Source organism: Parasteatoda tepidariorum, chromosome 6 (assembly GCF_982258835.1).
Source record: "Parasteatoda tepidariorum strain Cologne lab strain chromosome 6, Ptep-v5.0, whole genome shotgun sequence".
NCBI classification, from domain to species: domain Eukaryota; kingdom Metazoa; phylum Arthropoda; class Arachnida; order Araneae; family Theridiidae; genus Parasteatoda; species Parasteatoda tepidariorum.
In genome coordinates, this window is record NC_141760.1 from 28,994,425 (window position 1) to 29,066,513 (window position 72,089).

The window sequence follows — 72,089 nt, forward strand, 5'->3', positions numbered from 1 at the left end:
TAAAATTTAAAAACTAGAAAAAGTGAGTTTAGACGAACCAAGAGCAAACCATGAAGTTTCAAATACTGGAAACAAAATTTTAAAATAGACAAATGAAAATAAATTATGAGACGATAACTTAGGATTACGCAACGGAGAAGTTTTCTTCTAATTATTTGTTTGCATTTTAATATTTTGTAGTATTTTTTCAGCCATTGAAACTTCATAACTTACTCTAGGTTTACCTGAACTTTCTCTTCTTTTAAATTTTAAGTTAGTAATGATGGGTAAAGAGAATTTGCGACGAAAATTTTCTTCCGCGGTATGACATCCTCTTAAGCTTTTACCAGATGCATTCATCTAATGATTCTAAGCAGAACTTGAACGTCTTTTTTTCTGAAAATATTCAATTCGGAAGGGTATTCAATTTTGTAACATCAATGATGCCTAGAGAATGAATGAGGTTCTGAAGCTTTGGGAAAGTGATAACATTTCTTGGAGAATAAAGAAGATATTCAATAGAAATGTTAGAATGTCTAATAGAATATTTTTGAAATGCGTTTTCATTCCTTGAAAAAAAAAATTATTCTATTGAAAGTTAAAGATAACTTCTCAATAGATAATAAAAAAATTTTCATTCAAAAGAAAATTGTTGCTTATCTTCTGAGGAAGTATTGTCAAGTTACACTTTTAAGCATTGTGGGAGATAATGAATTGTCTCAATTATTATTCTTAGGTTATCAGTAGCGCATGGCGAATAGCTTAATAGGATTATCCATCAAAAGAGAAAATTGACAACTTAAACTATTGTTCGTTCACCAGGAGTAGGCACTTGACTCAGCCTTCATCACGTGGTATCCGACGATACTATTTCGCTATTTTTGGGAGAAGGATGTGAACAATCCTTAACAAGGCTGCTATTTGGCTATCGTATGACAAAAAAATTTATTTCATAATCTTTATGTGTATTTTTTTTAACATTAAATACAGTCGGACTTCTATTTAACGAACTTCCATTTTGCGAATTTCTCTATTTTGCGAATTTTTTTGAGGAACCAGGAACATTTTGGAAATTTCTTCGTAAAATAACTTCCAAATAGCGAAGTGAATTTTCTATTTAACGAACTTTTCTTTGAGATCCACTTTCCCTATTTAAAATTACTTTGCAGTTATAATTTTATACAGCAAATACAAACAAAATTTCATGCATAAATTTAGCTGTTTTTTAGTTCAAAATGCATGTAGCATGATAGTGTAACAATTCCATAATTCCAAATTCTTGTTTTCCATGCATATTTCTTTTATGGTTAAGATTTATGATTTATAAAATAAATAATAGATACTAGTTTACAAGATAAAGGTGTAGCAATTGCTTTTTTAATTATGCCTAGTTCTTATGAACTTAAAACCTGTTTCGTGTTTTTTAAGCATTTCAAAAGGCGATTTTCTATTTAACGAATTTTCCATATAACGATCTCATTATCGGAATTCAGCAACTTCGTTAAATAGAGGTTCGACTGTATTTAATATATTTGATGATATTTCTCTCTTTTATGTGAAAAGTTTGTCCTTATTATGACACTTTGCTGGGAAAACAGCAGTTTTTAAATTTAAAATATATTTAATTAGCTTGAGTAACAAAAGGTATAATTAGTAGATGATAAAGCGAGGTTAGTGATTGAAATAGAATTCACTGTTTGCGTTTGGCATGCATTAAAGGTTGTATCATTTTCAAACTCGAATATGTTTCTGCTTTTACTCCCACGTTAAAATGATCTCTTCGACCGAGGAGGTGGAGCCGAGTGCCAACTCCTGATGAACGAACTATAGCCATTAAAATTTACTTGATCTACATGTTACAGAGACAGGGTTAAGCAGGAAAATAAAGATTTGCTATCACTTAGTAATCATGGTTGTTAAATAGCAGAAAATAGTTTAATGAATAACTTTAACTTTCAAAAAGTACAAGTAAAAATATTATTGGTGTGAGTAAAAAAAAATTTATTTTGCTAAATTTTATATCTAAAGATAGGCAACTTTTTATTTGAGAAGAAAGGAATGAAAATAATATATTTGATAACAATTCAATATGACCTAGTTAAACATAGAAACCTTTCAGCAATTAATATTAGAAGCAACCTAAAAGTTTAATGAAGTTAATAAATTTAAATGAATTTTTTTTTTCGATTTCAAACCGACAAACTTTTTGATTGTTTTATGCATAACATCCTTCTGACTACGAAATAACCAGTACTATCTACTGAGTTCTGATATAGTCTAGTTCAATGTGACAAATATATAAACAAGTAAATTAAAAGAAATTGTTCTTTAATTAAGTTCTTTTCTAACCTATTTCACCTATTGCCTACCAAAAAAGGGAAAAGACTTCATTTTACGCGTCGCACCCGCACAGAGGAAGCTTACAAGAAAAGTAGCTGCGGAATTGTTTTTGCTTTGAAATCGAAACGTAGCTGCGGAACTGTTTTTGCTTTGAAATATTTCAAACGTGATGTCACAGAAATGTTTCCGTAAGCACTCTTTTATAATTTTTCATTCGCGATGTTTCAGAAACATGCTTTGTGATCATTCTCAGAATTTCGTTGCGTTTCTTCCTAACTGTTATGTATTTGTTACATTTCTGCGAGTTATTGTGCTGTACGGATTGAAACCACGTTAAAAAGCTCCACCGACTGTAGTTACAGTGCTCCTGTCCTATACTTGCTCAGGTTACGTAATCTAGTTTAGACTTAGGACTGGTCATATTAAAAGTCTAATTTTTAACGGAAACGAGAAGACTTATGCTGTTCTGCCATCGCTTTTCCCTCTCATATCTTAGGTTGCACTGGTACCTCTGTGGGGGAGCTGTTGAATGATGGGGATCTAATTTTGGATTTAATTGTGCGACATGGTGTTCTGGATTTGGTTTAGTTAGTCTAAGCCAAGGGGGATAAGCAACAACTCTAACAGTATTATATATATTTTTAGATTTTTGATAAACATACTTATTTTTACGTAATTTACGTTAAAGAAATGAAGCATTATCCAAAATGGTTTTCATAAATTTAAACTAATAAAATTTAAATTTAAAAATCTAAAAACAGGCAAATGTGAAATTTAAATTTACTTACTCATAACCATAAATCGCATAATTTTTATTGCTTCACAATTTTTAGAAAAATCAATAGAAGAATTAGAAAATTATTAAGAACTAGTTTTGTTACTCTAACAAAGCGAATTCTAACTATCGAATGACGTTTTATCATCAAAAGTTTGTCAGAAAGACTTCTCAAAATTAAAGCACGCTACTCTTGTTTCATAGAAAAATTATTTCATTCAACAAGCTTTTATTTTCATTTTACTTTAAAATAAGTTCTTCATAAATATAAGAAGTTCAAACAAAAGTACAAAACTGTAAAAAATTGCGGATCAAATTACAGTATAAAATACCAGCACTTTCGTCATACATAAAAACCATCTTACCGTAAAATATTATACCGCAAATTTTGACAGTAATATTTATTTAGAAGGATTCAGTAATTTTATGGTAATTATCACACTAAAAATTACGGTATATTAAATTTTTTGGGCCGTAACATTTTCCGGTAAAAATAGATTTTGGGATAAAAAAATAACAGCACGCTGAGTGCCGGTACTTTTTATCATTACTTGATACGAAATTTTTTTTCAGCGTAGCAGTTCATTGCCAGCAATTTCATTACGTAATAAAATTAGTCACCTGATTGAAATCAATTTAATTAGAGAAAATTGATAATAATAACATGCATTTCTAATCTATCTATATTATATAAAACGCTAATACGTACGTATGTATGTATCAATAAAACCGATGATATTTCTTTTCTCGCGCTGGCAATAGTTTTCATTTTTAATTGATTGGATTCGGCGCGCAAGAGCACGTAGTGAGCAACCAGATAACAATAACCAGAGTGAGCATTATCAGGTTGTTCAATTCAGATTCATGCACTAAAAACATGACAATATTTAATTTAAACTCAATTGGGTATAATATAAAAAAAACGCAACTACTTCCACTTAATAGGAATAACATTTACCATGACGCAATGCTAAATTCTATGCCACTATCCACATAAATGCCATTATCCACATAAATCAATTATTAATCAAAAATCGAATATCAATTACTTTTCTTCATAATGCAATAAAATCTGGCGAGCAGCTATTTAAACGATCAAACACTTCGTTTGTTTATTTGTGGCTTGAAGTTAGGCTCGCAGAAAATGCCGTTCATGGGTTAAATTTAGTAGGAATAACACAACCTGTGACGTAGGCTATAGTATACCCAATTAGGAATTAATTAATTAATTGAAGTGAGAATGCTTTAAAAGGCCGCTGTTGAATTGATATTTTTCTACTGGGAGCTACCTAAACGTCTAAAAAACGTTTAAGTGTTTGTATTGAATGCATTGAATTTTTTTATATTTCGCGTTTATTTATGCGTTGAATTTTCACGCTTTAAAATGCAGAATATTAGTGAAGCAATATTTGATAATTTATTTTGCTAATATGTTTCTTATTTAGCTAATGTTTTGATTTTTTCACCATGTACAATCTAAATAGCTAATATACTTTTTTAAAAGCCAATAAGAAAATTGGTAGAATTCTTCTACATAAGTACAATACTATGTCTTTGATGATAATATATTATGTCTTTGTGCTAAAACATTGTGTTCATTGGCGAGCGAGCGCAGCTAGCCATGGTTCACGGCGTGAACCACATAGGATTGCGTAGCAATTCTCGGGGGTTGGCGAGCGTTAGCGAGCAGGGGGCGGAGCCTCCTAGTTTACTACTAAAAAAGATTCATCAAAAAACCATGAAACATTATAAATATGTATACCCTACAAGAAGGCAAATTTCAAACATGTAGTACAAAAAATATGAATAAATGAATATGTACAATATGAAAAATTAGGCATTGAAAAACGCATGAAATATAAAAAATGCATGAAATGAAAAATATATGTAAGTATGAAAAAATATGAAAATGTATGGCAATAGACATGGCATCAGTTTTTGGACTGTATTAAAATGGGTAAATCTTTAAAATATTTATTGCATTAATTCTTAAAAAGCTAATATCCTTAAAAAGCTTAAAATTGCTTTTAAAATCTTTTGAAGATATCATATTGATAATTTAAACAAACATAAAATGCAAGAGTAAATATTTTGTATCCTAAAAAGATTTTTAAGAAAAACATTATGATTTGATGTTATATGAAGCATTATATGAGGTAGATCAATAAAAAAACATTATTTTAAGTTTTTATTTTATTTATTTTTATTTTTTTATATTTTTTTATCATTATTATTTTAGAAATCAGTTACAACTTATTGAAAATACAACAATCCTTTAAACAATCAATCAATTTAAAGAAAAAACTCTTTTACAAGAAATGTTCCGAATTTGTAGTTCACAAACGGAGTCCTCCCTTTAAGGGACTCATATACCACAATAGTCACGAGTCACTCAAAATCCTTGAATTTTTACGAAATATCGGGAGAGTTTTCATTTTCACAAACGGACTCCATCTTTTTTGGGGCTCATATCACACAATATACATGTCACGAGTCGCTCAAAATCTTTAAGAATTTACGTAAATACCGGGAGAGTTTCCAGATTAATATACAGAGTTCACCCTTTTTGGGGTTCATATTACTCTATAGTCCTGCTCAAAACCTTTGAGTTTTTACAAAAATGTCGGAGAGTTTTCAGTTTCAAAAAATTGAGTCCACCCTTTTAGAGGCTCATAGCATTATTTGTCATTAGGCGGTCAAAATCTTTGAGTCTTTACAAATATATCGTGAAGTTTCCAGTTCCACCCTTTCAGAAACTCATATCGCTCAATATTCATGTTATGTGTTGTTGAAAATTGTTGAGTTTCTCGGCAAATGTAGGGAGAGTTTTCAGATCCAAAAATAAAGTCTGTCCTTTTTGGCACTCAAATCACACAATAGCAAAAATTTGGCTTTTGTCGTTCAAAATATTTGAAGTTTTACATAAATATCCGGAGAGTTTTCCGGTCCAATAATAGAGTCCACCCGTTAAGGGGCTCATATCACACACAAACTATACGTCAAATTCTTCACATTTCTGTTCAAAATGCAGAGAATGTATTAATGTTCAATGCATGAACAATTTAATACAGACTATCATTTGGATCATTTTTGACCTCAGAATCACCAGTGTCATTAGGATCACCGGGACAAAATGCATCAAGCACTTCTGGCTGAAAGAGAATAATGGAAAGTTATAAAATAAATTAGTTGAACATATGCTCATATTTCATATATTAAGTATACTATGAAAAAATTTGCTTGGATAAAAAGGTTAACTTTTAAGGAGGAAAGATAAAAAAAGAACTATATTATTGAATATCTCATTTTTTTATTCTCTGAAATAGATTTTTTCTTTGAAAAATTTAAATTTCTGTTCGAAGTAGATTTTTAAATTTTTAAAGCAGGTAAAGATTTCCTTTTACCTTTAGGTGCATTTACAAAGTGGAAATGAGCACTTTATCATTGTTTTAAAAACTTAATTCCTAATAATAAGAGAATTAGAGAAATAACTAAAATGCTTCAAGTAATTTTTCTAAAAATAATTTTGCTAGAAATGTAATTGAAAAGTGTTAGTGAACAAAAAAAGAATTTTGTAGTAACTCCCACAGACAAAGTTAACAGCATTTATGATATCTTCTGTAAAATTTCTATGTTGAATTTTAAAATAAGTAACTAATAAAAACTAAAATTTTCTACCGTAGAATTTAGACTAATAACATTATCATTAAAAAATCAATGCTCATCATTAACTATTTGAGCGGCGTCACAGAAAATTCAGAATTCCTGCTACGATTCCAGCTGGCTTAAAGATGGTTGGTTACATGAATGCGTATAAGTTGAATCTCAAAAGAAAATATTTTGTTACCATTATTTCCTTACATTCACAAAATTATAATTGAGACGCGAAATTAACTTTAAAATAAAATAAATATAAATGATATATGTAGGCATTACTAAATTACCTGAGCCAAATTGAGATCCAAGAATTCCGATCCGATTCTTCCCACAAAGGGCTTAATCACATCATAGTTGTCCAAGACAACATCTTTAAAATATGATTTGTGATTGAAGGGTTTTCCCTTCTTTTTCACAACCACTCCATCATCCACCAAATAGTCATACTTTTTGACGCCAGATCTTTTGACGTTGACTCTAAAATGAAAATTAATAGGACACTTAACACATTCTTATATAATCTTACCGGCTTACAAGATCCATTTTACATCTTAAAAATATGATTTCTCATTTTATTATCTTAAATAAATGTTATGCAATAAGTGGGAAAAAATCATAAAAAACATTTAATTTGTGAGTCGTGTCTTAAGAGAAATCTTATAATTCAACATTTTCCAACACTTTTTCTGGCTAATTATTAAGCAGAGAGCGAAATTAACTGTAACTGCAACAGGCTAAAAACTTATTAACAGAAATGTGCTGTAAGAGATATGGAGACTTTTAAATTAAAAAAAAAAAAAACGATACTCAAGTTCCATTCACTAATCAATCAGATATGATACTTAATACTTGCCAGTGATAAGAAAATGATAAATGGCTATAGAGATATTTGCTTTTTACGTTTAGAATTAATTAAAACCAAAAAAAATTTTCTCAAATTTATTTGAATAATACTGTTCCTCTTAGTAAGCAAGAACTTAAAGTCCTCGTTCTTTTTCTTTCAGATACTTATGCATTAAGTAGATGCCGACTGGAATGTAGCGAACCCGGTGTTTCTAAAACCTAGGTTCACTAGGTTTTCCAAAACCTAGTGGAGTGCGCTCTTATCATCTTATCCCTCTTTGAGAAGAATTGGTGAACTACGCTTAAAGCAACCCTGGTGATCATCCTTCAATAATGGAGTACAATATATTATCTTTATCTGAATTATATACTATAGTACATTTTTTTAAGAGTGATTTACTGTGGCACTAAAACTAAAGATCAATAATACGATAGTGGTACTAAATACAATGTTAAAAACTGATACTATCACCAAATCTAATGTTCTTTTGCATATTAAATAATATATCACTGAATTGGCGATAGTTCTGTAATATAATTTAAAATATTTTGCTGAATATATGCTTATATTAAATAAATTTGGATTCTAGCGCTTATGTATCAAAATTCATAGTCGCTATATCACTACTTTTTTCTTGGAAAATTGGCAACGGTGATTAAAAAATATTTCATTAACAAGATTGTAACTTAATTATTTCATGAGTGTCAATTTAACAATCATCCTGAATGTTTTTCTAAAAAAAGCATTAATAAATTAAACAAACTTTTATACTTTACTTTTAGTTGTAAAATAAAGTTATCCTAATCACAGAAATTGTACTCTAGAGCAAATATTGTTAACTACAATAGGTACTAAACAAAAATACAATAGGTTGAAAAAAATAACAGTATTTATGGAGCTGTAATTCGAATTAATATCCTAATAAATGATTTAATATACATTATGTTCACTTACATTTGTTTCCTAATCCACTTTTTTACACCAAAAGCCATTTTGAAATATCTCAAGCGCTTAATCAAACCTCTTTTTATAGCAGTTCAATCAAGAATGAATTTTTTTTGGAATATCGCTACTTTAACAATTGATATTATTGGTATACATTGTTAGTATGAGTGAAACTCATTGTTAACAATTTCATTTCGTTATATAACAAAAATTGCATCATTGTTGACGCGTATTTATATTCAATTCTTGCTATCGGGAACAAAAAAATGACTTAATTAAAGATATTCATGCATTTTTTTACGAAAATTCGCTTTTCTTTATGAACTATCTATGTCTAGTTTTTATTTAAAATACACACGCTGTCCAATGAGTTAGGAACTTGGCTCTTGCCTTGTTTTGCCTTGTGCACTGTTTTAGGGATCTGAAAGTCTTTGTAGCCAATACATGGTTGTTCCCTATGCATAAATACAATACAGAAACTTATGAAATGGGTACCCTCAAGAATACAGGCAAAAGAAGGTCCAAGTAAATATTAATCAAAGGTGTGACCTTAGTGAGCGTGTGCAAATGCTAAAGTTTTTACTTTATGTGAGTAATTAACCCATTTATACCTAAGCGCAAGCTATATATGAAAAACCTATGGAGATTGATGTTTGAAAAACTACTATCTGAAATAAGGGATAGTACATATTTGTTTGTACTAAATGCATATTTCTCTCTTTTGGCTTGCACTTTAACTTTAAAAAATTTATGTGGCTTACTTCAGATCTGTTCATATTATTATTATAGTGTGGTAAGCAAAACTTTCTTGTATTCGCAAAATAAATTTTAGAAATGAATCATTTGAGCTACCACTTTTTTCTTTTTTAAAAAAAAGTCAATTTAAATAGACTCAGGTCACAAATGGGTTATGCTTTATTTCTTCATTAATGACAGTTTATTCATAATAGATCATTTGCATTCAATTAGCAAAAAAAGAAAAAGACTTAAAATATTTTTAGAAAAATGGTAAAAATGCAACTTCGAAAAAAAAACTTTTTTAGATGATGTAAACTATTTATTCATAACATTTATGCGAATTTTATTAAGCACCATTTGTTCCGATTATAAAATACAAATTATTCATCCTTTTTTATAAGCACTTGCATAAACCAAGTAGGAAATATTAACGTCAAATAAAATCGAAAAAAGGTTAAATAAAATAAAAACAATAATAAAAAAATTTTTATTTCACAAATGGCAACTGAGACAATCTAAAAAGAATCCTTTTGCCCATGCGCAATGATGACCTCCAACCATAAGAGGAAGAATTTTTAGATAACCAATCATACGCTTTTGCACAGGATTATTAAGTTACGTCATCAGAATAGACACGCCCCACGATGTACCGCAAAAAAAAAAGATATCACCCTGAATAACTTTTGTTCTAATGATCGGATTTTCACGATTTAAGTGTCAATCTTAATGGTTCCTTTGGGTGACCTCAAATATGCTAATTAATTAGTGCTTACTATTAATTAAGTTACGAAATCAGACACAATAACGTACTTTCTCTGAATAAACATGCATTTTTTTTTACATATTTGGAATCCTGACCCTTAAAATAGGGGGGGTAGACAAAATTTCGAAAAAAATGGGTTGTAAATTAGGTCGCAATAAGGATTTATATATCTGGCGATGGTTTAAAAATATGCCAAATTTCCTCGCCATAGAAGGGGAAATAATTTATAACAACCATAAAGAAACGGAATGAATGACAAGATGGGAAAAGATAGTGCTTCTCGTTGCTAAGCAACCATAATTTTTCGCGTTGCTTTCTGGGCTTTTTTTTTTTTTTTTTTAATCTCCTTTAAAAAGGAAATTTAAATAAATTAATAAATTATTTTTGATTCTCCAAGATTATAGAATCTTTGACTTTTTATCTGACATTATTTATTTTTTTTAAACTGTTTTAATGTAATTTGTATGACAGTTTTGAATTAAAACCAAATTTTCATAAGTTATCATAAATTTATGAAGAGCTTCTCAGGAAAGGAAAAAAAAGTGATCAAGCAAAGGTGGACCTGAAAAAAGATAGCTATTCTGATGCATAATCGCAAAATTTTATAGAAATTAAATAGTTGTAAATATAAATAAAAACAAAAAAAAAAAACACGAAGAAAATTACGAGTTGATGTTATTTACACACTCCTTTCGTTAGTTCTTTAAAAAACATGATTAAAAGAAAATTAGGTTTATAATACCCTTAATTAAACAAGAGTAACAATTGTTACAGTTTTTACAATACTTTTTCAACTCTGGCACTCTTTTCATGAGATAACTTCTTTTGCCAACGATTTTGTCCCTTTTTTTTGTTAGTTGAAACCAGCTTACGCATTCTTGTAATTTTTACATTTTATCTTTGAAATTTCAATCTCGAAAGACATGCATGAAGTGACGCCTAGTCCAAAGAATCTAAGTTAAATAGTTGTAAGGCCGATTATTACGAAAACAATTAACTACTCTGTTTCAATGAAACAATTACAGTAAAACTTGTGTTAGTTGACTACTTCATGTGCATTGTTTTAGTGGCCAACGTAGACAAGTGGTCAACTTATAGAAGGGGTGGGACATTGTTTACTTTTTCGTTTCCTACATGTTGCTATACATTTAAATTTTTTTTTTACTTGACTTAAAAATTTGATTTAGCAAATGTCCAAATGAATATCTCAAGAAATGTGTTTAAACCTAAACGAACTTCAATTTGTTACACAGAAATAATTTTAATATTTAACTAACTTTTTAAAAAAAATTATTTTGTTAGTTATGCATGTGAAGTGTTTAATAAAAATAATTTCTTAAAATATCAGAACACGAAAACATTGAAAACTTTAACAAAACAAAATTTTAACACTTCAAAATTTATTCTGTTATTACTACACATATAAGCCTATTTGCTCACTATTGCAACTGGAAGAGCAACTTTTCAACTAACACACCTGTTTTCAAAGAATGAATGAACGAAATGGTCAAAAGCTGACTCCCTACAGTTTCCCCAGATGGTCAACTCACAAAAGGGTTTAGTTTAGCTTTTTACACTATTTCACCGAACAAGTGAAATATTAACATACATTGCAAAATGACAGAAAATTTTCTGAATTTTTTTTTTCTGGTCAACTTATGAGGGTTTTAGAATAGAATTTCATAATACTCCTAGACAAAATTAACTTATTTCAGTGGTCAACATACAAGATAGACAGGTAGTCAAGTTACAAAGGTTTTGCTTCTTTATTATGTAGGAAAATTTCCGTTCTTGATAATTGAGGTCAACTTATTCAGATGTAAAACTTACAAGTGTGGTCAACTTGGCAGGTTTCACTGTATAAATAAATCATTAATATTCTTGTTTTTTTATTACGAAATATTAGGAGAAATTTGTATACATAATTTCTTCAAAACGTGTGTTAAAACTATGATTATAAGTTATTTAAGAAGAAGAAAGTCAAATGGAGTAAAAGAACAATTTTTGAGATGATGATTCTAAAAATAGCACGTTTTTCAAATCTTTTTACAATTTTTCATTCACTCACAAGTCCTTTCATTAAAAAGTCTTTCTGCTTATTAGACTCTTATCCCAGGTGATCGTTATCTGGTGATAAAAAGTTAGCGAAATATGGATTATTTCATATCAGTCATTAAAAGCGTGTATTGCACCATTCTGCTGAAATCGGTTGTTTATGAATTCTATAGGTTAAGAAAATGCATTCAGAAAATTATACACTTTCTTTTCAACGGGTACAATAAATTTATCAATAATACTTCTTGTTTAAAAATGTTATTTACTCATTTTGTGAAATATTATTCCCTTTGAATGGTTCATTTTTAGAAAACATGTAGTCTTGGCTGTTATCTAAAGTATGTGCTTTTACGAAAATAGCTACGCGAAACCAGCAATATTAATTTTAAGGAATTTTTCCTGAATTATATTTTTAAATGGTACATTTGCGTATATGTTATGGTACATTTACGTCACGTATACAAGTTGAATTATAAATCAATTTTGATACTTTTCAAATTTTCACGAGTGTGTAGCATAGTGCTGCCGAAATTAGCCTAATATTTTTGTTGTGAATAAATACTCGCTGTATATTTCTGCACTCCGGCTTCTTTTTTTTTTTTTTTTTTTTTTTTTTTTTTTTTTTTTTTTTTAAATTTGGAAGGCAGAAGAAAACAATTGAGCGTTTTCATGAGAATCAACTGTATTACAAGTTAAGAACATTTAAAAAGTCATTAATTTCACAATAATACACACAGAGTACATAATCCTTAAAATATAAGTTTCGGTTATAATTTTATAAATTCCATTAGAAAAAAAAATTAAGCGTATTAAAACATTTTCTTGAAGGAAATAAAGGAACGAAATCGGACATTCTCACATCGGTATATAATTTATAGCTCAACTTTTGAAGCTTGATCATTGTGTATGATGAAATTAGCATGTAATATTAGCATGCTCCTCATTCAAGAACTCGATGAAGCACATAAAATTTGTACACATTATCAGTTTAAATTTTTTTTTATAAATATCGTAATATTCCTTCAATTATTCTTTTGAAAATCAATAACGCAGTAAACGGTATATCTATATTGGTTTAGAGACCATGTCAATGTTCAAATTTGTAACATTCTAATTTTAAACCTAACCCAGAAAACAAAAAAGACTGTTTGCCAATAATCAAATTCATGATCTCCTATGTTATTTCCAAGAGAGAACTTAAGTTACAAGTACTTTTCGTCTTAAATTCTCTTTCACGTTCATAACTAATTTAAAATTAAAGCAATATAGAAAAAGTGAGTTCAGCCATGAAGTTGCAAGTACTTTTCGTCTTAAATTCTCTTTCACGTTCATAACTAATTTAAAATTAAAGCAATATAGAAAAAGTGAGTTCAGCCATGAAGTTGCAAGTACTTTTCGTCTTAAACTCTCTTTCACCTTCATAACTAATTTAAACTTAAAGCGATAAAAAAGTGAGTTCAGCCATGAAGTTACAAGTACTTTTCGTCTTAAATTCTCTTTCACCTTCATAACTAATTTAAACGTAAAGCGATAAAAAAGTGAGTTCAGCCATGAAGTTACAAGTACTTTTCATCTTAAATTCTCTTTCACCTTCATAACTAATTTAAAAGTAAAGCGATAAAAAAGTGAGTTCAGCCATGAAGTTACAAGTACTTTTCGTCTTAAATTCTCTTTCACCTTCATAACTAATTTAAATGTAAAGCGATAAAAAAGTGAGTTCAGCCATGAAGTTACAAGTACTTTTCGTCTTAAATTCTCTTTCACCTTCATAACTAATTTAAAATTAAAGCGATAGAAAAAGTGAGTTCAGACAAACCTAGATAAAGCCACGAAGTTTCAAGAACTGAAAAGAAATTTTTAAGATATCAAAATGAAAATCATGAGGATATTTTAGGACCACGCAATGGAGAAGTTCTCTTTCAAGAATTTGTTTGCATTTTAATATTCTTTTAAAAAAATTTTTAGCAATAGAAACTTCATAGTTTACTCTAGGTTCGTCTGAACTCACTTTTTCGGCACTTGAAATAAGTAATGGAGGTGAAATAGAATTTGAAACAAAAAGATTGTCCCTTGGTGTGGCATACTCTTAAGAGGACGCCATATCTCAGAAGAAAATTTTCGTCGCAAATTCTATTCCTACTTCATTACTAATTTAAAATGTTGAAAAAGGTGGATTTAGACAAACCAAAGAGTAAACCATGAAGTTTCAAATACTGAAAAGAAAATTTTAAAATATGCAAAAGAAAATAAATTATGAGATGATAACTAAGGATTACGCAACGGAGAAGTTCTCTTCTAATATTTTGTTTACATTTTAATATTTTGAAGTATTTTTTTCAGCTATTGAAACTTCACGACTTACTCTAAGTTTGTCTGAACTTACTTTTTCGTTCTTTTTAATTTTAAGTAAGTACTGAAGGTGAAAGATAATTTGAAATGAAAAGATTCTCCCGTGGGGTGCGGCATCCTCTTAAGATTTCACCGGATACATTCATCTAAAGGGATCTTGAAAATCTGCTTTTTTGAAAATATTCAATTCTGAAGGGTATTCAAACTGGTACCATCGGGGTTCTCAGAAAGTGATAACATTTCTTAGAGAATAAAGAAGATATTCAATAGAAATGTCAGAACGTCCAATAGAATATTTTTGAATTGTATTTTCACTAATTGAAAATTTGTTAATGATAACTTCTCAATAAATAATAAAGAATTTGTCACTTAAAAGAAAATTGCTGCTTATCACCTGTGGAAGTATTGTCAAGTGACACTTTTAAACATTGTTGGAGATAATGAATAGTCTCAAACATTCTTTCTTAGGTTATCAGTAGCATATGGTGAAAAACCTGATCGGATTATCCATCAAAAGTGACAATTGGCAACCTAAACTATTAAAAATTACTTGATTTGCATGTTACAGAGACAGGATTAAGCAAGAAAATAAGAATTTGAAATCACCCATGCTTGTTAAATAGCAGAAAATATTTTAATGAGCGACTAACTTTTCCAAGAGTATCAGTATTATTGATGGGAGAAAAAAAAATATTTTGCTAAATTATAAACCTAAAGGTAGGTAACTTTTTAACTGTGAAGAATGAAATAAAAATATTATATTTCACAATTGAATATGACCTTGTTAAACATAGAAATTTTTCGGGAATTAATATTGGAAATAATCTGAAAGTTTAATGTAATGAATAAATTTAAATGATTTTTTTTTTTTTTTACAGTTTCAAATCAATAAACTTTTTGATTGTTTTATGTATAACATCCTTCTAACTATGAAATAATCAGGACTATCAACTGAGTTCTGATATAAATCTAATTCAATGTAAAAAATTTACGAACTTGTGAATTGAAAGAAATTAATTGCCCTTGTTTTTTAATTAAGTTCCTAGTTTAATTAACATCCTATTTGTTCCTATTTTAATTACTTTTTAATTAACATCCTATTTGTTCCCATTTTAATTACTTTTTAATTAACATCCTATTTGTTCCTATTTTAATTACTTTTTAATTAACATCCTATGTCACTTATTGCATACCAAAAGAGGGATAAGACATCATTTTGCGTGTTGCACACGCACAGAGGAAGCTTATAAGAAAAGTAGTTGCGGAATTGTTTTTGCTTCGAAATATTTTAAACGGGATGTCACAGAAATGTTTCTCTAAGCACTTTTCCATAATATTTCATTCTCGATGTTTCAGAAACATGTTTATTATCATTTTCAGAATTTGGCTACGTATTTTCCTGACTGTTATGTATTTGTTACAATTCTGCGAGTTCATATGCTGTACTGGTTGAAACAATGTTAAAAAGCTCCACTGCTTTGGCTCTCGTTTTAAAGGCTTTGGTTCGGGATTGAGATAGAAAGGGAATCTCTTTCTTCGTTCCATAATGTTAGTCATAGAATGAAGAGAAGCTACCCTCCCTAAAATGAGCTATTTTTTTTCAATAGCAGCAGACGGCCTCAAACTTTGTTTCGGGGTGGGGGGAGCTCTTACCGTAGACAAACTATATCTAGTCTTGTCACATTAAGGACTAGTCAGTCACATTAAAAGCCTAATTTTTAACGGAAATGAGAAGACTTATGCTGCTCTGCCATCGCTTTTCCCTCTCATATCTTAGATTGCATTGGTACCTCAGTGGGGCAGCTGTTGAATGGAGGGGATATAGTTTTGGATTTAATTGTGCGACATGGTCTTTTGAATTTGGTTTAGTTTGTCTAAGCCAAGGTGGATAAGCAACAACAATAACAGTAATATATATTTTTTTATTTTTGGTAAGCATATTTATTTTTAATTAATTTACGTTAAAAAATTAAGCATTTTCCGAACTGGTTTTCATAAATTTAAACTAATAGAATTAAAATTAAAAAAATCTGAAAACAGACAAATGTGTAATTTTAATATACTTACTCATAACCATAAACCGCATAATTTTATTGTTTCACAATTTTGAGAAAAATCAATAGAAGAAATAGAAAATTATTGTGAGTTGGTTTTGTTAATCTAACAAAGCGAACTCTAACTGTTAGTATAACTGTCGAATGACGTTTTATCATCATAAGTTTGTTAGAAAGACTTCTCAAAATTAAAGCACGCTACTCGTGTTTCATAGCAAGATTATTTCATTCAACAAGCCTTTATTTTCATTTTATTCTCAAATAGGTTCTTCGTAAATATAAGAAGTTCAACCAAAAGTACTACATTGTAAAAAATTGCGGATCAAATTACAGTATAAAATGCCAGCAGTTTCGTCATACATAAACCATTTTACCGTAAAATATTATATATACCGCAATTTTGAAAGTAATATTTATTTAGAGCGATTCAGTAATTTTACGGTAATTATTACTCTAAAAATTACGGTATATTATATTCTCTGATCCGAAACATTTTCTGGTAAAAATAGATTTTACGGTAAAAAATAACAGCACGCTGAGTGATGGTATATTTTACCGTTATTTGATACGATATTTTTTACAGTGTAGTGCATTGCCAGCAATTTCATTATGTAATAATATTTGACATCTGATTCAATTCAATTTAATTAGAGAAAATTGATTATAATAACATGCGCTTCTAATTTTTATTTAAAATACACATGCTGTCCAATGAGTTAGGAACGTGGCTCTTGCCTTGTTTGCACAGTTTAAAGGATCTTAAAGTCTTTATAGACAATGCACGGTTATTCCCTATGCATAAAATATTAATCAAAATTATCTAATTCCTTGGTTAGTGCGTGCAAATGCTAAAGTGTATACTTTCAAATGTGAGTAATTCAACCATTTATGCGCAAACTATGTATGAAAAACCTATGAAGACCGATGAATGTTAAACAACTATCTGAAATAAGGGATAATACATATTTGTTTGTACTAAGTGCATATTTCTTTCTGTTGGTTTCCACTTTAACTTAAAAAAGGTAATGTGGCTTACTTCAGATCTGTTTATATTATATTATACAGTGTGGTAGGCAAAACTTCCTTGTTTTCGCAAAATAAATCAAAGCAATGAATCATTTGTGCTACTACTTCTTTCTATTTTATAAAAAAGCAGATTTAAATTGACTCATGGCACAAATGGGTTATGCTTTATTTCAACATTAATGACAGTTTGCAAGATTTTTTTTATTTCACAAATGGCAACTGAGACGATAGAAATGGGTCCACTTTGCGCATGCGCAATGATGGCCTCCTACCATAAGAGGAAGAGTTTGTAGATAACCAATCATACGCCTTGCTCTGAAATGATTATATTCACGTCATCAGAATCGACACGCCCTCTGTTGTACACTATCTCCCCCAGTGCACTATACTTTATTACTCCGTAGTTGGTTGTTATCACTAGCAGAGGTGAAAGTGAATTAAGTATTCTATAAAATGGCTGAAAGCGCACCACTAGATATGACGAAATTAGTGCGCCCGTTTTATTTAAATTCTTCTTGCCAAGAAGGTAATAGGTGCAATTTTAGACAGTCGCCTAGATTTCGCGAAAATATCGTCTGCCGTTTTTCTTTGAAAGGCATTTGCATGTTTGGTGATAATTGTTGGTATTCTCATCCAAAAGCTGAAGATGATGTTTATTATATATCTCAACCTTGCAGTGAAGAGCAGAATACTGGTCATTTACAGCAACAGACAGGGAATATGGATATTTTTCCCGCCGAAAGAAATTTTCAAAATTTCAACACTAGTTTAAATGGTGAGGCATCTCTTTGTCGTGAATCAGATTTACACGACTGGATAAATGCACCTGAATTCGTGCCGACAAGCAGCAAATATTTAGCCACTGCTTCGAATTCAAATGACGGTGTTGATAGTTCAGAGCCACAGAAGTTGGATATGGAATTCTGCCCGCATTTCTTTGATGGTGTTTGCCCATTCGACGATTGCCCATGCATCCACGGAGAGTTATGTGAACTGTGTCAAAGATATTGCTTGGATCCTTTTGATGAAAAGCAGCGAGGACTTCATATTGCAGTCTGTAGGCATGAGCGAGATACGGATATTCGACGCGATTTGTCATGTGGTATATGTTTGGATATCGTAATGGAAAAAGATCGAGTTGCAGAGCGTCGATTTGGTATTCTTGAGAATTGCAATCACGTGTTTTGTTTATTCTGCATCATTAAGTGGAGAAATGTGCAAAATTCTCATGAAGAAGATCTAATAGATTCTGCTGTTACTCGTGCTTGTCCCGAATGTAGAGTGCCGTCTAGATTTTACATACCCAGTAAGAAATGGGTTCATTCTGAAGGGGAAAAGGAGATGTTAATCGCCGACTATAGAAAGTCTTTGAGCACGAAACGTTGTAAATATTTCAAAAACGGTAAAGGAATTTGCCCCTTTGGTGAGGAATGTTTTCATCTTCACGCATCGCCTGTTATTCCATCAGTAGCTGCTCAGAAACGTCGCTTTAATAATCGAATGTTTAGGAACTCAAGAAGATGGTGAACAATTTCGAATCTACAATGTTCCATCGAGATGATGGTATATGAAAGTACTGACAACGCGTTTGTAGAAAGTGCACAATTTGTTTAGATTTAACTATGCAAGAGTTTTTTATTATGTTCTGCTGAAATTCTATTTTTAAATGCTAATTTTATTCATGTTTGTCATTTGACAATGGTAACTGCGATTTTTTTAAAATTATTTTAAGATTGCTTCCTTTATTTTAATCTTATTCGTCGATTCTACTACACATGTTTTGAACTTATGATTTTTTAAACATACTTTTTTTAAGTTAGTTTGAGTGCAAAACTTAAAGCGAGTCTTATTTAATAAATTATAATATTTAATTTTGGAAATAATCTATTTTAATGTTGACTTATTTCAGGTTAAATCTTAGATTCAAAAATTTTATTTTTTTTTTATTTTTCTATCAATATGTTTCTAAAAAAACTTTTAGTGTAATATAATTGTTGAGTAATAATTAAATCTCTGAGTATTTTATTATTATTATTATTATCACTCGTTTAAGAAAGTATAGCTGAAATTTGTTTTTCTAAATTAATAAATATGGTATATGGTGAGCATTTTTGAATCTACAACATGACCTGCGAATGAATATATATCAATATACAGACAGTACTTTTGTAAAAAGTGCAATATTTGTTTAGTTTTAACTGTGAAAGAATTTTTTTATTATGTTCAGCTAAAATTCTCTATTTGTGTGCTGATATAATTCCTGTTTATTGCATTTAATAACTATTACTGTAAGTTATTAACTGCTGTTTTTTCCCATTATGCCTTTTTTTAACCTTAATTCCTCGATTCCACAACACATGCTTTGAATTTATGTTTCTCTATGAATATGTTTTCGTGAATAAAATCTAGATAGAAATGCTATGGATGAATGCTAATTTTTAAATTATATTTGTAGCTGTATATATTTTGATCTAATCCGTAGATATTAATTTATAGTCATCTATATGTATACTTTTTTTAAGAGAATAAAGTGTAGCCATATTTGATGAATTTATGATTTTTTTTTTCTAAAACTAAAGTATGTTCCCGTTTTTTTTATTCTGCTTTAATGTCTTAATTTTTATTACCGTTCATTTATTTTGTTTCGTAAAGTCAAGTAATGGTGTTTAAGTTAGAATTTTATGAGATGTTACAGTAAGGTACTGCTTCTGATCTGTTAATTAAAAAGCAAAGACAATTTAACGATTTTTTTCGTACTTCTTTTGAATTTTGCTAGATTAAGCTTAGCATGCAAACATTAATAGCGAAATTTGTCTCCTATTTATCAGGGCAGTAGTTTCGTATTTTATCACCTCATAAAATGCATTTTTTTCATTTTGTTTAGATAATATTTTCTCACAATAATAATATGATACTTAATTTCAAGTAAATTTCAAGTATCATTTTAAAAAATATTTTAAGAAATATTTTTCAATTTTAATCGCTTTATTAACTGCATTTTCAAGGGAATTATGGACAATAAGTAATTAGTTAAGTTCAGAGGAAAAATTTTAAAAGTTGCGTTTCAGGGAGTTGCTTTCGGCCAAATTGCACCACCTGTACAGTGAGAAAAAAAAACATTGAATATCTTGGTTTAATGAGCGAATTTTCTCGTACTGAACACTATTCTATAAAAGTTTAAATGGTGCCAAGTAAGGTTAAGTTGCAAAATCAGTAAAAAAACATATTTTCTTTCAATAACCTTAAATGTTTTTCAACTGATTAAAAAAATTTTCCACCAAAATATGGATAGTAGGAATCTGGAAAATACGAAATGTATTTTCTAAAATAATGTTAATTTTCTAATAAATACCTCAATAGGGAAATTAACATTCAGAGGCAAAACTCTTATCGATGAGAATTGAACAATATTAATAGACAGTTATTGAACTCACTTATTTAAAGATTACAAGAGAAAATAATTTTAATAGCAAAAATTATTTTTTATTATAAGTATTAAACATAATTAATAACTGTTCCTGAATTGAGGTTTAATAATGGACAGAAAAATACAGCATTTTTATCAACGTAATCATAAGTGACAAAATTTGATGGTATAGTTTCCTTATTTCTATAAACATTTTGTTCACGTTTTGTTACTTTATATTATGTTAGTTAGAATGATGAGAAAATTTTTCTCTATTTTAATTCAAAATGGGTAATTATAAAAAAAAATGTGAAAAATAAATATTTGTCTTTTTTGTATGGATATATTTTCTGATAAACAAATTAGATATGTGCAAAAAGTTAGTGATTTTCTATGAAAAGTCAAATGTTAAAAATTAATAACTGATAACAATAAGGAACAAGAACTTTGGACTGCTCTTCTGACAAAACTATGAAGACCATGCCTTCCAGATTGCGGTAACCATCCATGTTTAGGTGGTCAATAATCCCACTTCATTAAAAAAGAGCTTTAAGTATTCAAAAAAACCTACGTGTTTGTATTTGATTACTTAACTTATTTACATGCAAATAGCAATTAATTTACACCTTCAAACTGTTGGATAAAATGATAACCAATATTAATGGTAAAGAAAGTGATGGTATAATTTATCTCATGATAAAAATGAAAAAAAGAAGATATAATTTTGGTATAAAATGGTATAATTTGGTATAAAATGGTAAAATTTTTTATATAATGGAAAATAACAGCAATAGTTTTTAGGTAGATTAGAATAGCATAATGCATATTAAGATGTACAGTGAACAAAATAAAAAACGGATCTCCCTGAATAACTTTTTATGTAATGATGGGTTTTTCATGTTGTAGGACTCAATTTTAAAGGTTCGAGATGGTGAATAATTAATTAACAAATTTGAAGTCATATCCTCGAACCTTTAATATTGAGTCCTAAAATGTGAAGATTCGATCATTATTCGAAATTACTCTGGATGATCCGCTTTTTTTTTTTTTAACTTGCGCACTATATATTGTTATAACAGCCCACCCCTTTCCTTAGAGATATTCGAAAATTTGCATAATATTAAACATACATTAAATGCGCAGAATAAACTAAATGTCCAAAGTGTGTATATATATATATATATATATATATATATATATATATATATATATATATATATATATATATATATATATATATATATATATATATATATATATATATATATATATATATATATATATATATATATATATATATAGAAATAAAGAGAAAAGGGAAGAAAATTGATAAGTTTTACTTACTGCGCATAAGCTGCAAGTGTATAGAACTCATAAAAAAGTTAAAAATATAGAGGTTAATGAATATATAACATGACATGGTTAAGGGAAAGCAAGATTAATGAGAAGTGAAGAAGAAAAAATGTAAAAATAAATATTTTTAAAAAATATTTAAGGAAAAATTAAAAAGCTGGAAAGCAAAATAATGAAAAGATATTATCTCATCTCTTCATCAGATCACATCATGATATATAAATATGTATATATATATATATATCATGATATTTTTTTTTTTTAATTTTTTTAGAAATAGTGAAATAAAAATTGCAACGTAAGCCGAAATTTCTGAAACTTAATCAACACTTAAATCCACATCAGTGATTATCAGATTGTTTATGTTTAAAATCAAGAACGTTTTGTATCAAATTTATTAAATAAGAAATGAAGTGTCAAAGCTGAGCTTAGTTCATTCTTTAGAGCGATTCTTGATGTTTCGTTATTATATGTAAGAACAAGTGGGCTGCTGGCTAACGCTCGCCAACCCCCGAAAATTGCTACGCAATCTTATATGGTCTGCTTCACAAACCAAGCTCGCTACTAACTTAGGTACATTGCAATTGCACAAAATTCTAAGAATTCAAAACAATCATTCAAATCCATAAAAAAACTTTTTTTTTAAGACAAATTACATCTTTTTAATAAATAATAAATCATTAAAATAAATTTGAATTCAAATAAATAACATGTAATTCGTTAAACCTATTAGAAATGTGCTATAGTATATCTCGTGATATAAATCAAAAATCGTCATATAAATTCGTAACATATAAATTCGGGAAAAAAAGCGCTTTCGGCAAAATACTAAAATAGAGATCTATCGACAAGGACTACTCACTTCTGCCTAGCTTAATAGTATAAGGTTGCCGCAGCTGATGCTCGCTGGTTATTTCAGTTTCCGTTTTTAATAGCGCTATATGTTGAGCTCCCTCAGCCAGATTTGGCATGTGACATTCTAACGGCAATCGTTGGTTGATTTTCTAGCGCTGCAATTCGGGGAGCTGTAATGAGGCTTTTTTTTGTCGCCGTGTAAGAGAAATAGTAACGTAAGCAAAACAAATCAAACGTTGCCACCGGCTGAAAAGAAATACAGCCAAAATTTGGGAACCACGTAAGAGAATTATATATATTAGATAACTGTCGCTTATTTATGATTCGATCAAATCTGGAATTCCATTCGGCAAAATGAGAATTTCGCCCCTTCTAAAAACATAAGTTCGCAGTGCCCCTGTGTACGCTTTCCCTTTTTTCAAGGAACCGCGAGGGATTTGAGGGGAAGAATTGAATTTTTTATATAAAGGCAATATATATTTTCTTCATTTGATATATTACAGGTTTGTTCCTTAAAAAAAGTACTTCTGATTTCAGAACTCTCCGACGAACTTCTCCACTAAAAATAATATTAGTTACTCTACACTGTTCTTTTCCCTTGAATTTTCTATTTTTAGAAGTCTCAGGCATACACCAGTTGGAGACAAATTTATAATGAACAATCCCCCTCCCTTTTTTTTTTTATTGACTACTAAATTTCTTAGTTTCTTCAAGTCACGATCTACAGTGTAGATCCCATCTATGTTTACAGAAAATAAATAATTGTTAAAATAGCAAATAAAAACTTAATTAGCAGTTGGAAATAGCTATAAATGAAGTGATGCTAAAAGGGGAGGAATTGGTACTTAATTTCTTAGAAGAAATAAAATATCATCAAACATCCTATCATGTCCTTAATTAATATTCGCTGTCGAGAAGGGCATAAAAAGTTGAATGTTGAATTAACTGAACAAATTCGAAAAAATCTGCTTTAGAATAACAAACTAAATCATGTAAATTTTATAAATATTTCTAAATTATTCTTCATGCTAGTTCTTCATGTAATAATTCTTCATAAGCCAATTTTTTATTCAAAACCATTTTGAACATTGGTGTAAATTAAATTCTAGATCAAAGATTGGTTCCTTAAAGTAGTGACTACATTTTGATAGTAGTTTGTAGTCACTACATTTAAAAAGCAGTAGTTCTGTTTGTAGGTAACTACATTTGCAACCTAGTTGTAGTTGTAGTAAATTAAAAACTAATGTAGTTTTTCTTACCACTAATAGCACCTGACTGATTCCACTTATCTCTTTCATTCGACAGATTTGAGACTGAAATAATCCAAACTACACCAAAGGATTTCGAATACTTTTTAGAAATACCTATTAATCTTGACATAAAATTGCGAATCATCAGTTTTCTTACCTACCGGTTTGAAAATAAATTTTTCATTCATGTTGAGAGAATAAAAATTTCAGAGGCAATTACATTTAAGTTTTCTTTAAAAAGCATATATCATATTAAGAATGTTCACGTAAACAACACTCGATTGTATTTCGAATTTCGATTAAGCCAAATTTCAAAAAAAGGTTTAAATAAAAATTTAAAAAAATAAAATTTTCAGTTCAGAAATTTGAAAAAAAAATTTCCTCTTGTGGTTAATGCATCTTCATTCCCCTCCTTAGAAGATAATAGTTAAAGAGGTAGGCTTTCAAAAGCATGACTACTAATCAATTTCGGCACAATTTACTTTCTGCGATCATTTATTTCCTTCAATAATTAAAATTCTTTGATTTCCCTGATTCTTTTATTTATTTTGAAGAATATGCTCTTTGTTTACGAAAAAAATTTCAACAATGGAGCTTGATGGCAATTATCACTGATTATGATGTTATTGTAGATATTATCAATATCAATCTCTCCTCATAAGCGTCATCTTTTCTACCTTGTAGGGAAGAATTAAGCAACAGAGCTTTCTTGGTTTTATTTGAGCTAAATTAAAATTTTCCAGCAGATAAAAAATTTAAAGTGCTTTAAAAACTAATAAATCCATATTATTCCTGTTGAATTGTTTTTTATTTGACTTGATTTAGCAGAAATTTTAATTCTTAGATTATTTTTAATTTTTTTAAAAATTATTATGCTGAATTATGGGCAAACTTTCCCAGATTTATCTCATTGAGATGTCCAAATTGTCAGTATCAGATCATTTTCTTTATCAGTCTGTTAAATAAAAGTTTATTTTGATAAGTCGTTGAAAATTCTGAAAAGTACAAGTTAAAAAAAGTTTGGCAATGTGACCTTTAATTCAGCATCCTCAAAAATGTTTTTAAAAAAAATTTAAAAAGAAGAAATTCCCGATATAATATGAAAGCTCACTTTAGCCTCTTGCTTTCTGTTCTAAAGAAAATCCCATAAATTCTTGGAAACATTTTAGCTGTTATATACATTTTTATAATATTACTCCATCTAATAAATAGGCATCAGTAATTGTCTGTGTAAATAACTTGAAAATGGAAAATATGAATGAACTTATTCACTTCACCTGCTTTTTCATGCAGCTGCTTTTAGTAGCACTCATGAGGAACAAAAATACTCAAATAGTTTCTTGAAGCAGACGATTATTAAATCAATAATTTAAATTCTTTTTCTCTTTTTAAAAGTGTGACCTTTTCCTATTATCTTTGATGAACACATTAGAATAAACCTAACTAAGTGGGAAATGGGCAAGTGGATTGGGCAATCTTAATTTTTACACAGCTATTTGAAAAAAAAGTTGTTTTTTAATTCTGCAATCAATTGCGGAAAAATTCGTATGTTCGCAAAATATTGGGTGGAGTATGCCCCTTTGTGCCCCCTCGATGCTACGCCTAAAAACAAACGCACAGCACAGTTTTTTTTTTTTTTAATGATCCTCGTTTTAACTTTTATGGTCACAGTGTACCAAAAAAAAAAATTACTAGTAAGAATAACTATTTATTAAATATAGCAGACTCGTTAAAATTTTAATCATTCTATATATTTGTAGTAAAAGAATTACTTATTATATTACAGCCCAGTAATAAATTAGTTTAATCATTGAGATTTCAGAAAAATTAAATTTGTTTTTACTGATATTCTTAACTTTAGAATTTGAATCGCCAAGAGGAGGACCAGAAGCCATTAATAGTTTAAACCTTTGCCTCAAAAAATCGGAAAACCTTTCGAAAATATAAACAGAGAAGTGGGGCTATCCATTTTCGTGAGTCATTTATTCCTTGCATCTGACTCGTAAAAACCGATGACTAATCACGGCTTAATGGTTGGTCAAAGTTTGAAGTTAGTAAACATTTTCACTTTGTTTTAACTTAAATATAAGTTTGTAATCTTTAACATAAAAACATGAATAGTTTTTTTTTTTTTTTAACACGCGCAAAGTTTATTATTTTCATTATTATTATTCGCAATTTTAATATAATATGCTGTCATAATTCAGCGGTAACGGGTTAAAAAAAATGAAAATAAAAAAATAAAAAACTTCTTTGAGCAGCATGTTGCATCAAATCAGTAAGTTTATGTGAGTAAGAATATTCATGACATCTCCCACAATAATTATAAATCTTAAAAAGTCACCCCGAAATATTGTAGACAAATGAAAAAGAAAAGAACTTTCATCGATTTAAAATTTTTTCAGATATTTAGCAGAAAAAAAGACACTTTTTTCAGGCTTGAAATTTCGAAAGCTACTGAAGATGTAGATTTTAGTTTCATTTCCTTACCTGAAAGGCCTAAGATAATGTAATGTGCTGATTATAGTTGGTTACTTATTTAATTTTTGTAAGTAAAAGAGAAAAAACGGAAAATTGTAATTTCTTTCTTCTGTTAGTCTTTTCATTATTAATATTGTGGTAAAATAGGAATGTATTTAGAAATTAATCCCTAATTATTACAGGAAACAACAATACAAATTGTAGCAAGAATAACAACCAATCAACAGTGAATAAAAATAGTTAATTTTGACAATTAGGGCTACACCTGCTGTGTCATATTTTTTCTGTTACAACGATCATAGTTTTATAATTTTTATTATTATTATTCTCAATTTTAATATAATATGCTGTCATAATTCAACAGTACAGCATAAAAAAATGAAGAAAAAGAACTTCTTTGTGCATGACTACATAGAATTAGTAATTTTATGTGAGTAACAATATTTATGACATCATTATCACGAGCGACGGTGAGTATTTGTCTCCCATAATAATTATAAATCTTGAGAAGTCACCTCTAAATATTTTAGACAAATGAAGAAAAAAAATTTCATCGATTTAAAAAATTTTCAAACATTTAGCAGAAAAAACACTTTTTTTTTCAGGCGTGAAATTTCGAAAGCTGTATTATTTTTGTATTTTAATATCATTTCCGTCAAAAATTGAATACCTGAGGTGCCTATAAAAATGTTATCAGTTGGTATAGTCGATTGCTTATTTTATTTTGCCAAACAAAAGAAAAAAAAAACTGAAAGCTGTAATTTACTTGTTTTATTTGTCTTATCATTATTACTAGTGTGGCAAAATATGGATTAATATGGAATTTAATCCTTAATTATAACCGTCCATTGCACTACAAAAAAAGTATGAAGAACAACGAACAATCTACAGATGATTAAAATAATAATTTATGGCTACCCCTTCTGAAATAATTTCAGAACATTAATTCATTTAAACATTAATAATAAATTTGATGCTTAATTATTAAATTCTGACACAATATTTTTACAATGCTTCCCTGGAAACTTCTTCTAAAACAGAATTTGAAGGATCCACTGATTGGCTAAACTTTAAACCGATGATAAATATGAACTCACTTATGCCATAATTTTGTTCTTTGGTGTTTCTTGTATAAACTAATATATCATATTTATAAAAAAAATAAATAAAAGAAAATTATTACAAACCACACTAGTATTGAATTCAAAAAAATAAATGTACAGAGCATAGAGAAGCAACAAAAAAAAAAAAAACACTTTGATTTTTGATATATTGATCTGTTTTTTTTTTCATACTATGAACCTTAAATATGCTAATTAATTAGTGAAGACGATATTTTAAGTTACGAAATTTGACACAAAACCGTACTTTCTCTCTATGAACAAATTTATTTTTTTCTCGATAGATTTGGATTTTTTGACCTCAAAATATAGGGGGTTGCAGCAATTTTGAGAAATATCAGAAGAGCTGTTCTAAGTTTGGAACTCATCAATTTTACTTTTTACTTATTTTGCTATGACTCTCGAAATTAAGCGAATTTAAAACTTTTTGTCTCAGTAAAAAAATAGATAAAATTCTATAATCCAAATAATACTTTATCCAAGGATAATTTCTTTAAAAAAAATATTTTTTAATAATTACTTTCGATTTTTTTTTATTATTTTATTAAATAATATATCAGAAAACAAGTTTATATTGTAAGGCATTCAAATTTTTACATAATTTAACAAAATTTAAATTTACGAAACAAATTACAAAATTTAAACTAAATCTCTCGAATAGTATCTGAGAAATTGAATTTCAATGAAAGTTGCACAAACATTTCCAATTCGATTTTTCCGGAAACTACTCGACCCATACCGCTCCAATTTGTATTTTGCAACATAAATCTCATTTTGACAGGTTTTTTTTTTCACATTCTAAAATGATGTAAAAATAATGTAAATTTTTCAATCCAAATTTTTCGACTTTTATTAAATAAAATAATTAAAAATTTTTCTTTGCTAAGATTTATCCTAGGAAAATGGAATTTTACTATTATACGTAAAAAACAATTCCATTCGTTTAAAAAGTTTACGAGATATATGACCAAACTATCGGGACCATATTTCTTAGATAGCGGCTGCCTCCTATATTTTGGGTGAATCCATCTGATACCTTCCATTATCCCAGAGCAAATTCCATTTATTAAAAAAAGCATGTTTATTGAAAGAAAGTACGTCTTTCTGCTATTTTGTGTCTGATCTCATGACTTAAAACATCCTCTGTACAAATTAAAAATTAATTAGCTTACTCAATGTCATCCCCTCCTTTTGTATATATATACCCACTTAAATTAATAAAAATTTGAATATGTTAATAATGAATAGTTCTAAATTTACTTCAGAGATGTCGCCACTACTTCTCTTTCAAAAAGGTGTTTTTTTAAAAACATAAAATGCACGTAGGACATGTTATATTCTGAAAGAACAAAAAGTACATTTTTGAAATAAATTAGAAATTATAATTTAAAACTTTGAAACTGATTGTTAGAAATATGGCATTCTGAATCTATTAATTCCACTGATAACTTATTAAGGGACAGTCTTTATTAGTCCAATTTATATTCACTTTCTTTTAATCGGTGCTTCTCTTTATTATTGATAGATGGCAGCACAACCATCATAATGGATAATATAATTTGTACAGTCACGTATAGAACAAGAAAACTAGAAAATGAAAATAAAGTTTCCAAGAAATAATTTTAGAAAGTTATACATAATACCTAATTTGTAATTGAAAAGAAAATTTTTCGTATAAAAATATAAGAAAAATGAGTATTTTGTGAAATAATACTATCATTTCAAAGTTACTCATTAATTCAAAAACTGCAATTTAAAAAAAAAAAAATAGTTATTACTCTGCTTATTAAATTTAGTTACCTAGTTGTAGACATTTAGTTATTGATATTAATTTGCTGATATTTAGATATTGATATTCAGTTATTTATTTACACGGTAAGAATCTATCTACAGCCTAAAATCCTGAATTATAATCAATTAAATTGAATTATAATCAATGAGAAATCAATTGTAATAAAAGTTAAAAGAACTAAATAAAAAAAATTCATAAAGAAAGATATTTAAAAAATTTACTTTAACTTGGTACTACTTGATTTTCAAGACGACCCAAATCATGTAAAAACACAAGTCAAAAGTAGCCAAACTGAGAGTAACCATACATACCTTTATTTTCGGTTCCATTTAAGCTTCATATTCAAACCGTGTGATTTGGTAATTTATTATTTTTTTCTCCCATTTAAACAATGGGAAAAAAATTATGTCGATTTTTAATTTATCGAAAAGTAAGGAAGATGCCGTTTTGTTTTTCCAGGATAAAGAGGTACTTCCTTTTTATCGAGTATGCGTACATGTACAAGAAATAAAACTCTATCTAAGGGAAAGTTTGTAGAGGTGCAATATTGTCAACAAAAAAAAGAGCCTCTTTTATGTTAGGAACAAAAAGGCAAGAGGCACGGCTCGTCATCTTCTAGAGCAGTGATCCTCAACCTTTTTTTCTTTATTTTTTGCGGCACACTTTTAACGATTTTGAAATTTGACCGCACACAATGAAAAAAATTAGATTAATTTTTGTTTAATTACCTATTTTACACTGTGTTAAATAATTTGTGATAATAATTTTGAATGTGAAATAAAATGATATGTACTACAAAAGCACATTTATTAAGGGATTAATTATTTCTTTCGACCAATTTTTTATTAGTTAGTAACAGTTATTTATTTTTTTCCTAGTTATTAATTGTTAGCTTGTTTTCTATAGTTATTAACAATTATTTTTTTGTGATTTCTTGTTAACTAGTTTTTTTGAAAATTATTAATTGCTAGCTTAATTTTTTTTAGTTATCCTTTGTTAATTTCCTTATTAATTGCATAGCTTACTTTAATGATTAGCTCTTACAGCATTTTTTAAAATTGTGAGTCATATACAATTTAAACACTTACATCTTTTTTAAGATTGTCAGAGACAATACAATCGCCGACTTATAAAAAGAATATATATATATATATATATATATATATATATATATATATATATATATATATATATATATATATATATATATATATATATATATATATATATATATATATATATATATATATATATATTGTATCATTTCTAATATTTGGCTGCACATTTTAAGAATTTGGTGGCACAGTGGTTGAGAAACACTGTTTTAGAGTCTTATCTTGCGGAATTCATGTGACAAAATTCATATGGTAAAGACAAGCCTTTTGATTTAAAATTGAAAGCAATCGGTAATTATTTTTGAAAACTTCAATAGTTTTGTATCCAACCAATAACCGATTTTTCATTCATTATTTATGATATTTTTATGAAATTTTATGAGGCAATTAATTATGAAATAATACTATTTGTATGAAATTTTATGAATTATGTAAAATGCCTATAAGAAAGAAATAGCACATTTAAAAATAGTTTTTTTTTCCTTTTTTTTTAACCAATAAGAATTGAATGAACTACTAAAATGATGCGTATTCACAAACGATTACATCAGTACTTCTCATAGAACTTTAAAATTCAAAATAAAAACCTATTTCAAGAATAAAGAATTATTTTCTCCTATAACTGATTAGGTTAATAAGAGTTTTTTTTTTTTAGAAACGATAACTCAGCTTATTTTATTCAGTTTAATTTATGCATATGTGAATAACTAGGCGACTAAAAGTCGCTGTAGACTTGAAAATTCAGCTGCCTACCATAAAAATGAATTTTAGGACAGTTAATGATGGAACAATGCCTAGCATATACACGCTTTTTCATGAACTTCTTTTAAACAATCAGATTTCAGTCAAAATTAGTTGGATCGTTTAGGGTTCTGTAACTAAAAAAATTGGGAACCGATGGTTTAACATAATTATTAAATTTTACTTCATATAATGACACAGTATCAAAAGAATCAATTAGGTATTATGCAATAGCGCTTTTTACTTAAATTATTCATTAAATATTATTTGTAACAGATAACTGTTAATTTTTATTAACGAAGTAACCCTGTCAAGGAAAGGAGACAGTTCACATTATTGTTGCGATAAAGTATTGATTAATAAAAACCTGGGTTCCAAACGCTTAGTTTAAAATATTTGTTTAAAATATCTTTTAAAAAAAACGTTCAATGAAAAAAATCATTTTCAAAATTTAAAAAAAAATTTTTTTTTTTTTTCTGTATTAATTTTCCTGTCCAAAACGTAATACAGAAAAAAAAAACACTCACACACACATTTAGTAAAACAAAATTTTATATTTTCATAATTTCATATCATAGCAAAAATTTTCAAATACTGAAATTAATTTACTACTTTTCCTGTATGAAATGTATAAAAACTAAAAATATTTAATATTGAAATTTATTTATAAGCAGAAATTAGAGATGAAATACTCTTAAAAATCATTTCTTATTTAAAATGAATATTTAATTGCATTTTCATAGAAACCAATGGTTAAGTATATTGCTGTACGAAATATCAAATGTTGAAAACTTTCCTTCTTAATTTTAAAAAAAAAATTATATTTTTATTTTTCTTATATAATTCATTTATATATTTTTTTAATTATATTTTTCTTTATTATCTTTTTTATTTATTTATTTATTTGGTAAAAAACAGCGTGGAGTTCGAAGTTGAAAAATTTTTAGTATTATAATTCTAAAAGTATTGGAATAAAACGTTATTAGTTATCATGACATGTGCTTTTAAGAGGTGATCAAATAATTTTATTCTTTGTTAAAATTTTCGACAAGCAAAAAACTTTAATGTTCAGTCCAGATAAAACTCGCTGTACTTCTATCCGTGAGGGAATTGGTTAATTCGGAAACATTTTCAATATTTAGGGCGTTCAGGAAATTTTCGTTTTCTAGAATACCCGCAACTAAAAAATGGTAAAATTTACCGTGTATAACACTAAGAAACTCGGTGATATGGTTTTATAATACGGGATAAAATCTGGTTATTTTTTCATGATACCTTAGAGCAGTGTTCCTCAACCCCCGGTCCACGGACCGGTACCGGTCCATGGATAAATTGGTACCGGGCAGCCCATTTCATTGAAGCTGAATTTAAATTCCTAGGTTTATACCCCAAATTAAAAATATCCGTGTTCCATTAAAATTTTATTTATTTAAAAAAAAAGGGGCCCCCGTAGGTGGTGACATAAACTTTTTAGAGTTTGTAATGTATCATTGTCTCCGATTACCCCCAGATGGAACCGTCTCATTGCAAAGAAACAAGCTCAGGGTTCTCATTGATTTAACGTTTTAGTAAGTAAATATTAAACCACTTTATATTTATTTTATTTTTTTAGGTGTAACTGTATTTTATTTTGACGCATGTTCAAATACAGTTAAATAAAATTACACAGTCCAGTCACATTAATGTGACCACCACCTACTTTCGACGTCAAAGTAAAATAACCAATCGCAGAGTGTAGGTGGCAGCACATTACAGTGTAGTGTATATATTGGATGTCCTAGGGCATCGAAAAGCATTTCAGTCGTTGGCGCAATGCAGAAATGTAGCGATTTATCCGACGTCCAAAAGGGCATGATTATTGGCCTTCGGGCCAAGGGTGGAAGCATTTCGGAAACGACTGATTTTGTGAACTGTTCGCGTACCGCCGTGGTAAAAGTATACCGTGCATGGCAAAATGGCACTATACAAAACAAGCGGCGTGACACATGTGGTGCACCACGGGCCAAAGATGGCAGAGGCGAATGAAGGCTACGGAGATGCGTTCAGACGAATAGACGTGCAACTGTTGAGCAACTGACCGTCCAGATGAACCAAGGGGCTACCAAGAGTGTATCCTCAACAACTGTTCAGCGAACGTTGCTGCGCATGGGCCTCCGCAGCAGACGCCTGGTTAATGCACCTATGCTGACTTCTGTTCATCGGTGACGAAGGCTGGAATTTGCACTCCAGTACCGCAACTAGACGTCCACAGAGTGGCAACAGGTGGCTTTTTCCGATGAATCACATTTTATGCTCCATGGGACAGACTGACGTTGGCGTATACGGCGTGAAACGTCTGAAAGCGACACCCTGCAACAATTGCCGGAAAGCTGCAGGCTGGAAGAGGGAGCGTTATGGTTTGGGGAATGTTTTCCTGGCATTCACTGGGTGCACTCATCATTGTGAAAGGCACGATGGATCAGTACAAGTACGTATCTGTCCATGCGGACCATGTCCACCCCTACTTGCAAATGATTTTTCCTCAGAATGATGGCATCTACAACCAGGACAATGCGAGGTGTCATACAGCTCGCAGTGCATGTGAGTGGTTCGAAGAGTACCAGGATGAATTTACCGTACTCCCCTGGCCGGCAAACTCACCGGATTTGAACCCAATCGAGAATCTGTGGGACAACCTCGATCGGGTTGCTCGTGTCATAGATCCTCAACGGCGTAATCTAGCGCAGCTGGCCACGGCACTGGAGTCGGCATGGCTCAACATCCCAGTGAACACTTTCAGAAATCTAATTGACTTTCTTCCTGCACGTCTCGTAGCTGTCCACTCTGCCAAAGGTGGTTATTCTTGCTTTTGACAGGTGGTCACATTAATGTGACTGGACTGTAAATAAATATAAAAAATCAACGCTCCCCCCCCAGTGGTCCGAGGTAAAATTCTCAAACGTTGACAGGTCCGTGGTGATAAAAAGGTTGGGGAACGCTGCCTTAGAGCATAGCATATAAACCATCTACTCGATTAAACTTACTTCAGTTTTTTCTATTTTTTACTAATCGTGGGGCAAGCGGCAAGAACTATAATTTTAAAAACTAGAATAGCCGGTAAAGTATTACCATACGAAAGGAAAATTACCAAATGAATGGCTTAAATACTTAATTAAATATTACTTAATTAAATATACTTAATTAAATATTTTGGTTTTTATTAAAAATTATTATTATTATAATTTTTTTGTCTTTTTTTTTACGAAACAGATAAAAATAGGTAATACTCTCTAAGGCAGTGTTTCCCAAGGTGTAGTACGCGTACCCCCAGAGGTACAACAGATTAGCTGGGTGCGAGTTCTTATGCAAAATATCTTGCAACAAACGAAAATTTAAAAAAAAAAAAAAATATTTGAAAACAAAGCTAGCCATGAAAATTTACGATTACGTATTTTTCTATTGACTATTTTTAGCAGAGTTAACAGTTAATAATTAGTGGTGTCAACAGCCAGTTGTGATTTTTAAATTTTGTGCAATTTTTTTATAGTAAAAAATACATTCATTTTTTTCATTAGTGGTACACAGCGTTACGAAAAATTTAGAAAGGGTACGCAAAAGTCATAAGTTTAGGAAACACTGCTTTAATGCTCTTAATTTATTAAAATATATTATTTTAGATAGCTAAATAATTGATGTTGCTCTATATTAATCATTTGACTCATGAAATCCATTAAACACGTGTTAATTTTATATTTTCTTTATTATGTTATTTTGTAGCAAGATATTTTACTTTGTTGCAAATCTGCACAGGGTAAAGGCAATATTCCTTAATTTTGTTGCAATACTTTTCATGTTACGCGGGCCAGGCATTCCTACAAATAAACTTAACCTGTCACAAAATTCTAGCCTATTCCTAAATACAAATTTGTTCAAAAATACTAATCTGTTCCAAAATAACAGCCTGTGAAAAAATGACAGGCTGTTCCAAAATACTAGCCAGTGACAAAATAACAGGCTTTTCCAAAATACTAGCCTGTGATAAAATAACAACTGTTCCAAAATACTAGCCTGTGATAAAATAACAGGCTACTCCGATATAACATGTTTAAAATATTAGGTGATTGTTTTATTAGTAATAGGTTGTTAAGACTTAGAAGTAGAGCCACAAGAAAGGGGAGGGGCTAGCATCAATAATTTTCACAAATTTAAAAAATTTTAATGTTATGTCCAGAATGTTATGTCCAAAAATTTTAATGTCCAGATAAAACTCGCTGTGCTTCTATCTGTAAAAGAATTAGTTAATTAGAAAACATTTTCAACATTTAGGGCGTTCAGGAAATTTTCATTTTCTAGAATACTCGCAACTAGAAAATGGTAAAATTTACCGTGTATAACACCAAAAAACTCGGTGATATGGTTTTATAATACGGGTTAAAATTTAGTTATTTTTCATGATACCTTAGATCATGGCATGTAAGCCATTTACTCGATTAAACTTACTTCAGCTTCTTTTGATTTTTATTAAACGTGAGGCAAACGGGAAGAACTATAATTTTTAAAACTAGAATAGCCGGTGAACTATTACCATATGAAAGGAAAAATTACCAAATGAATGGTTTAAATACTGTATATTTTGGTTTTTATTAAAAATTATTATTATTATATATATATATATTTTTTTTACAAAACAGATAATTAAAAAAAGGTAATACTCTTTAAGGCAGTGTTTCCCAAAATGTGGTACGCGTACCCCCAGGGGTACGGGAGCAGGTTAGCTGGGTTCGCGTTCTTATGCAAAATGTCTCGCAACAAGCGAAAATTTCGAAAAAAATTATTTAAAAACAAAGCTAGCCATGAAAATTTACGATTACCTATTTGTCTATTGGCTATTTTTAGCAGAGTTAACAGTTAATAATTAGTGGTGGTCAACAGCCAGTTGTGATTTTTAACTTTTGTGCAATTTTTTTTATAGTAAAAAATGCATTCATTTTTTTATTAGGGGTACACAGCGTTACGAAAAATTTAGAAAGGGTACACAAAAGTCATAAGTTTGGGAAACACTGCTTTAAGGTAATACTCTTAGTTTGCTAAAATATATTATACTTGTTAATTTTATTATGTTAATTTTATATTTTCTTTTTTATGTTATTTTGTTGCAAGATATTTTACTTCGTTGCAAATCTGCACAGCGTAAAGGCAATACTCTTTAATTTTTGTTAAAATATGAATAGTGATAAATTTAAATGCTTACAATCTTTGAAGATGTTAAAATGTTGCGGCAACATCCCAACTTAGGATAATTTCCAAACGATAGTGTTTTGTTTAGCTATCCAGTCTTAAGTAAATGCTAGACATTGCAAATGTATTTATTATTGTGAAAGCTATTTCTTCGATTCCGCAATCAGCAACGTTTTCTTACTGAATTTATTCAATCATTAAATAAACTTATTTTTTTAATATTTGAATAGCCTACAAAAATTACAAATAAGTTAGTCAGTGGTACACGACAATTGAATTCACATCATAAATAAAGATAGTCAAAACCAAGTTCTAAGATTTCATTTACTTTCCTTAGAAAGATTCCTTAGTAAAATGTCGCAGTATGATCTCATTTGCTGAAGGGGGGGGGGAGTATTTCAATTCCCCATTTACACTCTGTCACAATAAGATCAGGATACATTTAGATAAAAAGTTAATAGAATTGATTGATAGCCACAGTCATTTAAAAGTATGAGCCTGTTCTTTCTTTGCATTGTTAAATACATTGGGATCTCAGTATACAGAACAGGTGTGGCTGACCTTTTTAGTATGAACAAGTGGCTGACCCCACCGAAGAGGGAGAAGTTTTGTGGCGAGATTGCCGGAACACATTATAAAGAGTTAAGATAAGAATTAGACCACCAGGTCGAGTAAGTTATAAATTACATGAGAAACGTCAATTGGAAAAGGCAACAATTACTGAAATATTTCCATTCTAGAAGCAATTTCTACCCCTAGTGGGTTATACTATATATTTAAATTTAAATATTTAACTTTAATATTCCACTCAAATGTTATCATTCTGATAAAATAAAGTTATTGTTATTAGCCATAACTTAAATATTATTTTCTTTTTAAAATATTAAGAATATTTTCTTTATAACCAATAATATACCAATAACAAAAATTTTAATTTTATTCTTTAAAGTTTTTCTATCAGGTTAAGGTTTTTGAATGTCGAAATTGCGAATGGCTTTATTTGCAATATTTAAGTATACTATGTATAATACTATTTATAACATATGTACTATTACAATATTAGTCTTTCTTTACCTATATTTATAGAGGGGTTACCGGATTTTAACCACGCTAAAAAAATCCGCAGGGATATTTTTGGTATATACCACATAAAAAAAGATCGGCTAAAATTGAAAAAAGCCGATTTTTATTAGAACTAATAAAATTTAAGAACTGTAATAATATAAAATGGTTATATAATTGTTAATTAATTACTACATTGATGAGAATGTATGTTAAAAAAAATTTGGAGCAGCAAACTTAGCACTTTCAAAACTAATTGAAGCAACAGGTTTAACCTTGGAAGTTTTAAGAACAACCATTTTGAACTACTTAGAACAGTAATTAGAAATCAACTTATTTAACGCAGCATAGGTACGTAAATAACACAACATTAACTGTAATTACTATTTGTCCTACTTTTCATAAAAAAATATTATGATTATTTCGATCAGATCATGTACAGTACCTAATTTATACCATAATCAGTTCATACCAGCCATACAATGCATATCAACCATACCAAAACAAACCATAATCAATACCAAATTTATAGAAAATTTAGAACTATGTTAAAAATGATTGTTCTGAATTATAAACCACAGTTAGAATAAATGAGAGCATGATTGAAATAGGCTTAGAACAATTTCAGACAAAAGTGTCTGGTTTTGAAGCAGGTATGAAACAACAATAACATCATTCAAATTAATAACAAAATTAATAGTTTTAGCTAATTCAAATTAATAATTTTATCTATTTATGGAATAAATTCCCTTAAGAGAATGCAAAACTAATATAATAATATATTTCACTTACATTATTTTACTGAATAAAATATTTTTTCAGAAAAGACTGGCTTTTTCGTAACCCTGTTTTTATTTGCTCTTCACATCGCGTTTTTATATTTAATGTAAATTTTAACTGATAAAAATTATCTCGAACTGCTCGAAAATTTCTAATAATGCTTCTCCTAAATAATAAATTGTACTAAGAAAAAAACTTCCAACTCATTAGAATGTTAATTTCAAAATATTTAAGGGAGAATATATAAACACTGTTTTATATATGTTTTCTTTTTTCATGTTAAAAACTGTTCCCATTGAAACTTTAATTTAAAAATACTTAAACGAGAGATTATATTAAACAAAGGCAATATGCCTTTTTTTTTGTTAAAAATTGCACTCATTAAAATTTTAATTTCAAAATAATTAAGTTAGATTATGTTTAAAACACAGGTTATTATACTTTTTTGCTTTTCTTCGCGTTAAAATCTGCACTCACTAGAAAGTTAATTTCAAAATATTTATGCGAGAGTATGTATTAAGCACTTAGTAATTAATTATGTTGTAATTTATATAGAAGAATTAGATAGAAGCATTTAAGATGAAAGCATGCTGCAACAAACGAACACGCGAAACTCAATCTCTTTTGAAGTATTTACAAGATATCTTTGAAGTATCATTTTACCTCATTTATTTAATCATTCAAATGTCACATTACAGATTCAAAAATGTTTACCATATGCTTGAGTTCCATGACACTCTATTATTAAAATGACGTCTCTGAGCAGTTACTGATGGAATAACAGGCATTGCATGAAGATGAAAACACTCAACACCAAAGGGACAAATCCCTTTACCATTTTTGAAATATTTACAATGTTTCGTGAGCAGAGATTTTTTATACTCAGCAATTAATATCGTTTTCTCTCCTTTTGAATGCATCCAATTCTTACTGGGGATGTAAAAACTAGACGGCACTCTACATTCGGGGCAAGCACGAGTAACAGCAGGATCTATTAGATCTTCTTCATGAGAATTTCGCACATTTCTCCACTTAATGATGCAGAATAAACAAAACACGTGATTGCAATTCTCAAGAATACCAAATCGACGCTCTGCAACTGGATTTTTTTCTATTACAACATCTAAACATATACCACATGTTTTATCAAAATCACGAAGATTTTTACTTTGCTCCTGTCCACAGACTTCAATATGAAGACTCCGTTGCTTCTCATCAAAAGGATTCAAACAATACTTGCGACACAGTTCACATATCTCTCCATGAAAACATGGACATTCGTCGGATGGACACACACCGTCAAAGAAATGCGGACACAATTCCATATCCAGTTTAGCTGATGGTTCGGAAGTCTGCTCATATTTTGCTGTAACATCCTCTGTAATTATTGTATGATTAAACAAGCATTCATCACCATTTTCACAGATGCCTTTCAAAAAGTATTCACAGGCAATATTTCCGATATTGTCACTCGTGGCATCGTGCACATATTTACAACTCATTCCATCTCGACAAGTTGAATAATAATAAAAAGGGCACACCACATTTCCAGCATTTATTTTTGAGCTTTCAGCCATTTTACAAAATTTTTAATTACTATCAAAAGAAACAGATCTAAGCAGGTAGAAGCATATACATCGACGTAATTCATGCACGATGATACGTTAGAATGCGGTAGAGATGGCTAATATTTTGTACCTAGTATTAGGTATTTTGTACTTATTATTTAATCATACCTGTTATTAAAATAACAGGTTACTTCTAAAGACCTGTTCTAAAATACTAGGCAGAAATTGTAATTCAATTATCTTCCAAAAATTTATTATTCTACTTTTTTTATAACGTTTAAATTGTTTTTTGGCAATTTTTGTAATTATTGTATGATTAAACAAGCATTCATCACCATTTTACAGATGCCTTTCAAGAAGTATTCACAGGCAATATTTTCGATATTATCACACGTGGCATCGTGTATATATTTACAACTCATTCCATCTCGACAAGAATTATTATAATAAAAAGGGCACACCACATTTCCAGCATTTATTCTTGAGCTTTCAGCCATTTTACAAATTTTTTAATTACTATCAGAAGAAGCACATAAAAGCTTATAGGTCGACGTATTACATGCACGATGATACATTAGAATGCGGTAGAGACGGCTAATATTTTGTACCTAGTATTAGGTATTTTGTACCTATTATTTAATCTTACCTGTTATAAAAATAACAGGTTACTTCCAAAGGCCTGTTCTAAAATACTAGGCAAAAATTTTAATTTAATTATCTTCCAAAAATTTATTTTTCTACCTTTTTTTTTATAATGTTTAAATTGTCTTTTGGCCATCTTTGTAGAGATTAAAATAAGAAAACAAAAAAGAAGAGAAGAAGTTAAAAATAAGAAATTATTTTGCAGTTAAAAAAAACTATGCGTGGGTGATAAGGGATACTCCTCTAGCACCCCTCTCCAAGCTTCATCTTAGCTCTTCACCCCTCCGATTTTCCCTCTCTCATTTTGACAATTGAAGATTGATTAAGGATTACGCCCACTGCAGAGGGGGAGAAGTTTTGTGCCGAGATAGCTGGAACACGATTGTATTTACGTATCACTAGCACTGCACAATGGGCTAGTGGCGACGGTCTGGGAAAATTACAGAACATTTTGCCTTCAAGCAAGTTATTCTTTAGAATTTTATTATTTATTTTCAATACCTTATAATTTGTCTTATTACAGTTTCAAGATATATAACTACATTATTTTCAAACACATTTTTGTGTCTAATACTTCAAAAAATTTAATTTAAATAAAAGAAATGGCTTTTCAACACAAAAAAAGAATAATGCAATTTACTGATTTCTAAAAAGGTACTGATGGCAAGAAATGTAATATCAGTGCTACTTAGATTAAGTTCTTATAAGACCTGATAGGTAATAAATAAAAAATACTACGACTGTAAGCAGTATTTTGTTTGGTTCTTGAGCTCTTAAATGGGATTCAGAATGAAAGAATGTTTCCAATAACATGAGTCATTCGATCTACTATAAGTTTCAAAGAAACTATTTAAATCTTATTTCCTTAAATGTGACAGTACATTAAACTTTTTTTTGGGTGAAAGAAGAATGACATCATATGAAGAAGTTCTCTTTCAAGAATTTTTTTGCATTTTGATATTCTTTTAAAAAAAATTTTAGCAATAGAAACTTCATAGCTTACATTAGGTTGTCTGAACTCACTTTTTCAGCACTTGAAATAAGTAATGGAGGTGAAATAGAATTTGAAACGAAAAGATTGTCCCTCGGTGAGGCATCCTCTTAAGTGGACGCCATATCTCGGAAGAAAATTTTGGTCGCAAATTCTATTTCTCCTTCATTACTAATTTAAAATGTAGAAAAAGTGAGTTCAGACAAACCTAGAGTAAACCATGAAGTTTCAGACACTGTAATGAAAATTTTGAAATATGCAAATGAAAATAAATTATGAGTTGATAACTAAGGATTACGCAACGGAGAAGCTCTCGTTTAATAATTTGTTTACATTTTAATATTTTGAAGTAGTTTTTTCAGCTATTGAAACTTCACGGCTTACTCTAGGTTTGTCTGGACTTACTTTTTCGTTCTTTAAAATTTTAAGTAAGTACTGAAGGTGAAAGATAATTTGAAATGAAAAGTGGCATCCTCTTAAGATTTCACCGGATGCATTCATCTAATGGAATCTTGAAAATCTACATTGTTGAAAATATTCAATTCTGAGAGGTCTTCAATCTTGTACCATCGGGGTTCTCAGAAAATGATAACATTTCTTAGAGAATAAAGAGGACATTCAATAGAAATTTCAGAACGTCTAATAGAATTTTTTTGAATTGTATTTTCATTCCTTGAAAATTTGTTAATGATAACTTCTTAATAGATAATAAACAATTTGTCACTCAAAAGAGAATTGCTGTTTATCTTCTGGGCAAGTATTGTCAAGTGACACTTTTAAGCATTGTTGGAGATAATGAATAGTCTCAAACATTCTTTCTTAGGTTATCAGTAGCACATGGTGAACAACCTAGTCGGATTATCATTCAAAAGTGACAATTGGCAACCTAAACTATTAAAAATTACTTGACTTGCATGTTACAGGGACAGGATTAATCTAGAAAATAAGAATTTGAAATCACCCATGCTTGTTAAATAGCAGAAAATATTTTAATGAGCGACTAACTTTTCCAAGAGTATCAGTATTATTGGTGGGAGAAAAAAAAATATTTTGCTAAATTATAAACCTAAAGATAGGTAACTTTTTAACTGTGAAGAATAAAATACAAATATTATATTTCACAATTTAATATGACCTTGTTAAATATAGAATTTTTTCACGAATTAATATTGGAAGTAATCTGAAAGTTTAATGTAATGAATAAATTTAAATGAATTTTTTTTTCAATTTCAAATCAATAAACATTTTGATTGTTTTATGTATAACATCCTTCTAACTACGAAATAATCAGGACTATCAACTGAGTTCTGATATAAATCTAGTTCAATGTAAAAAATTTCCGAACTAGTGAATTAAAAGAAATTAATTGCCCTTGTTTTTTAATTAAGTTCCTTTCCATCCTATGTCACTTATTACATACCGAAAGAGGGATAAGACATCATTTTACGTGTTGCACACGCACAGAGAAAGCTTATAAGAAAAGTAGTTGTGGAATTGTTTTTGCTTCGAAATATTTCAAACGGGATGTCACAGAAATGTTTCTCTAAGCACTTTTTTATAATATTTCATTTTCGATGTTTCAGAAACATGTTTATTATCATTTTCAGAATTTCGCTACGTATCTTCCTAACTGTTATGTATTTGTTACATTTCTGCGAGTTCATATGCTGTACGGGTTAATACAGTGTTAAAAAGCTCCACCGCTTTGGCTCTCGTTTTAAAGGCTTTGGTTCAGGTTTGTGATAGAAAGGGAATCTCTTTCTTCGTTCCATAATGTTAGTCATAGAGTGAAGAGAAGCTACCCTCCCTAAAATGAGCTATTCTTTTTTCAATAGCAGCAGACGGTCTCAAACTTTGTTTCGGGGGGGGGGGGTTCTTACCGTAGACAAACTATATCTAGTCCTGTCACATTAAGGACTAGTCAGTCACATTAAAAGTATAATTTTTAGCGGAAATAAGAAGACTTATGCAGCTCTGCCATCGCTTTTCCCTCTCATATCTTAGATTGCATTGGTACCTCTGTGGGGCAGCTGTTGAATGGAGGGAATATAGTTTTGAATTTAATTGTGCGACATGGTCTTCTGGATTTGATTAATTTGTCTAGGCCAAGGGGATTTGTCTAGGCCAACAACAATAACAGTATTATATATTTTTAGATTTTTAGTAAACATATTTATTTTTAAATAATTTACGTTAAAAAATTAAGCATTTTCCGAACTCGTTTTCATAAATTTAAACTAATAAAATTAAAATTAAAAAAATCTAAAAACATACAAATGTGGAATTCAAATTTACTTACTCATAACCATAAACCGCATAATTTTATTGTTTCCTAATTTTGCGAAAAATCAGTAGAAGAATTAGAAAATTATTATGAGCTGGTTTTGTTAATCTAACAAAGCGAATTCTAACTGTTAATATAACTGTCGAATGACGTTTTATCATCAAAAGTTTGTTAGAAAGACTTCTCAAAATTAAAGCACGCTACTCGTGTTTCATAGCAAGATTATTTCATTCAACAAGCATTTCTTTTCATTTTATTCTCAAATAGGTTCTTCGAAAATATAAGAAGTTCAAACAAAAGTACTACACTGTAAAAAATTGCGGATCAAATTACAGTATAAAATGCCAGCAGTTTCGTCATACATAAACCATTTTACCGTAAAATATTATATATACCGCAATTTTGAAAGTAATATTTATTTAGAGCGATTCAGTAATTTTACGGTAATTATTACTCTAAAAATTACGGTATATTAGATTCTCTGATCCGTAACATTTTCTGGTAAAAATAGATTTTACGATAAAAAATAACAGCACGGTGATTGCCGGTACTTTTTACCGTTATTTGATGCGTTATTTTTTACAGTGCATTGCCAGCAATTTCATTATGTAATAATATTTGACATCTGAATCAATTCAATTTCATTAGATAAAATTGATTATAATAACATGCATTTCTAATTTTTATTTAAAATACACAGGCTGTCCAATGAGTTAGGAACGTGGCTCTTGCCCTGTTTAAAGGATCTTAAAGTCTTTATAGACAATGCACGGTTATTCCCTTTGCATAAAATATTAATCTAAATTATCTAATTCCTTGGTGAGTGTGTGCAAACGCTAAAGTGTATACTTTCAAATGTGGGTAATTCAACCATTTATGCGCAAACTGTGTATGAAAAACCTATGGAGACCGATGAATGTAAAACTACTATCTGAAATAAGGGATAATACATATTTGTTTGTACTAAGTGCATATTTCTTTTTGTTGGTTTCCACTTTAACTTAAAAAAAGTAATGTGGCTTACTTCAGATCTGTTTTTATTATATTATACAGTGTGGTAGGCAAAACTTCCTTCTTTTCGCAAAATAAATGTTAGCAATGAATTATTTGTGCTACTACTTCTTTCTATTTTATGAAAAATCAGATTTAAATTGACTCTTGGTACAAATGGGTTATGCTTTATTTCAACATTAATGACAGTTTATTCATAATAGATCATTTGTATTCAATTAGCAAAAAAAAAAAAAAAATTATTTTAAATATTTTTAGAAAAAATGGTAAAATTGCCATTTTTAAAAAGCACTTTTAAATATGATGTAAAGTATTTATTTATAATATTTATGTGAATTTTAATAAGCGCAATTTGCTTTGATTCAAAAATGCAAATTATTTATCTTTTTATATTAGCACTTGCATAAACCAGGTATGAAATATTAACATTAAATAAAATAGAAAAAAGGTTAAATAAATTAAAACGATAGCAAGATTTTTTTTATTTCACAAATGGCAACTGAGACGATCGAAATGGGTTCACTTTGCGCATGTGCAATGATGGCCTCCTACCATAAGAGGAAGAGTTTGTAGATAACCAATCATACGCCTTGCTCAGAAATGATTATAGTCACGTCATCAGAATCGGCACGCCCTCTGTTGTACACTATCTCCCCCAGTGCACTATACTTTATTACTCCATAGTTGGTTGTTATCACTAGCAAAGGTGAAAGTGAATTAAGTATTATATAAAATGGCTGAAAGCGCACCACAAGATATGACAAAATTAGTTCGCCCGTATTATTTAAATTCTTCTTGCCAAGAAGGTAATAGGTGCAATTTTAGACAGACACCTAGATTTCGTGAAAATATCGTCTGCCGTTTTTCTTTGAAAGGCATTTGCATGTTTGGTGATTATTGTTGGTATTCTCATCCAAAAGCTGAAGATGATGTTTATAATATATCTCAACCTTGCAGTGAAGAGCAGAATACTGGTCATTTACAGCAACAGACAGGGAATATGGATATTTTTCCCGCCGAAAGAAATTTTCAAAATTTCAACACTAGTTTAAATGGTGAGGCATCTCTTTGTCGTGAATCAGATTTACACGACTGGATAAATGCACCTGAATTCGTGCCGACAAGCAGCAAATATTTAGCCACTGCTTCGAATTCAAATGACAGTGCTGATAGTTCAGAGCCACAAAAGTTGGATATGGAATTCTGCCCGCACTTCTTTGACGGTGTTTGCCCATTCGACGATTGCCCATGCATCCATGGAGAGTTATGTGAACTGTGTCAAAGATATTGCTTGGATCCCTTTGATGAGAAGCAGCGAGGACTTCATATTGCAGTCTGTAGGCATGAGCGAGATACGGATAATCGACGCGATTTGTCATGTGGTATATGTTTGGATATCGTAATGGAAAAAGATCGAGTTGCAGAGCGTCGATTTGGTATTCTTGAGAATTGCAATCACGTGTTTTGTTTATTCTGCATCATTAAGTGGAGAAATGTGCGAAATTCTCATGAAGAAGATCTAATAGATCCTGCTGTTACTCGTGCTTGTCCCGAATGTAGAGTGTCGTCTAGATTTTACATACCCAGTAAGAAATGGGCTCATTCTGAAGGGGAAAAGGAGATATTAATTGCTGACTATAGAAAGTCTTTGAGCACAAAACGTTGTAAATATTTCAAAAACGGTAAAGGAATTTGCCCCTTTGGTGAAGAGTGTTTTCATCTTCACGCATTGCCTGTTATTCCATCAGTAGCTGCTCAGAAACGTCGCTTTAATAATCGAATGTTTAGGAACTCAAGAAGATGGTGAACAATTTTGAATCCACAATGTGCCATCGAGATGATAGTATATGAAAGTACTGACAACGCGTTTGTTGAAAGTGCACAATTTGTTTAGATTTAACTATGCAAGAATTTTTTATTATGTTCTGCTGAAATTCTCTTTTTAAGTGCAGATTTTATTCATGTTTAGTGCATTTGACAATGGTAACTACGATTTTTTTTAAATTATTTTAAGATTGCTTCCTTTATTTTAATCTTATTCGTCGATTCTACTACACATGTTTTGAATTTATGATTTTTTATACATACTTTTTTTAAGTTAGTTTGAAAGTTAAACTTAAAGCGAGTTTTATTTAATAAATGATAATAGTTAATTTTAGAAATAATCTATTTTGATGTTGACTTATTTCAGGTTAAATCTTAGATTCAAAAACATTTTTTATTTTTCTATCAATATGTTTCTAAAAAAACTTTTAGTGTAATATAATTGTTGAGTAATAATTAAATCTCTGAGTATTTTATTATTATTATTATTATCACTTGTTTAAGAAAGTAAAGCTGAAATTGATTCTTCTAAATTAATAAATATGGTATATGATGAGCATTTTTGAATCTACAATATGACCTGCAGTTGAATATATGTCAATATATAGACAATACTTTTGTAAAAAGTGCAATATTTGTTTAGTTTTAACTGTGGAAGAATTTTTTTATTATGTTCAGCTAAGATTCTGTATTTGTGTGCTGATATAATTCCTGCTTATTGCATTTAATAACTGTTACTGTGAGTTATTAACAACTGTTTTCTTCCATTATGCCTTTTTTTAACCTTAATTCTTCGATTCCACAATACATGCTTTGAATTTATGTTTTTCTATGAATATGTTTTCGTGAATAAAATCTAGATATAAATGCTATGAATAATCTATGGATGAATGCCAACTTTTAAATTATATTTGTAGCTGTATATATTTTGATCTAATCCGTAGATATGAATTTATAGTCATCTATATGTATACTTTTTTTAAGAAAATAAAGTGTAGCCATATTTGATGATTTTATAATTTTTTTTTCTTCTAAAACTTAAGTATGTTCCCATTTTTCTATTATGCTTTAATGTCTTAATTTTTATTACCGTTCATTTATTTTGTTTCGTAAGGTCAAGTAATGGTGTTTAAGTTAGAATTTTATGAGATATTACAGTAAGGTACTGCTTCTGTTCTGTTAATTAAAAAGCGAAGACAATTTAACGATTTTTTTTGTACGTCTTTTGAATTTTGCTAGATTAAGCTTAGCATGCAAACATTAATAGCGAATTTTGTCTCCTCTTTATCAGGGCAGTAGTTTCGTATTTTATCACCTCATAAAATGCAATTTTTTCATTTTGTTTAGCTAATATTTTCTCACAATAATAATGTGATACTTAATTTCAAGTAAATTTCAAGTATTATTTTAAAAAATATTTTAAGAAATATTTTTCAATTTTAATCACTTTACTAACTGCATTTTCAAGGGAATTATGGACAATAAATAAAACATCTTAAATTAACTTGTGTACATGGATTAAGATTCAATTAGTTAAGTTCAGAGGAAAAATCTTAAAAGTTGCGTTTCAGGGAGTTGCTTTCGGCCAAATTGCACCACCTGTACAGTGAGCAAAAAAAAAAAAAAAACATTGAATATCTTGGTTTAATGAGCGAATTTTCTCGTACTGAACTCTATTCTTTAAAAGTTTAAGTGGTGCCAAGTAAGGTTAAGTTGCAAAATCAGTAAAAAAAACATATTTTCTTCCAATAACCTTAGATGTTTTTCAACTGATTAAAAAATTTTTCCACCAAAATATGGATAGTAGGAATCTGGAAAATACCAAATGTATTTTCTGAAATAATGTTAATTTTCTAATAAATACCTCAATAAGGAAATTAACATTAATAGGCAAAACTCTTTGCGATGAGAATTGAACAATATTAATAGACAGTTATTGAACTCACTTATTTACAGATTAAAAGGGAAAGTAATTTTAATAGCAAAAATTTTTTTTTATTATAAATATTAAACATAATTAATAACTATTCCTGAATAGAAGTTTAATAATGGACTGAAAAAATACAGCATTTTTATCAACGTAATTTTAAGTGACAAAATTTGATGGTATAGTTTCTTTATTTCTCAAAAACATTTTGTTCACGTTTTGTTACTTTATATTATGTTAGTTAAAATGATGAGAAAATTTTTCTCTGTTTTAATTCAAAATTGGTAATTATATAAAAAAAAAAAGTATTTATCTTTCTTGTATGGATATATTTTCTGATAAACAAATTAGTATGTGCAAAAAGTTAGTGATTTCTAAGAAAAGTCAAATGTTAAAAATTTATAACTAATAACAATAAGGAACAAGAACTTTGGACTGCTCTTCTGACAAAACTATAAAGACCATGCTTTCGAGATTGCGGCAACCATCCATGTTTAGGTGGTCAATAATCCCACTCCGTTACGAAAGAGCTTCAAGTATTCAAAAAAACTACGTGTTTGTATTTGATTACTTAACTTATTTACATGCAAATATTAATTAATTTACACCTTCAAAGTGTTGGATAAAATGATAACCAATATTAATGGTATAGAAAGTGATGGTATAATTTATCTCATGATAAAAATGAAAAAAAAAAGGTATAAAATGGTATAATTTGGTATAAAATAGTAAAATTTTTTATATAATGAAAAATAACAGCAATAGTTTTTAGGTAGATTAGAATAGCATAATGCATATCAAGATGTACAGTGAACAAAATAAAAAACGGATCTCTCAGAATAACTTTTTATGTAATGATGGGTTTTTCATGTTGTAGGACTCAATTTTAAAGTTTCGAGAGGGTGAATAATTAATTAACAAATTTGAAGTCATACCCTCGAACCTTTAATCTTGAGTCCTAAAATGTGAAGATTCGATCAATAGATAAAAAATTATTCTGGATGATCCGTTTTTTTTTTTAACTTACGCACTATATATTGTTATAACAGCCCACCCCTTTCCTTAGAGATATTCGAAAATTTGCACAATATTAAACATACATTAAATGCGCAGAATAAACTAAATGTCCAAAGTGTATGTATATATATATACTACAATAAAGAGAAAAGGTAAGAAAACTGATAAGTTTTACTTACTGTGCATAAGCTGCAAGTGTATAGTACTCATAAGAAAATTAAAAATATAGAGATTAATAAATATATAACATAACATGGTTAAAGGAAGCAAGATTAATGAAAAGTGAAGAAGAAAAAATGTAAAAATAAATATCCGCATCAATGATTATCAGATTGTTTATGTTTAAAATCAAGAACGTTTTGTATCAAATTTATTAAATAAGAAATGAAGTGTCTAAGCTGAGCTTAGTTCATTCTTTAGAGCGATTCTTGATGTTTCTTTATTATATGTGAGAATTAGTGGGCTGCTCGCTAGCGCTCGCCAACCCCCGAAAATTGCTTCGCAATCTTATATGGTTTGCTTCGCAAACCAAGCTCGCTACTAACTTAGGTACATTGCAAATGCACAAAATTCTAAGAATTCAAAACAATCATTCAAATCCATAAAAAAACTTTTTTTAAGACAAATTACATCTTTTTAATAAACACTAAATCATTAAAATCAATTTGAATTCAAATAAATGACATGTAATTCGTTAAACCTATTAGAAATATGCCATAGTATAACTCGTGATATAAATCAAAAATCGTCAAATAAATTCGTAATATATAAATTCGTGAAAAAAAAGCGCTTTCGACAAAATACTAAAATAGAGATCTATCGACAAAGATTACTCACTTCTGCCTAGCTTAATAGTATAAGATTGCCGCAGCTGATGCTCTCTGATTATTTCAATTTCCGTTTTTAATAGCGCTATATGTTGAGCCACCTCAGTCAGATTTGGCATGTGACATTTTTAGCGGCAATCATTGGTTGATTTTCTAGCTTTGCAACTCGGGGAGTTGTAATGAGGCTTTTTTTTGTCGCCGTGTAAGAGAAATATTAACGTAAGCAAAACAAAGCAAACGTTACCACCGGCTGAAAAGAAATACAGCCAAAATTTGGGAACCACGTAAGAGAGTTATATATATTAGATAATTGTCGCTTATTTATGATTCGATCAAATCTGGAATCCCATTCGGCAAAATGAGAATTTCTCCCCTTCTAAAAACATAAGTTCGCAGTGTCCCTGTGTACGCTTTCCCTATTTTCAAGGAACCGCTAGGGATTTGTGGGGAAAATTTGAATTTTTTATATAAAGGCAATATATTTTTTCTTCAGGTGATATATTACAGGTTTGTTCCTTAAAAAAATACTCCTGATTTCAGAACTCACCGACGAACTTCTCCACTAAAAATAATATTAGTTACTCAACACTGTTCTTTTCCCTTGAATTTTCTACTCTTAGAAGTCTCAGGCATACACCAGTTGGAGACAAATTTATAATGAACAATTCCCCTTTTTTTTTTTTTTTCTTTTTTTAATGACTACTAAATTTCTTAGTTTCTTCAAAACACGATCTACAGTAGTGTAGATCCCATCTATGTTTACAGAAAATAAATAATTGTTAAAATAGCAAATAAAAACTTAATTAGCAGTTGGAAATAGCTATAAATGAAGTGATGCTAAAAGGGGAGGAATTGGTACTTAATTTCTTAAAAGAAATAAAAGATCATCAAACTTCCCATCATTTTCTTAATTAATATTCGCTCTCGAGAAGGGCAAAAAATATTGAATGTTTAATTAACTGAACAAATTCGAAAAATCTGCTTTAGAATAACAAACTAGCTCATGAAAATTTTATAAATATTTCTAAATTATTCTTCATGCTAGTTCTTCATGTAATAATTCTTCATAAGCCAATTTTTTATTCAAAACCATTTTGAACATTGGTGTAAATTAAATTCTAGAGCAAATTTCGGTTCCTTAAAGTAGTGACTACATTTCGATAGTAGTTTGTAGTCACTACATTTAAAAAGCAGTAGTTGTGTTTGTAGGTAACTACATTTTCAACCTAGTTGTAGTTGTAGTAAGCTAAAAACTAATGTAGTGACTACACTTACCACTAATAGCACCAGACCAATTCCATTTATCTCTTTCATTCGACAGATGTGAGACTGAAATAATCCAAACTGCTCCAAAGGATGTCGAATATTTTTAGAAATACCAATTCATCTCTACATAAAATTATGAATCATCAGTTTTTTTTAACCTACCGCTGTGAAAATAAATTTTTCATTCATTTATTGCTATACCCCGTCCCGCCCCCTATGGGAGCATCCGGGAATTAACATTTACAAAAATTATAACATGATGAGCTAAAATGTTCTTTATACAGATGAAAAGATGAACATGATGAGGTATATTGCGTTCGTCATATATTTCACTCTATTATTTGCACACGTTTCCATTGCCTTCTATTTAGGGAATTAGTTGGTTTTCATCTTAACTAAATTATTTCTGGTGTATTTTTTTCAAAGTGATCTTTGATGATTTCCCTTATACCCTCTTTTATCTTTTTTTGGTTCCAGTATTTCTTTAAATTTTCGTAGCTAAGATTTTTGGGAAAGTATAATTTTCTTTTATGTTCATAAGTTGGGCATTTTAGTAGAATGTGTTCCAAGTCGTCTGTAACTCTGCATTGATCGCAATTTAAAGGTTTATTATGAAATCTTCGTTGATAGTCTTTTTGTGTGCCGTGATTGGTTAAAAATTGGTTTATATAGAAGTCGTTATATTGAACTTTATTAAGACCTCAGGTATTAAATTATGAGTATGTCTGCCCTGTGAGGTTGAGCTGTCCCATCTATTCTGCCATGTTATCACGTCTTGGTTTCGACATTCTAGTCTGACCGATCTTTTGGAAGGGAGATTGAATATGTCTATTTTTTCCTTTTCACATGCCTTTTTCGCCCACTTATCTGCTTCTTCGTTTAACTTAAACCCCACATGGGCTTTAATCCAGTGTAGGACTATATTTTGAGTGTAATTGTTTTTGATTATAGTAGTCATGTAGTCACTATCTCTTGTATTCCTGAAAATGAGTCTGAGTATATTCTTATTGTGTCCTTAATTTCATTTTCTTTAATCCAGAAAATGGCTTGTAAAATTGCCCAAAGCTCTGCCTTGTAGACAATGGAATTGTTACATAATCTAAATGTGTAATGGTCTATGGGATGGCCGTCCATAAAAACTACGACCGCACATCCCACTCTAAATTCACCTCCAAAAATCAGTCGCGATCCATCAGTGAAGATCTCCAGTCCTGTATCAGTCGGTATGTTAAGTCCATATGGTATCTGGATATTTTCCGCCGGGTGTTTTATAGGTAACTCCACTTGTTTGTCGATTTCTTTTTCATGAAGATAACAATTTGCGATCTTTGCCTCCGTCTTAACGACAATATCTAAGGGTATAGTTCCCGCCAATATCTGCAATGCATCTGTTGATGTTGTTCGGTATGCTTTAGTTAGATTAAGTAGGGGTATTCTTTCAATTTTTCTTATTTTATTAAGTGTTCTTATATGATCGTTATACCAGACTTCTGCTCCATATGTTATGACCTTTTGCGTGCATTGTAAATATATAAATTTTCTAATTTTCGGAGTAAGTCCCCAGCCGATTCCCGACAGTCTATTGATTTTCATTTGGAAGTTTGTAATTTTATTATAAGTATGTTCGAGATGTGGGAGCCAGGACAGCTGGTTATTTAGACGAAATCCCAAGTAGATAATTGAGTAATGTACTTTGACATTTTGTCCATTGAGCTTAACCGTGGGTTTTCTTGTAATTTGACGACTTTTGTGAAAAGCGATAGCCTGGGATTTCCCTGTACTGAATTTCAATCCATATGTGGTGGCCAAGTCTTGATATTTGATTAGGATCTCTGTCATTTTGGGTCCCAGTCTATTCAATACTGTTCCAGTTATTGTGACCATAAAATCATCTGCAAAGATTTATTCATGTTGAGAGAATAAAAATTTCAAAGACATTTAAGTTTTCTTTAAAAAGCATATATCATATTAAGAATGTTCACATAAGCAACATTCGCTTTTATTTCGAATTTAGATAAAGCCAAATTTCAAAAAATGGTTTAAATAAAAATAAAATTTTCAGTTCAGAAATCAAAAGAAAAAGAAAAAAAACTTCCTCAGGTGGTTAATGCGTCTTCATTCCCCTCCTTAGACGATAATAAACTAAGAGATAGGCTGGCAAAAGCATGGGAACTAATCAAGGATTACCAATCAATTTCGGCACAATTTACTTTCTGCGATCTTTTATGTCCTTCTATAATTAAAATTCCTTTATTTCCCTGATTCTATAGTTTAGGTTGAAGAATATGCTCTTTGTTTACGAAAAAACTTGCAACAATGTCGCTTGAAGGCAATTATTACTGCTACTGATGTAATTGTAGATATTATCAATATCAATCTCTCCTCATAAGCGTTATCTTTTCTACCCTGTAGGGATGAATTAAGCAACAGAGCTTTCATGGTTTTATTCGAGCTATTTTGTTAAATTAAAATTTTCCAGCAGAGAAAAGAAATCAACGTGCATCAAAAACTAATAAATTCATATTTGTAGTATGGTATACTACATATTAAATAAAATCAATTGTTAATTTTAATTTAATTATCTAATTTCATTATCTAATCATTGTTAATTCTAATTTAATTATCTAATCATCTTAATTTATGTAATCATCATCATTCATCTAATTTAATAATCATTTGTTAATTATTAATTGGTTAATAATGTATTAAACGCTTAAATAATTGTAACTGTTAAATTTGTGATAAACTTTTAATTGTATGTTTTTTTAATTTCTTCCTTTTACACTTGTAATTAATGTTATTTATTTATCAGTATTCAATAATTCTTTGCAATATATTTCATGTAATATTTAAGTTTTACGCCTCAATTTGTTTTGTAACCTTGGGAAAGTAATCTTTCTCTGCATGTATGTTCTTCCTTTAAAAGAAGATTCCTCCTTTTGTTACTTGCTGACAGCAAGATGTATGTCCAGTCAGCAAACCCCTATTGTTGGATGGAGAAGGAATGTCAGCAAGTCCTCTTTCCCACGTTTCGGCTTGCATCATTTGCAAAGCGCCCCTTTTGATCTTATGATGGCGCCAAGAATGTTCCAGAACATTCCACAAAATTCTTTACCAGGTGTGTCACCACTTTAGACAACCCCGCTTCATGTTTGGCATGGAGCTTAACAATTAATTTCGCCAGTTGGCCAATATTTGCAGCTCTGTGATTTGCCCCTCTGATCCTTCTCCAGCCAACCGAATGGTTATTCGCAAAAGTTTAATTTTTTGGCGAGAGTTTTCTCCCCTATCTTCATAATGAAGAAATAGTCAGTAGCAGTTGTTTTTCTCTCAATTGTAGTTTTGTTTAGTTTTTTGCGGCTTAGGCCGAGATTTCTGGTGTTGGCATGTTTGCCAAGCATTTTTACCTGTTTTTAAATGTTATTTTATAAATAAACTATGATTTTCTGCATCATTAACTATGAGTCAGGTGAGTAATTTTACAGTATAAGTTGTTTTCTCTTCCTTTTTTTCAGCATGCTCCTTTGTTGCGCTTACCTTAAAGTTTGCACCCACTTCCTCTGTACACCATTTATACTTTTTCGGCCTTTACATAATTAGTATCTAAATTTTATTTAATCTTAATTTGACTTAATGTTAGTCACCCCCCTTTTTGATTTAGCCACACCACATAATATTATTCATGTAGAATTGTGTTTTATTTGACTTTTTAACAGAAATTTTAAATCGTAGATAATTTTTAATTGTTTATGTTTCTTTTTTAATATTATGTTGAATTATGGCCAAACTTTCCCAGATTTATCTCACTGAGAAATCCAAATTGTCAGTATCAGATCATTTTCTTTATCAATCTGTTAAATAAAAGTTTATTTTGATTAGTCGTTTAATATACAGAAAAGTACAGGTTACAAAAGTTTGGTAATCTGCCTTTACTCAAGCATCCTCAAAAATGTTTTTTAAAAAAAATGGCAAAGGAAACAAAATTATTTAAAAAGAGGAAATTCTCTTTATTATGTGAAAGCTCCATTTAGCCTTTTGCTTTCTGTTCTAAAAAATATTCCATAAATTCTTTGTAACATTTCAGCTGCTGTTATATACCTTTTTATAATATTACTCCATCGAATAAATAAGCATCAGCAATTGTCTGCGTAAATAATTTGAAAATGGTTTTATAATAACTTGTTTATTTCTTTACTAAACTGTAAATATTACTCCTACTATACTAATTCAGTGTAAATCATATCAAAATGTTACTTCCAAGAGAGAACTTTTAAAAACTAAAGCTTGTGATACTTAGCTCGAAAAAAAATTATGTGTACCGCTTGATTTAAAATTGGGCGAGAACTTATGAGGGCGTCTAACCCTGGGAGAAACTTTTCGTCTTATATTCTCTTTCACCTTCATAACTAAATTAAAGCGATGGAAAAAATGAGTTCAGACAAACCTAGATAAAGCCATTAAGTTTCAAGTACTGAAAAGAAATTTTTAAGATGTGAAAATGAAAATCATGAGAAAATATTTTAGGACTACGCAATGGAGAAGTTCTCTTTCAATAATTTGTTTGCATTTTGATATTTTTTTAAAAAAAAAGTTTAAGCAATAGAAACTTCATAGCTCACATTAGGTTCGTCTGAAATCACTTTTTCTACACTTTAAATTTTAAATGGAGGTGAAAAAGAGTTTGAAACGAAAAGATTGTCCCTCAGTGTGGCATACTCTTAAGAGGACGGAAAGTAAATTTTCGGAAGAAAATTCTATTTCTCTTTCAATACTAATTTAAAATGTAGAAAAAGTGAGTTCAGACAAACCTAGAATAAACCATGAGGTTTCAAGTATTGAAAAGAAAATTTTAAAATATGTAAATGAAAATAAATTATGAGACGATAACTAAGGATTACGCAACGGAGAAGTTCTCTTCTAATAATTTGTTCACATTTTAATATTTTAAAATATTTTTTTCAGCTATTGAAACTTCATGACTTACTCAAGGTTTGCCTGAACTTGCTTTTTCGTTTCTTTTAAATTTTTAAATAAGTACTGAAGGTGAAAGAGAATTTGAAACGAAAAGATTCTCCTGTGGGGTGTGGCATCTTAAAATTTCACCAGATGCATTCATCTAATGGGGTCTTGAAAATCTGCTTTTGTGAAAATATTCAATTCTGAAGTGTATTCAATCTTGTATCATCAATGATGCATAGAGAATGAGGTTCTGGTGTTCTCAGAAAGTGATAACATCTCTTAAAGAATAAAGAAGATTTTCAATAGAAATGTCAGAACGTCTAATAGAATATTTTTGAATTGTGTTTTCATTCCTTGAAAATTTTTGAATGTTAATTATAACTTCTCAATAGATAATAAAAAATTTGTCACTCAAAAGAGAATTGCTGCTTATCTTCTGGGCAAGTATTGTCAAGTGACACCTTTAAGCATTGTTGGAGATAATGAATAGTCTCAAACATTCTTTCTTAGGTCATCAGTAGCACATGGTGAGCAACCTGATGGAATTATCGATCAAAAGTGACAATTGACTACCTAAACTATTAAAAATTACTTGATCTACATGTTACAGAGGCAGGATTAAGCAAGAAAATAAGAATTTGAAATCCCTTTGTACTCATGCTTGTTAAATAGCAGATAATATTTAAAGGAATGACTTTAACTTTTCAAAGAGTATAAGTAAAAACATTATTGGAGAGAGTAAAGAAAATATGCAAAATTTTATATCTAAAGATAGGCAATTTTTCATTTGTGAATAATTAAATAAAAATATTATATTTTACAATTGAAGATGATCTAGATAAACATAGAAATTTTTCAGCAATTAATATTAGAAGTTACCTGGAAGTTTAATGTATGGAATAAATTTAAATGAATTTTTCTCAATTTTAAATCAATAAACTTTTTAACTGTTTAATGCATAACAGCCTTCTAACTACGGAATAATCAGTACTATCAACTGAGTTCTGATATAATCTAGTTCAATGTAAAAAATTTACAAACCAGTGAATTAAAAGAAATTAATTGCCCTTGTTTTTTAATTAAGTTCCTTTCCATCCCATTTCACTTATTGCCTACCAAAAGAGGGATCAGACATCATTTTACGTGTTGCACACGCACAGAGAAAGTTTATAAGAAAAGTAGTAGCGGAATTGTTTTTGCTACGAAATATTTCAAACGGGATGTCACAGAAATGTTTCTGTGACATTAAAGGCCTAATTTTTAACGGAAACGAGAAGACTTATGCTGTTCAGCCATCGCTTTTCCCTCTCAAATCTTAAATTGCACTGGTACCTCTGTGGGGGCAGCTGTAGAATGATGGGAATGTAATTTTGGATTTAATTGTGCGACATGGTCTTCTGGATTTGGTTTAGTTAGTCTAAGCCAATGGGGATAAGCAACAACACTAACAGTATTATACATTTTTAGATTTTTGATAAACATATTTATTTCCACGTAATTTAAGTTTAAAAAAAATAAGCATTATCCGAAATGGTTTTCATAAATTTAAAGTAATAAAATTAAAATTTAAAAAAATCTAAAAACAGACAAATGTGCAATTTTAATTTACTTACTCATAACCATAAACCGCATAATTTTATTGCTTCATAATTTTGAGATAAATCAATAGAAGAATCAAAAAATTATTAAGTGCTATTTTTGTTAATCTAACAAAGCGAATTCTAACTGCTAATCGAACTGTCTAATGACGTTTCATCATCACAAGTTTGTTAGAAAGACTTCCCAAAATTAAAGCATGCTACTCTTGTTTCATAGAAAGATTATTTCATTCAACTAGCCTTTCTTTTCATTTTATTCTCAAATAGGTTCATCATTAATATAAGAAGTACAAACAAAAGTACAATACTGTAAAAGATTGCGGATCAAATTACAGTATAAAATACTAGCACTTGTGTCATACATAAAAACCATTTCACCGTAAAATATTATACCACAATTTTAACTGTAATATTTATTTAGAGTGATTCAGTAATTTTACGGTAAATATCACTCTAAAAATTACTGAACATTAGATTTTTGGCCCGTAACATTTTTCCGGTAAAAATAGATTTCGCGGTAAAAAAAAAATAATAGCACGCTGAGAGCCGGTATCTTTTTATCGTTATTTGATACGAAATATTTTTCAATGTAGTGCATTGCAAGTAATTTCATTATGTAATAAAATTAGACATCTGATTCAAATCAATTAAATTAGAGGAAATTGATTATAATAACATGCATTTCAAATTTTTTTTTAAAATACACACGCTGTCCAATGAGTTAGCAACTTGGCTCTTGCCTTGTTTGCACTGTTTAAAGGATCTTAAAGTCTTTGTAGCCAGTACACGGCTATTTCCGATGCACAAATACAATACAGAGACTTATAGAATGAATACCCTCAAGAATACGGGCAAAAGAAGATCTTAGAAAATACTAATCAAGGGTTTCTAATTCTTTTGTGCAAATGCTTAAGTGTACACTTTAAAATGTGAGTAATTAAACCATTTATACCTAAGCGTAAACTATGCATGAAAGATCTATGGAGACAGATGTATGAAAAACTATCTGAAATAAAGGATAGTACATATTTATTTGTACTAAGAGCATATTTCTTTATGTTGGCTTCCACTTTAACTTTAAAAAATTAATGTGGCTTACTTCAGATCTGTTTATATTATTATTATGATAGCGTGGTAGACAAAACTTCATTGTTTTCACAAAATAAATTTTAGCAATAAATCATTTGTACTACCATTTTTTTTAAAGTAGATTTAAATAGACTCATGGCACAAATGGATTATGATTTATTTCTACATCAATGACAGTTTATTCATAATAGATCATTTGTATTCAATTAGCAAAAAAAGAAAAAGACTAAATATTTTCAGAAAAAAAAAATTTTAATTAAAAAATTGTAAAATTGCAAGCTTTAAAAAATATTTTTATGGATAATGTAAACTATTTATTTATAATATTCCTGTGAATTTTACAAAGCTCAATTTGTTCTGATTCTAAAATAAAAGTTATTCATATTTTTATCTTAGCACTTGCATAAACCAAGTAGGAAATATTAACGTCAAATAAAATAGAAAAAAGGTTAAATAAAATTAAAATGATAATAAAAAAAATTTTATTTCACAAATGGAAACTGAGACAATCTAAAAAGGTTCACTTTGCGCATGTGCAATGATGACCTCCAACCATAAGAGGAAGAGTTTGTAGATAACCAATCATACGCCTTTGCACAGGATTATTACAGTTACGTCATCAGAATAGACACGCCCCACGATGTACACTATCTCCCCCAGTGCACTATACTTTATTACTCCATAGTTGGTTGTTATCACTAGTCAAGTTGAAAGTGAATTACGTATTGTATAAAATGGCTGAAAGCGCACCACTAAATACGACGAAATTAGTTTGCCCGTTATATTTAAATTCTTCTTGCCAAGAAGGTGATCGGTGCAATTATACACATGACGGCTCATGTAGATCTCGTAAAAATATCGTCTGCCGTTTTTCCTTGAAAGGCATTTGCATGTTTGGTGATAATTGTTGGTATTCTCATCCAAATTCTAAAGAGGATGTTTATTATATATCTCAATCTTATAATGAAGAGCAGAATACTGGTCCTACCCATCAACGGACAGGGAGTTGGAATATTTTTCCCTCCGAGAGTAATTTTCAAAATTTCGACACCAGTTTAAATGGTGAAGCCTCTCTTTGTAGTGAATCAGATTTACATAAATGGATAAATGCACCTGAATTCGTGCCGGAAAACAACAAATATTTAGCCAGTGCTTTGAAATCAAATGACAGTGTTGATAATTCAGAGCCACAAAAGTTGGATATGGAATTCTGCCCGCATTTCTTTGATGGTGTTTGTCCATTCGACGATTGTCCATGCATCCACGGAGAGTTATGTGAATTGTGTCAAAGATATTGCTTGGATCCTTTTGATGAAAAACAACGAGGTCTTCATATTGGAGTCTGTAGGCATGGGCGAGATACGGATATTCGACGTGATTTGTCATGTGGTATATGTTTGAATATCGTAATGGAAAAAGATCGGGTTGCAGAGCGTCGATTTGGTATTCTCGAAAATTGCAATCACGTGTTTTGTTTATCCTGCATCATTAAATGGAGAAATGTGCGGAATTCTCGTGAAGAAGATTTAATAGAGCCTGCTGTTACTCGTGCTTGTCCCGAATGTAGAGTGCCGTCTAGATTTTACATACCCAGTAAGAAATGGGTTCATTCTGAAGGGGAAAAGGAGATATTAATTGCTGACTATAGAAAGTCTTTGAGCACAAAACATTGTAAATATTTCAAAAACGGTAAAGGAATTTGCCCCTTTGGTGAAGAGTGTTTTCATCTCCACGCAATGCCCGTTATTCCATCAGTAGCTGTCCAGAAACGTCGCCTTAATAATAGGGTGTTTAGGAACTCAAGAAGGTGGTGAACACTTTTGAATCTACAATGTGCCATCGAGATGATGGAATATGAAAGTACTGACAACGCGTTTGTAGAAAGTGCACAATTTGTTTAGATTCAACTAAGCAAGAATTTTTTATTATGTTCAGCTGAAATTCTCTTTTTAAGTGCTGATTTTGTTCATGTTTGGAGCATTTGACAATGGTAACTGCAAATTGTTTTTTTAATTATTTTAAAATTGCTTCCTTTATTTTAATCTTATTCGTCGATTCTAGTATACATGTTTCGAACTTATGTTTTTTTATACCTACTTTTTTCAAGTTATTTTGAGTGTAAAACTTAAAGCGAGTATAATGAATGATAATAGCTAATTTTGAAAATAATCTGTATTAATGTTGACGTATTTCAGCTTAAATATTAGTTTCTAAAATTTTTTCTATCGATATTTTTCTAAAAAACTTAACTTTCAGTGTTATATAAGAGTAACTTTTAATTGTTGAGTAATAATTAAATTTCTGAGTATTTTATTATTATTATTTGTTTATGAAAGTAAAACTAAAAAAAATTTCTGGATTATTAAACATGGTATATGATGAAAATTTTTTAATCTTCAATGTGACATGCAAATGAATATATATGTCAATAAACAGACAAAGCTTTTGTAAAAAGTGCAATATTTGTTTAGCTTTAACTGGCAAGAATTTTTTTTTATTATGTTCAGCTAAAACTCTCTATTTGTGTGATGATATAATTCCTGTTTATTGCATATAATAACTGTTAATGTGAGTTATTAACAACTTTTTTTTCAATTATGCCTTTTTTTTAACCTTATTCTTCGATTCCACAACACATGCTTCGAATTTATGTTTTTCTATGAATATGTTTTCGTGAATAAAATCTATATATAAATGGATAAATGCTATGGATAATCTATGGATGAATGCTAGTTTTTAAATTATATTTGTAGCTGTATATATTTTGCTCTAATCTGTAGATTTGAATTTATAGTTATCTGTAAGTATACTTTTTTAAAAAAAATAAAGTGTAGCCTGATTTTATGATTTTTTTTTTAAATAAAGTATGTTCCCATTTTTCTATTCTGCTTTAATGTCTTAATTTGTATTACCGTTCATTTATTTTGTTTCGTAAAGTCAAGTAATGATGTTTAATTTAAATTTTCATGACATGTTACAATATGGTACTGCTTCTGTTCTGTTTATTAAAAAGCAAGGCAATTTTACGATATTTTTTATAGTTCTTCAGAATTTTGCTAGATTAAGCTTAGCTTGCAAACATTAATAGCGAAATTTTTCTCCTATTTTTCAGGGCAATAGTTTCCTACTTTATCACCTCACAAAACGCATTTTTTTCAGATAATTTTTTCTCACAATAATAATGTGATAGTTTCATGATCTTGAAAAAATTAATTTCGTAGTACAGTTTCAATTAGAATTATGTTATTTAATTAGAATAATTGCATAATGGTAAGGCGATCATATAGCGTAAATCTTGATTTTCAAAAATGGGTCATTAATTAATTCCTTAATTTTTGTTTGTAAAATATACTATTTTGTAAAAGATATTTGCATTTAAGATATATTATAAAAGTGAATATTATTTTATTATGTAACGAAAGAAGAAACTTAGAAATATGTATAATAATTTTCTTAATAAAAGCTAAGTTAATTTTTATTAAGAAATGCATTGATTTTGAATAATTATTTTCCCATGTATTTTATAAAATTATGCTAATTATTTCTCATAATTAAAACAATGCAGAGTATTTTTAACCAATAATTTTATTATTTATTATAAATATTAAATTCTAGACAATTTTAAGTAACATTTTAAAAAATATTTTTCAATTTTAATCACTTTACTAACTACATTTTCAAAGGACTTATGGACAATAAAGAAAACATCTTAAATTAACTCGTGTGCATAGATTAAAATTCATTTAGTTTAGTTCAAAGGAAAAATCTTAAAAGTTGCGTTTCAGGGAATTGAAGTTTAATAATGGACCGAAAAAATACAACATTTTTATCAACGTAATTTTAAGTGACAAAATTTGATGGTATAGTTTCCGAGTTAAATATTTTCAATTCTCTATTTTTCAAAAACATTTTGTTCACGTTTTGTTACTTTATGTAATGTTAGTTAAAATGATGAGAAAATTTTTCTGTATTTTAATTCAAAATTGGTAATTATTAAAGAAAAAATGTGAAAAATAAATATTTATCTTTTTCGTAAGGATATATCTTCTGATAAGCAAATTAGATACGTGCAAAAAGTCAGTGATTTTCTAAAAAAAGTTCAATGTTAAAAATTAATAACTAATAACTATAAGGAACAAGAATTTTGGACTGCTCTCCTGACAAAACTATAAGGACCATACTTTCCAGATTGCGGAAACCATCCATGTTTGGGTGGTCTATAATCCTACTCCATTAAAAAAGAGCTATAATTATTAAAAAAAACTACGTGTTTGTGTTTGATTACTTAACTTATTTACATGCAAATAGTAATTAATTAACACCTTCAAATTCTACCTTTTTAACCAAAATTAATGGTATAGAAAATGACGGTATAATTTATATCATGAAAAAAATGAAAAAAGTGGTATAATTTGGTATAAAATAGTATAATTTTATATATATTGAAAAATAACAGCAATAGGTTTTAGGTAGATTAGATTTGGAAAGTTAAGATTAACATAATGCATATCAAGATGTACAGTGAACAAAATAAAAAGTGAGAACCAAAACAATATGAAAATGAATGGGGGAAAACTGGATCCTACCACGTGATTTCCCGGGCAATAAAAATTTAGCGTTAAACGTTTAACGCAACTTTGTTGGAAGTCGCGTAAGAAGTATAACTTCAAAACTTAATCAGCAGTTGGAACTAGCTATAAATGAAGTGATGCTTAAAGGGGAAGAATTGGTACTTAGTTTCTTAGAAGAAATAAAAGGTCATCAAGCATTCTATCATTTCCTTAATTAATATTCGCTGTCGAGAAGGGCATAAAAAGTTGCATGTTGAATTAACTGAACAAATTCGAAAAAATCTGCTTTAGAATAACTAACTAACTCATGTAAATTTTATAAATATTTCTAAATTATTCTTCATGCTAGTTCTTCATGTAATAATTCTTCATAAGCCAATTTTTTATTCAAAACCATTTTGAACATTGGTGTAAATTAAATTCTAGAGCAAAGATCGGTTCCTTAAAGTAGTGACTACATTTTGATAGTAGTTTGTAGTCACTACATTTAAAAAGCAGTAGTTGTGTTTGCAGGTAACTACATTTGCAACCTAGTTGTAGATGTGGTAAACTAAAAACTAATGAAGTTTTTCTGACCACTAACAGTACCAGACTGATTCCATTTATCTCTTTCATTCGACAGATGTGAGACTGAAATAATCCAAACTACAACAAAGGATGTCGAATATTTTTTAGAAATACCCATTCATCTTGACATAAAATTGTGAATCATCAGTTTTCTTACCTACCGCTGTGAAAATAAATTTTTCATTCATGTTGAGAGAATAAAAATTTCAAAGGCAATTACATTTAAGTTTTCTTTAAAAAGCATATATCATTAGGAATGTACACATAAACAACATTCGATTGTATTTCGAATTTAGATAAAGCCAAATTTCAAAAAAGGGTTTAAATAAAAATAAAAAAGTAAAATTTTCAGTTCAAAAATTCAAAAAAAAAAAAAAAAATCCTCAGGTGGTTAATGCATTTTCATTCCCCTCCTTTGAAGATAATAAACTAAGAGATAAGCTGACAAAAGCATGGTGACTAATCAAGGATTACCAATCAATTTCAGCGCAATTTACTTTCTGCGATCTTTTATTTCTTTCTATAATTAAAATTCTTTTATTTACCTGATTCTTTAATTTAGGCTGAAGAGCACGCTCTTTGTTTACGAAAAAATTTCAACAATGTTGTTTGATGGCAATTATCATTGCTTTTGATGTAATTGTAGATATTATCAATATCAATCTCTCCTCATAAGCGTCATCTTTTCTACCTTGTAGGGAAGAATTAAGCAACAGAGCTTTCTTGGTTTTATTCGAGCTATTTTATTAAATTAAAATTTTCCTGCAGAAAAAAAAATCAATGTGCATTAAAAACTAATAAATTCAGATTATTCACGCTGAATTGTTTTCGATTCGACTTGATTTAACAGAAATTAATTCTTAGATTATTTTTAATTTTTTTAAAAAATTATTATGCTGAGTTATGGGCAAACTTTCCCAGATTTATCTCATTGAGAAATCCAAATTGTCAGTATCAGATCATTTTCTTTATCAGTTTGATAAATAAAAGTTTATTTTGATAAGTCGTTGAAATTTCTGAAAAGTACAAATTTAAAAAAAATTGTCAATGTGCTTTTAATCTAGCATCCTCAAAAATGTTTAGAAAAAAATTAAAAAAGAAGAAATTCCCGATATAATATGAAAGCTCACTTTAGCTTCTTGGTTTCTGTTCTAAAAAAAAATCCATAAATTTTTGGTAACATTTTAGCTGTTACATACATTTTTATAATATTACTCTATCTAATAAATAGGCATCAGTAATTGTCTGTGTAAATAACTTGAAAATGGTTTTATAATAATTTGCTTATTTTTTACCAAACAGTAATTTTTACTCCTACTATACTAATTTAGTATAAATTATGTCAAAATGTTATTTCCGAGAGAGAACATTTAAAAAGTAATGCTTATGATACTTAGCTCGAAAAAAAATTATGTGTACCGTTTTGTTTAAAATTGGCCGAGAACTTATGAGGGTGCCTAAGCCTGGATGAAACTTTTCGTCGTAAATTTTCTTTCACCTTCATAACTATTTTAAACTATAGAAAAAGTGAATTCTGACAAACCATGATAAAGCCATGAAGCTTCAAGTACTGAAAAGAAATTTTTAAGATATCAAACTGCAAATCGTGAGAAGCTATTTTAGGACTACGCAATAGAGAAGTTCTCTTTCAATAATTTGTTTCCATTTTGATATTTCTTTTCAAAAATTTCAGCAATTACAACTTCATAACTTACATTAGGTTCGTCTGAACTCACTTTTTCTACACCCTAAATTTCAAATTAGTAATGGAGGTGAAAAAGAATTTGAAACGTAAAGATTGTCCCTTGGTGTGGCATCCTCTTAAGAGGACGCCATACCTCAGAAGAAAGTTTTCGTCGCAAATTCTAATTCTATTTCATTACTAATTTAAAATTTAAAAACTAGAAAAAGTGAGTTTAGACAAACCAAAAGTAAACCATGAAGTTTCAAATACTGAAAGCAAAATTTGAAAATAGACAAATGAAAATAAATTATGAGACGATAACTTAGGATTACGCAACGGAGAAGTTTTCTTCTAATAATTTGTTTGCATTTTAATATTTTGAAGTATTTTTTAAGCCATTGAAACTTCGTAACTTACTCTAGGTTTGCCAGAACTCGCTTTTTCTTTTCTTTTAAATTTTAAATTAGTAACGATGGAGAAAGAGAATTTGTGACGAAGATTTTCTTCCGCGGTATGACATCCTTTTAAGCTTTTACCAGATTCATTCATCTAATGATTCTAATGAGAACTTGAGCGTCTTCTTTTCTGAAAATATTCAATCTGAGGGATATTCAATCTTGTACCATCAATGATGCCTAGAGAATGAATGAGGTTCTGAAGCTTTGGGAAAGTGATAACATTTCTTGGAGAATAAAGAAGATATTCAATAGAAATGTCTAATAGAATATTTTTGAATTGTGTTTTCAATCCTTGAAAAAAAAATTTATACTATTGAATGCTAATGATAACTTCTCAATAGATAATAAAAAATTTATCATTCAAAAGAAAATTTTTGCTTATCTTCTGAGGAAATATTCTCAAGTTACACTTTTAAGCATTGTGGGAGATAATGAATTGTCTCAATTAGTTTTTCTTAAGTTATCAATAGCGCATGGCGAATAGCTTAATAGGATTATCCATCAAAAGTGAAAATTGACAACTTAAACTATTGTTCGTTCACCAGGAGTAGGCACTTGACTCAGCCTTCATCACGTGGTGTCCGACGATACTATTTCGCTATTTTTGGGAGAAGGATGTGAACAATCCTTAACAAGGTTGCTATTTGGCGATCGTATGACAAAAAAAATTTATTTCATAATCTTTATGTGTATTTTTTTTAACATTAAATATTTAATAAATTTGATGACATTTCTCTCTTTTGAGTGAATAGTTTGTCCTTTTTATGACACTTTGCTGGGAAAACAGCAGTTTTTAAATTTAAAATATATTTAATTAGCTTGAGTAACGAAAGGTATAATTAGTAGATGATAAAGCGAGGTTAGTGATTGAAATAGAATTCACTGTTTGCGTTTGGCATGCATTAAAGGTTGTATCATTTTCAAGCTCGAATATGTTTCTGCTTTCACTCCCACGTTAAAATGAACTCTCTGACCGAGGAGGTGGAGCCGAGTGCCAACTCCTGATGAACGAACTATAGCCATTAAAATTTACTTGATCTACATGATACAGAGACAGGGTTAAGCAGGAAAATAAAGATTTGCTATCACTTAGCAATCATGGTTGTTAAATAGCAGAAAATAGTTTAATGAATAACTTTAATTTTTCAAAGAGTACAAGTAAAAACATTATTGGCGTGAGTAAAAAAAAGTTTTTTTTGCTAAATTTTATATCTAAAGGTAGGAAACTTTTTAATTGAGAAGAAAGGAATGAAAATAATATATTTGATAACAATTCAATATGACCTAGTTAAACATAGAAACCTTTCAGCAATTAATATTAGAAGTAACCTAAATGTTTAATGTAATTAATAAATTTAAATGAATTTTTTTTTCGATTTCAAACCAATAAACTTTTTGATTGTTTTCTGCATAACATTCTTCTGACTGCGAAATAACCAGTACTATCTACTGAGTTCTGAATATAAAAAAAAAAACGCAACTACTTCCACTTAGGAATAACATTTACCATGACGCAATGCTAAATTCTATGCCACTATCCACATAAATGCCACTATCCACATAAATCAATTATTAATCAAAAATCGAATATCAATTACTTTTCTTCATAATGCAATAAAATCTGGCGAGCAGCTATTTAAACGATCAAACACTTCGTTTGTTTATTTGTGGCTTGAAGTTAGGCTCGCAGAAAATGCCGTTCATGGGTTAAATTTAGTAGGAATAACACAACCTGTGACGTAGGCTATAGTATACACAATTAGGAATTAATTAATTAATTGAAGTGAGAATGCTTTAAAAGGCCGCTGTTGAATTGATATTTTTCTACTGGGAACTACTTAAACGTCTAAAAAACGTTTAAGTGTTTGTATTGAATGCATTGAATTTTTTTATATTTCGCGTTTATTTATGCGTTGAATTTTCACGCTTTAAAATGCAGAATATTAGTGAAGCAATATTTGATAATTTATTTTGCTAATATGTTTCTTATTTAGCTAATGTTTTGATTTTTTCACCATGTACAATCTAAATAGCTAATATACTTTTTTAAAAGCCAATTAGAACATTGGTAGAATTCTTCTACATAAGTACAATACTATGTCTTTGATGATAAAATACTATGTCTTTGGTGATAATATATTATGTCTTTGTGCTAGAACATTGTGTTCATTGGCGAGCGAGCGCAGCGAGCCATGGTTCACGGCGTGAACCACATAGGATTGCGTAGCAATTCTCGGGGGTTGGCGAGCGTTAGCGAGCAGGGGGCGGAGCCTCCTAGTTTACTTCTAAAAAGGATTCATCAAAAAAACCATGAAACATTATACATATGTATACCCTACAAGAAGGCAAATTTCAAACATGTAGTATAAAAAATATGAATAAATGAATATGTATAATATGAAAAAGTAGGCATTGAAAAACGTATGAAATATAAAAAATGCATGAAATGAAAAATTATGAAAAATATATGTAAGTATGAAAAAATATGAAAATGTATGGCAATACACATGGCATCAGTTTTTGGACTGTATTAAAATGGGTAAATCTTTAAAATATTTATTGTATTAATTCTTAAAAAGCTAATATCCTTAAAAAGCTTAAAATTGCTTTTAAAATCTTTTGAAGATATCATATTGATAATTTAAACAAACATAAAATGCAAGAGTAAATATTTTGTATCCTAAAAAGATTTTTAAGAAAAACATTATGATTTGATGTTACATGAAGCATTATAAGAGGTAGATCAATAAAAAAACATTATTTTAAGTTTTTATTTTATTTATTTTTATTTTTTCATATTTTTTTATCATTATTATTTTAGAAATCAGTTACAATTTATTGAAAATACAACAATCTTTTAAACAATCAATAAATTTAAAGAAAACAATCTTTTACAAGAAATGTTCAGAATTTGTAGTTCACAAACGGAGTCCTCCCTTTAAGGAACTCATATACCACAATAGTCACGAGTCACTCAAAATCCTTGAATTTTTACGAAATATCGGGAGAGTTTTCATTTTCACAAACGGAGTCCATCTTTTTTGGGGCTCATATCACACAATATGCATGTCACGAGTCGCTCAAAATCTTTAAGAATTTACGTAAATACCGGGAGAGTTTCCAGATTAATATACAGAGTTCACCATTTTTGGGGTTCATATTACTCTATAGTCCTGCTCAAAACCTTTGAGTTTTTACAAAAATGTGTGAGAGTTTTCAGTTTCAAAAAATTGAGTCCACCCTTTTAGAGGCTCATAGCATTATTTGTCATTAGGCGGTCAAAATCTTTGAGTCTTTACAAAGATATCGTGAAAGTTTCTAGTTCCACCCTTTCAGAAACTCATATCGCTCAATATTCATGTTATGTGTCGTTGAAAATTGTTGAGTTTCTCGGCAAATGTAGGGAGAGTTTTCAGATCCAAAAATAAAGTCTGTCCTTTTTGGCACTCAAATCACACAATAGCAAAAATTTGGCTTTTGTCGTTCAAAATATTTGAAGTTTTACATAAATATCCGGAGAGTTTTCCGGTCCAATAATAGAGTCCACCCGTTAAGGGGCTCATATCACACACAAACTATACGTCAAATTCTTCACATTTCTGTTCAAAATGCAGAGAATGTATTAATGTTCAGTGCATGAACAATTTAATACAGACTATCATTTGGATCATTTTTTGACCTCAGAATCACCAGTGTCATTAGGATCATCGGGACAAAATGCATCAAGCACTTCTGGCTGAAAGAGAATAATGGAAAGTTAATAATAAAATAAATTAGTTGAACATATGCTCATATTTCATATATTAAGTATACTATGAAAAAATTTGCTTGGATAAAAAGGTTAACTTTTAAGGAGGAAAGATAAAAAAGGAACTATATTATAGAATATCTCATTTTTTTATTCTCTGAAATAGATCTTTTCTTTGAAAAATTTAAATTTCTGTTCGAAGATTTTTAAATTTTTAAAGCAGGTAAAGATTTCCTTTTACCTTTAGGTGCATTTACAGAATGGAAATGAGCACTTTATCATTGTTTTGAAAACTTAATTCCTAATAATAAGAGAATTAGAGAAATAACTAAAATGCTTCAAGTAATTTTTCTAAAAATAATTTTGCTAGAAATGTAATTGAAAAGTGTTAGTGAACAAAAAAAGAATTTTGTAGTAACTCCCACAGACAAAGTTAACAGCATTTATGTTATCTTCTGTAAAATTTCTATGTTGAATTTTAAAATAAGTAACTAATAAAAACTAAAATTTTCTACCGTAGAATTTAGACTAATAACATTATCATTAAAAAATCAATGCTCATCATTAACTATTTGAGCGGCGTCACAGAAAATTCAGAATTCCTGCTACGATTCCAGCTGGCTTAAAGATGGTTGGTTACATGAATGCGTATAAGTTGAATCTCAAAAGAAAATATTTTGTTACCATTATTTCCCTACATTCACAAAATTATAATTGAGACGTGAAATTAACTTTAAAATAAAATAAATATAAATGATGTATCTAGGCATTACTAAATTACCTGAGCCAAATTGAGATCCAAGAATTCCGATCCGATTCTTCCCACAAAGGGCTTAATCACATCATAGTTGTCCAAGACAACATCTTTAAAATATGATTTGTGATTGAAGGGTTTTCCCTTCTTTTTCACAACCACTCCATCATCCACCAAATAGTCATACTTTTTGACGCCAGATCTTTTGACGTTGACTCTAAAATGAAAATTAATAGGACACTTAACACATTCTTATATAATCTTACCGGCTTACAAGATCCATTTTACATCTTAAAAGTATGATTTCTCATTTTATTATCTTAAATAAATGTTATGCTATAAGTGGAAAAAAATCATAAAAAACATTTAATTTGTGAGTCGTGTCTTAAAAGAAATCTTATAATTCAACATTTTCCAACACTTTTTCTGGCTAATTATTAAGCAGAGAGAGAAATTAACTGTAACTGCAACAGGCTAAAACCTTATTAACAGAAATGTGCTGTAAGAGATATGGAGACTTTTAAATTAAAAAAAAAAACGATACTCAAGTTCCATTCACTAATCAATCAGATATGATACTTAATACTTCCCAGTGATAAGAAAATG

The 72,089-nt window shown here is 29.3% G+C and overlaps 4 protein-coding genes and 1 long non-coding RNA gene across 5 annotated transcripts; 3 read left to right on the top strand and 2 right to left on the bottom strand.

Annotated features, from left to right (window-relative positions):
- Positions 1-5,272: 5,272 nt before the first annotated feature.
- LOC147807740 (uncharacterized) lies at positions 5,273-7,229 on the bottom strand. The gene is made up of 2 exons (XR_015434565.1): positions 7,039-7,229; positions 5,273-6,246 (listed from the first exon to the last, which is right to left on the bottom strand). It is a non-coding gene; the product is annotated as an uncharacterized LOC147807740 (long non-coding RNA).
- A 10,749-nt stretch (positions 7,230-17,978) lies between these two features.
- LOC147807741 (putative E3 ubiquitin-protein ligase makorin-1) lies at positions 17,979-19,052 on the top strand. Its single transcript, XM_087166789.1, has one exon. The coding sequence runs from the start codon at positions 17,979-17,981 to the stop codon at positions 19,050-19,052; it is 1,074 nt and encodes a 357-aa protein (XP_087022915.1).
- A 20,356-nt stretch (positions 19,053-39,408) lies between these two features.
- LOC147807742 (putative E3 ubiquitin-protein ligase makorin-4) lies at positions 39,409-40,275 on the bottom strand. Its single transcript, XM_087166790.1, has one exon. The coding sequence runs from the start codon at positions 40,273-40,275 to the stop codon at positions 39,409-39,411; it is 867 nt and encodes a 288-aa protein (XP_087022916.1).
- Positions 40,276-45,927: 5,652 nt separating this feature from the next.
- On the top strand, positions 45,928-47,001 carry LOC147807743 (E3 ubiquitin-protein ligase makorin-1-like). Its single transcript, XM_087166791.1, has one exon. The coding sequence runs from the start codon at positions 45,928-45,930 to the stop codon at positions 46,999-47,001; it is 1,074 nt and encodes a 357-aa protein (XP_087022917.1).
- Positions 47,002-60,435: 13,434 nt separating this feature from the next.
- On the top strand, positions 60,436-61,515 carry LOC147807744 (putative E3 ubiquitin-protein ligase makorin-1). Its single transcript, XM_087166792.1, has one exon. It carries the CDS (start codon positions 60,436-60,438, stop codon positions 61,513-61,515), a length of 1,080 nt encoding a protein of 359 aa, XP_087022918.1.
- The last annotated feature ends 10,574 nt before the right edge of the window (positions 61,516-72,089 follow it).

Excerpts from the sequence above, each read along its gene's own strand:
- LOC147807742 (XM_087166790.1), bottom strand. The coding sequence starts at position 40,275 with ATGGCTGAAAGCTCAAAAATAAATGCTGGAAATGTGGTGTGCCCTTTT.
- LOC147807743 (XM_087166791.1), top strand. The coding sequence starts at position 45,928 with ATGGCTGAAAGCGCACCACAAGATATGACAAAATTAGTTCGCCCGTAT.
- LOC147807741 (XM_087166789.1), top strand. The coding sequence starts at position 17,979 with ATGGCTGAAAGCGCACCACTAGATATGACGAAATTAGTGCGCCCGTTT.
- LOC147807744 (XM_087166792.1), top strand. The coding sequence starts at position 60,436 with ATGGCTGAAAGCGCACCACTAAATACGACGAAATTAGTTTGCCCGTTA.